Below are 72,089 nucleotides of genomic sequence, written 5' to 3' on the forward strand. Positions count from 1 at the left end.
GTACGATAAAAATGAGAAATTAAGTAACAAGAAAGATTGTAGGGATTGGGAAAGTCATCATGAAGACCAATATTGATTGTGAAATCATATTAAAGGATGTTAGACATGTGCCAGATATGCGCCTTAATCTTATTTCAATTGTAAAGTTAGATAATGTTGATTATATGAATTATTTTGGTGGAGAAAAATGGAGACTCACTAGAAATAACATGATTATTGCTAGAGGAAGCAAGCAAGGCTCTTTGTACATAACACACAGAAAGTTACACAAGGGAGAAGCTAATGTTTCCTATTATAACTCATATTTGAAGCTATGGCATAAGAGGCTAAAGCATATGAGTGAAAAGGGATTACAAATCCTTGTCCAAAAAGAGCTTCTTCCAGAGGTGAAAGGTAAATCACTTGAGGCTTACATTCATTGTTTAGTCAGAAAGCAACATTGAATTTCATTTTGTCAAAGTAATAAACCGCATAGAAGAAAACATGTTCTTAATTTAGTGCACACGGATGTTTGTTCAATGACTGAAAATCACTAAGCGGTGCTCTATATTTTGTCACCTTTATTGACAACCATTCAAGAAAAGTTCGAGTATTCTTGTTGAAAACAAAAGACCAGGTACTTGAATCATTCAAGGAATTATATGCTAAGGTGGAATGTGAGATTGGAAGAAAGTTGAAATGTGTGAGAGCTAATAATTGGAGAGAGTATCAAGGCCCTTTTGAAGCGTTTACAAATCGGATGGCATTAGGCTAGAAAAGACTGCACCCAAGACACCATAGTTAAATGGTGTGGCTAAGAGAATGAATCGAACCATTAAAGAAAGAGTTTGAAGCATGCTTTCAAATGCTAAATTGTCTAAATATTTTTGGGGAAAAGTAATGAAGACTGCTATAATTGTCATCAATCATTCTCCTTTTAGTGCTTTGGATAGAGATATCCCAGACCAGGTATGGATAGGCAAAAAGGCGTTATATGAACACTTTAAGGTGTTTGGTTGTCAAGCTTTTGTCCACATTTCCAAGGATGAACTTGATACAAAGACAAAGCAGTGTATCTATCTTGGCACACCTCAAGATGAGTTAGGTTAAAAATTATGGGATTTTTGTGAAGAAAAAGATTGTTAGAAGTCGAGATGTTGTGTTTTTTGAGGACTAAACCATTGAAGACGCTTAAAAACCAAGGAGCTCTATGTCTAAGGTCAGTACTAGTATTGTTCATGATCTACTGCCAATGGTAAGACATGAAACTATTAAAGGTAGAGATACTGAAAACCATAATGAAAATGGCGAGTCATAGGAATCATCAACAAAAATAAATGAAAATCAGCCTGTTGAGACAAGTGAACCAGAAGTTACACCTTAACCAGAAGTGAAGAGTTCAGTATGTGAAAGGAGACCATCGAATAAATATCCTTCAAGTGAGTATGTGACAGTCGTTAATGAGGGAGAGCCTCAAAGTTTTGATGATGCAATGGATGATGACCACAAAGATGAATGATTAAAAGTCATATAAGAAGAAATACAATCTTTGCATGATAACCAAACTTATGATCTTGTGGAGTTACCCATAAAAAGGCGCGCTTTGAAAAAAATGGGTATACAAACTCAAAATTGAATAGGACAACAAGAAGCCCAGATATAATGCTAGAATTGTTGTCATAGGCTGCAATTAGAAAAAGGGAATTGATTTTGAAGAAATTTTTTCGCCTGTGGTCAAGATGTCATCTATTCGAGTTATACTTGGTCTGGTTGTTAGTCTAGACTTAGACGTTGAATAACTTGATATGAAAATGATACTTCTCCATAGAGATTTAGAAGAAGAGATTTATATGGAGCAGCCTGAGGGGTTTATAGTACCAGGAAAAGAAACTTAGTGTGTGTAAAGGCCCGATTTTTAGTGATGTAAAAAATAGTGGTTCAAGGCCACTAAATATGGTAAGAAATATCATAGATTAAATTATTTAATATTTAAGAGTTAAATATAATTTTTAAGAGATTTTTGAATTAGTAATTTGTGTTTTATAAAGATTTATTAGGTCAATAAATTGAGAAAAAGAGGTATTGAGACCTCGGTGTTATAAATTGAACCGTAAATAATTTTATAAATATTTATGGAGTGTCAATAAGGTAGTATTAAAGTTTCGTTAGGAAATTTTAACATTTTGGTAATTAAATAATAAAAAAGGACTAAATGGAAAAAGGTGTAAAACGTGTTAAAGTGATTAACTAGCCTAAATAGTAAATAAAAGAGGACTAAAAGGGAAAATAGACCACATGAAATGGTTGAGGCGGCAAAAACAAGAAAAAAATCTGGAAACGTGATGAAATAAGGGCAAAATTGTAAATTTTGCCAAAATTAGATGAAATAAATGGGAAATTAGAGTTTCTAGAGATATTCATCATCATTTTCAGCTCAAAAAAGCCATTGAAGAGGGTTTAAGCTAGTATTTTATATTTTAACTTCATGTAAGTTTAATTCTTGCTTTTTCCTTGAAATTTCTATGTTTTGAGACTTTTACAATTAGGTCCAACTTTCTATTTCATTAGTTTCGGATTTTGTTGAAAGTTTTGGAAGTTACCATTTATGAATTCATATGATTATAGTTATTAGATTATGAAATTGAGATCTTGGTGGATATTTAAAGGTATTTTATTAAGGAATTTTAGATGAAATCATGAATTAGGGGTTAAATTGTGAAGATGCAAAATTCATGGAAAATTATAATTTTTGTGAAAAATATGTGCTGTTATAGTTACATATACAATTCGGCTAGGCTTGGAATAAGGTTTAAATTGCATAAATTTCATTTTTCGAGCCTAGGGATGAAATCATAAATAAATACTAGGGGTAAAATGGTAATTTTGCCTAAGGTGTGAATTGAGATGAATTGAGTATGAATTGTATTAAATTTAGTTAAATTTACTCGTATAAATCCTGATAGATCAAAAACGAAGTTAGATCGTGGTAAAGAAAAAGTATTGGATTAGAAGATTTCAACTCACGAACAATTATCAAGATAAGTTCGTGTAATTAAATTGTATATATTTATATGCTTAAATTGAATATTAAATATGTAAGTTGTATAAATTTCATGTATGTGTACAATTTACCTCATATCCGATAATTCCTGATAAATGAATAAGTCTCGGTAAAATGAATGAAACTCGATTGGATACAGGGTTTTGTTTCCTAAAATGGTAATTCCTGCATATGTTGCAGACGTACCATAGCTTGAAAGAGCGTCCCGTTATAAGCCATCTCAAGCTTCCCAATATAGTGTTCTTGCGAGCTTTCAGTTAAATGCTTTTTAGAGCATCTCGACTGGTTGTGTTCTGCATATGTTGTAGACACACCCACGCTCTTATGGGTGTTCTGTTTATAGGTTCTTTGTGAACCTCCTGTTAAAGTGCTTTTCGGAGCTTCCCATTAGTGCTCGCTTGAACTTCCCTTTATATGGCTATCCGGTGCTTTCTAGTTAAGTGCTTTTCGGAGCTTCCCGTTAAGTGCTCTTTGGAGCTACCCAATATAGGCTCTTTGTGAGCTTCCCGTTATTAAGCCCGAATAAACTTCCCGTTACATGGCTCAATGAGCTTCCCGTTATAGTGCTTGAGAGAGAGCTTTCTATTTAAGTGATTTAATGAGCACTCCTAGACATGAATTGACGAATTTCTGATTTGTACACTTTATGTGTACTACTCTCGTATCCATTGAGATTTCAAATGATTCAACAGGTGAAATTCTAACATGAAGACAAGTGAAAATCAATATCTGAAAAATACATGAAATGCATAGAGCTTGGTATTTGAGGAGCTCATCTTTGTTATAGATATTTACATGAAATGAATAACTAACATATTTGATGAGATTGCCTGCTTAGGTTATGACCAAGTTGTTTGGAATGCATGTACATGTTTACTTAATGTACAAATGAATGATAAATTTATTTCCCGTTATACAAACTTACTAAACACAAAGTGCTTACATGGTTTTATTTTCTTTATTTTATAGCACTCGGAAGCTTGTTGGGTTGGAAGCTTGGCAGAGATCACTCATACTATCCATCGACTCACTTCGATATAATTATGAAATTATTTTTGGATATAATGGCATGTATAAGTTTGGTTAGCAAAAGTTGGCATACAAATATTTTGGTTGTAAATAGCTATTGGAATGACTTGTGATGAATGTGTTTTGGTATATTAACATATGAGTTAATTTCATTTTTGATATAAGTGCTTAATTTGGTTTATGAATATTAGTATGATATTAAGTAAATGTGGTCAAATAGAAAAATTCACAAACATGGATTTATGAAGTGATATGACATGTATGAGACTTGAGTTTTGCATGATTTTAAACGTTTTGGATTGGCTTTTAGATGTGTTAAAATGTTTGTGTAGGTGAATAATCAAATGGGTGAGAAATGATCAAATGGCTTTTAGAAGTGATATGACATGTATGAGACACGGGTGTGTGTCTCAGCCGTGTGTCAGGGCGTGTGTTCTGGCCGTTTATCCCCTGCATCTTAAAATTCAAAACAGAATGCTCAATGTTTTTCACACGGCCTGGCACATGGGCATGTGGCTTGGCCGTGTGACCTTTGTACCTTAATGTTTTGCAAGTCAGAGAGTTACACGAGCTGGGGACACGGCCGTGTGAGCAACATCATATACCACACGGCCTAGGACATGGTTGTGTCACTTGGCTGTGTGAGCCACATAGCCTAACCACACGAGCGTGTGACCCCTGCATCTAGGAAAAATTTTGAAATTTCGTGAAAAATTCTCTAAGTTCCTGATTTAGTCTCAACTTATTTCTTATGCATGTTTTGGGTCTCGATGGCCCTAATAATGGACTTTAAGATAAATTTTTTGACATGTATGATAAAAGAATATAAAATATCTGTATTCATTCTGTAAGTTCTGATAATACTCTATAGCCCTATTTTGGTGACGGATACGGATTAGGAGTGTTATAGTGTGTCGACTCAAAAAGAGCCTTTATGGTCTTAAACAGGAACCATAACAATGGTACAATAAGTTTGACTCATTTATGACTTAGCATCAGTTTAAGAAGACCCACACTGATCATTGTGTCTTTGCGAAAATGTATGATAATAGAGATTTTATCATATTATTGATTTATGTTGATGATATGTTAATTATTGGGCAAAAAAGAAGAAAATTGCAGCTCTTAAGAAAGCCTTAAGTAATTCTTTTGCCATGAAGGATTTAGGCCCAACAAAACAAATCCTTGGAATTAATATCATTAGAAATCATTCCAATAAGTTATTATGGCTATCTCAAGAACAATACATTGAGAAAGTTCTTAAAAGATTTAACATGTACAAGTCTAAAACAATTAGTGTTCCTTTTGTTGGACATTTCAAGTTGAGCAGAAGTCAAAGTCCCACAAGTGAGAAAGAGAAAGAAGAAATGGAAAAAGTCTCATATTCATCTGTAGTTGGGAGTCTTATGTATGCCATGATCTTTACCAGACTTGACATTACCCATGCTGTTGGAATGGTGAGTCAATTCCTCTTCAATCTAGGTAAAGTCCACTAGAAGGCTGTGAAATGAATTTTTCAGCATCTACGTCCCACATCAAAGAGATGTTTGTGCTTTAGAAAAGGGAAGCCAGAACTGAGTTGGTACTCAAATGCGGATATAGCTGGAAATGTTGACTCAAGAAAATTAGCATCAATGCATGTGACTATTTTTTTAAGGGGAGCTGCCTCTTGGCAATCAAAGCTTCAAAAATGTGTGGCATTATCAACCACTAAAGCAAAGTATATTGCAGCAAATAAAGCGTGCAAAGAGATGTTATGGATGAAAAATTTTCTGCTAGAATTGGGCCACAAGCAGGAAAAGTATGTCCTTAAATATGATAATCAAATTGCTATTCATTTAGCTAAAAATGCAGCCTATCACTCTCGGACAAAACACATTGATGTACGTTAGCATTGGATACGAGATGTATTAGAAGAAAATTTGCTTGAACTAAATAAAGTTCGCATTGATGATAACTGGTTTGATATGATGACAAAGGTGATTCTGACCAAAAAGTTCAAAGAATGTTGTCAAGGATCCAATTTGCTTGTTCCCCCCAATTATGTCAGGAAAGGGGAGATCTGTTGGGTGCATCCCTCCTTGATTGGGAATTAGGGAGATGAACTTTATTCTAAGGGAGGTGGATCGCATGTTTGGGGGATGAATTATCCACATTCATGTATGTTATTAACTTAAATTACGTTTCCCAAGTTCATCCATTTATGGTGTGTAATGGCCCAATATTGTCCGACCCAATATGGATAATAAAAACAAAAATAAATATATTAAATGTCCAAAATGTCCATATTACAGTGACCCAAAACCGTTTACAATAACCCACTAAAACCCAAGCCCAAACCCGAATACATACGACCCAACACCAAAGAGAAAAAGAAACCCTAGGCATTCAGCCCTAGCACGAGCGCCGCAACGGCTTCCAGCGCCGTTCTCCCCACGCCTCCACGCGCTACGCCGTGCCACGTCGTCGTACGACCATTCTTGCAACAAACGAAATACGAACAACGCAGCACCAAACAAAAAAGGACAGATAACAGTTGTAAAAAAATTTTAAGATTTTGATTATTTCTTTTGGATTTTTCGGCACTATAAAGGCTGATTTAAAAAAATCTGTAAGGGGAGACCCACGGAGATTGTAGCAAAAATATTTGAAAGAAAAGCAATAGAAAAAAAGGGTTTCAAATGTGATCTTTTCTTTTTTCTTATTCGGTTTTCTCTACCGTTTTCTTTTTATTTTTTAATCGCGTGTAAACAAAAGAGAAAGGAGAATGTTTACCTCGAAAAGCCTTCGGATCCGCGCTAGGAGGAGCTAAAAAGCCCCTAGGGGTGCAGCTTCGACCATCGTTGACGGTGTAATCGTGGCGGAGAGGTGGCAGAGTAGCGGCGAAGGGTGAGAGAGGTTTAATTTTTTTTTCTTTTCTTTTTTTCTCTGATAGCCTAATAGAGCTTTGAAATATTCTGGTTTTAGGGTTTTGAAGGGCATTTATACTGGGTATAAAATGACACCGTTTAGGCCCATGCCAATGGCTTTAAAACGGTGCCGTATTGGCGTTCACCCGATGACCCGACCCAGATGCGGCTAGATCCGCGTGTTCTGGCATGGGGAGGGATATTTGCGCGTTTAGTCCCTCGCTTTTAAAGCGCATCTAAATCAATCTTTTTATTTTTTTAAATTCTACCTGACATGTCACTGTTGCTTCGTTTTAGTCCATATCGTAGAGCTGCGTTTTGGGAGGATGGGGAATATTTCCCAATTAGTCCCCATGTTATTCGCTCACTGCATTTTTATCCTTCAATTTTATTTTATTTTCGGGTTTTTTCTTTCTGATTTTGTTTTAAAACCAATTTCATCCTTATTAGCTTTTTTAATTTATTTAAGTATTTATATTTCATTATTTTTTGATATATTTAATTTTTAAATCTAACCTTATTTTTATATTTGTGCTTAATATTATTTTAAATACTTTATGAATGTTGTTTAAATTTATCTCATATTATTATTTTAAGTTTTCATGAATCATTCTTCAAATTTATTATGTATTATTCTATATATTTTATGTAAATTTAATATTATTTATATACCATTTATGATATATTATTAATCCCATATTATTCTATTTTTACTTTTTCTCATATATATAATTTATTTCTTTTTAAAACCTACTTTATTATATTTCACCCATTTCAACTTTTTACATGTATTATCATATATGTATTATTTATTTAGATTAACATATATATAGATATTATTATTTTATATATTACTTATTTGGATTTTCCTCATTTGTAATATTTACTTTAAGATTTATTTAGATATTTCCGTTTCACATAATATATATATATATATATATATATATATATTAACTCCATTTTTATCTATTTTAAATTTTCTTGCATATTATTTATTTTAAAATTTTTATACCTACACTTTATTGGTTTACAATTTCCTTTCTTTCATGTTTTTGGTTATTTCAAAACTTGTACATTGGGTTGGTGTTTGTGTTAATTTACTTGTTTCTTAGTTTTATTATTATTATTAGGTTTTAAATACTAATGTTGATATTTACATGTGATGTGAGATTATTGTCTTTATGTGTATGGTATTTATTTATTGGTATTTATGGATTATTTGTGTTCATTAACATATAGGTTTACGAATTATCGCCTCGCGTTGTATGCTATTATTCCGTTGATTTTATTTGTTTAAAAAAATTACGTTTAATATCACTCAAGTATCAAGAGCATTTTTATTCAAAAAGTTTTTCAAAGATAACACAAAGTTCGGTATTTGGGATCCTCGAAAGAATGGAGCCCTAACGTATTGGGTTCCAATTTTTCTCGTCGAATCTAAATAACCGAGATTATTCTTTAATCAAAGCATACAAATAAAAAACTCATTCTCGAGAATTCGATACGTTGTGTCCTAACACATTAGATATGACATGTTGTTTTCTCGAGATGAGGATTATTTCCAAAAAATAAAAATAAAGGCAATATTCGATATTTAGAAATTTTGTGAAATCGAACCCTAACTTACTGGGTTTTGATTTTCTCATTTGACCCAAATAATCAGATATCCTTCTCAAAATGCATAGGTTTTAAAAGTCAAAAGATAAACTTAATTCTGAGGATTTAAAATGTTGCACTCTAACTTACTGAGTGTGACAATTTATTTCTTTGAAATCAGTTAGCCTTATCATCCAATTCATTTTATTCAAGATAAAAGGATCGTATTTTAAAATCTTTTCAAAATTTCGACATTAAGACATTAAACAATCAATTCGGTACCAATTTTGGGCGTTACGGGGGTGCTAACCCTTCCTCGTGCGTAATCGACTCCCGAACCTATTTTCTCAAAATTCGCAGACCTAAAATTATTTTCAAGGTGATCCAATCACACCTCAATAAAAGATCGGTGGTGACTTCAATTTTCATTTTAAAGTCGATCCCCGTTTTTTAAATTAAAAAGGTGGTTTCGACATGGTGGATTTGCTAAAAGTTATGAATGATGTCTTTTGGGAACCCTATTGCTCTACTATAAATATGAGGTTTTGGGAAGGCTTTTGGTAGAGAGGGAGAAACATCAAAACTCAACCAGAGTGAGTTCACTAAGAGAGAAAAATAAAGAGGGGGCCATCGTTGTGTGAGAATTGGAAACCATTCTAATTGGATGATATATTGAATGTAATCCTACTCATATAATAGTAGAAGGCAAGTTTAATCTTCACCTATTATTGCCCATTTTAATTACACAAAGAGGGAAACAAGTATTCTCTAACATACTCAATTCTTCCCAAAAGCGTCTACCCTTTTAATGGGCATATCAAACGAGAAGGGTTAATCATTGGGCTTGCTCTAGTAAATACATTAGACAAGAAAAAAAAAAGAGTTGAGTGCCTCTATTTATACTTTGGTATAGATTAAATTACATTTACTTGAAAGTAATTTTTTCATGCAACTTGTGAGTAATTTTAATTATATCTAAAGAAAATAGAGAATTTTGAGACTCGAGAATATGACTCAATTAACAATTTTGTAGTTTATGATGAAACATAAAAAGAAAAACAATAAATAAAAAATCTTATGTACATATTGAAAAGTCATGGAAATAACATAACATAATATAATAAAATAAAAATTATTAGAAGAGAAAATAGGAAATTAAGAAATGTATTAGAGGACATTAGCTTTCGGAGTGGAAGAAAAGCTGAGAGAAAAAAAGGGTAAAAAGTAGCAGAGCATGCAGCTGTTACTGCAAAGCGTATATTCCCTGTTTAAAACCTTTTTATTTATTTATCATTATTAATTATATTTTGCTATGAATGTGTTTTGAGTCTTTCACTGTCTAAAAGGAACTTTGGTTTTATCCCCATTTTGATTTCCAACTTTATTTTAAGTCCCTTGCTCCAAACCCCAACAAAACTCCAAACTGTCGCAGTTTTGTGCCTTCCTTTTTTCTTTCTCCCCAACTCCCACAAAGCAAATGGGATTTAAGATTTTAAATCAATGATTTTAATAATAATTCTGTTTGTTGCTTTTACCTTTTTATGGGGAAGGAGATGCTTTTAAGAAATCACAATTTTTATGGAATATTTTTCTTGTAAGTTGCATAACTTTGATTCCCCCCTTTGTATAATTATATCAACTAATTTGTTTCAATTAAGTGCACAACCAAATAGAATGATTTTTTAAGTCCCCAAATTATCTCTCCTATTTTCTAACAAGTAATATTTCAACATATTAAAATTGACGCATAAGCTGGTTAATGATATCTGATTGATTCTAAAATTATAAATAAATTTGAACCAATCACATCAAATAATTTTGGGGACTTTGACACGTGTCGTTAGAAAGAAATTGGACAAAAGTCCAAAACTGCTTTTTGTTTTGAGAGAAAAAAAACTTTCCCAATCTTTTACTATCCTTTTTCCTTTTTTATTCTTTGTGCTTCTCTCGAATGATGAGTTCCACTGCCTCAGTTTTTGTTTTTGTGAAATTTTTCTTCCATTATTACTGTTCTGATAATCTTATGTCACGTGGATTTCAATGATATTTTGGATTCTTTTACTTTGGGGTTTTTTTTTTAAAATTTTCGGCTAATCATTTCTTCATATGTTTGTGGTTATGAAGGAAGTTGGATATAACTTACATTTGATTATGCTTTCTTATATACGCATTTCTCATTATATACTAAATTAAAATATATTGTAATCCTAAATTTAACTTTTACGCTAAGCATTCCAAGTGTTACACTCATATATTTTAATTTAAGAATGTTAATTAATAACTCGGGAAAAGATTTTGATTTTTGAACTCTTCCAAAATTTTACCTACAGACATGGGTCAAATTGATTAAATTACCAAAATATTTGGGGAAACCACAAAAATCCAGCTAAGTGACAACTTAGGGGACTGACACAAGGATAATGGGGCCCACATTGAGGGGAAAGGAAGGGGACCCACAAACCCGCTTTAGGGATGCCCACGTCAGCAGGGTGGGGAAAGACGTGACGTGTTGGAGCAAGGAGTGGGTCCCGCCACCAAAAAAAAAAAAAAAAAACTAACGCGGAGAGTTGACGGACCTACGCTTTGCATCGTACGTGCGTTGTTCCTTTGTAATACGTCCCTTTCACAGCCATAACCCAATCACCAAATTGTTCATTTTAAAAGTGACTGCTTCCAATTATATGCCTTATATTCAACATAATTATCGGATAATACATTTTTCAATTTCACAATAAAGTTTGAGACGCCTATCTTATTTTTTTTATTAAGAAATAATTGTACATATAAGGGTAATTAAGTCATATGAAATAGTATTTATCATAAAATGGAATTGTTGTCTTAAGAAAAGGAACAAATGGTTGCCTCCCCGACGCCCGCCTTCTCTTTCTCTCATTCTTTCAAATTATTGAATGTTTCATATAATCATCATATTTCACTTTTTAATATTTCATCCAGGGTGAAGCTCGGAGGCACTTCTTTCTTGATTAAATGCTCAAATTTTGGCTTCACTTGTCTATCAAATTATTATTATTATTTTTCTCTACAACGTCAAGTAGAAGAGAGGGGGGGTAGGGCTGCCCCTCAACCTTTGCTGTAAGTGTTGGAAACATTGGCAATTAGATCCACATCTCCAGCCTTATTTATAGTACACTTTGCCAGCCTTGCACTTCCTACTCACACCCCAGAAACTTCCCACCACACTCCTTTACCTTGCTCCATGTAATTAACATATTATATTCCCATATTTCTACCCTCCCTTGCTTCTAACTTTGCTCTTTAAAAAGGGTAAAAGTATTATAGAGTTTTTATATTAGGAGTTAGATTGTATTTTATTTTTTTAATTTAAAAATAAATAAATTAGTCTTTGTACGTTAAATCAAAAAATAAATTGGTAATTCTGTTAAAAATTCTATCCAAGTCTACTGTTAAAAACTGGTTTATATATATTATGCATAAGGTACATATGGCATGCCATATGTCACTGTCTAATTATTCCGTCAATCACGCCACTTCTTAACAACACAAATTGATGAAATTTTTAATCCAAAGGACCAATGTACTTTTTGGTCTAATACACATGTATTAATTTACCCTTTTTTTATAGAAAAGATAAAATATAATCTGACTTTTAATGTAAGAGCCCCATAATATTTTTACCGTTTGAAATGCTATCCATGCAAATAGTTCTATAATTATTGGTAATGTTATTAAAATTTTGATTTAATGGTAATTATCATAGAGCCTCGTCATATCAATATTTGAAATATATGTAAAAGTATATATACAATAAGATTTAAGTCATAATAAATTTAAAGATAAGTCACATATATACACCTACACCTATGCAAAGATAAAAAAAACAATTGATTGAAATATTACCATTAATCAATCTTAAAAAGAGGAAGTGATAGCCATGATCTTACATGTCCAAGAAAGAAAAAATAAAATTTTGACAAGTTGAGAGGTGATGCTGAGCATGTGAAATTGTGGAGATTTTATGATCATTAAACATGGCACTTTCTATAGTCCGCAAACCCAATGATGATGCAAATTGAAGCTTAAACCTTTTATTATTTATTTATTTATCCTTTCAGTTTATTGGGTGTGGGATTTTATGAAACCTTTGGCATCCAATGTAAAGCTTATCAAAGGGGGCAATTGTATTTGTAGTTGTTCGCGTATAGCATCACTAAAAAGTCTACTAGTTTAACCACTTTGACCTTTGGGTACAAACATGTCTTCTTGTGCATAAATATTTTTCTAAGTAATTTTTTCTTTCATTTTAGGTTTGATTCACGAAGTTTAAAATTATTAGTGACAATTTTATATTTCAAAATCACTTTACGTAGAAAATTATTTTGAGCCTCCAATATGATATTACTAATATGAGACAAGGGCATATTTAGGAGTTGGTAAGGACATCGGCCTCTTTTAAAATGAAATTTTTTATTTAGATCTTTTAAATTTCTTAAAATTTTAAATTAATAAAAGTAAAATTATACTTTGGTTTCCTAAAATAATAAAATTTTAATTTAATCTTTTAAAAATAATACAAATATAGGTTATTCAAATGGTGAAATTGTAATTTTACTATCGTAAAATTTACAATTTAATTTCGTCCCTCTATTTTTTTTTTGGCTCTCATATTCTCGGAAGTATTGGAACATTTTTTATTTATATTTTGAAAATTACCTTAAGTTAATAATGTTACATTTCCAAGGGTGCTTAGACTTCTTCCTTCAGTAATTTTACATTATGTAACGAGTCCCAATTCAGTTGAGGAATTACTAAAATCTATTTTGTAATGTTTTCATCTTTTATATTTTATAAATCAATGAAATTGATCCATAATGAGATTTGAACCAAAGATATCATGCATAAAAAACATTTTCATTTACCATTTAAGCTAAAATAATTTTTAATTTTTATTTGAAACTTTAATAAATATATTTTTGTTCTAAATTTTATATATTTGTGTATATATATGAACAATGTTGTTGATTGAGTTAGTGTCACACATGAGCACGACAACAACTTAAGATTGATGACAAAACAATAATAAATAATTGTATGCATTTAATGTTCTTAAGCTAATGTGTTTTGTGTTTAAATTTCGTTTTACTCACAATTTAATTTATTTTTATTTTAATATCGTACATATTTAATGTGTTATTATTAATTAGTTCCAAATCGTACTTTTCAATATTTATTATATGTTATTTATAAACATATATTTATGTTCTAAATACTTGATTTCCACACACATACATGTGTGATAAAATTTCTTATTCTTTTAAGTATCATTCAACTACACATAATTTATTAGTCGAAAGAAATTAGCATTTTACATTTTACCTATTATATTATATTTTGTTTATTACATTTCGCCTGAAATGTTATTTTCAGAAAAGAATTATCATTATGGTCAAATTTGACCTTAAATCATAACAAATAACATGTTTTAATAAAATAATGTTTCTTTCTTTGTTTCTTTTGTTACTTTGATTTAAAGAGAAGCTCGATTTTCTTATTACTCCATTCTAAATTTAATTTATTCATTTGAGTAACGTATAAGAAATTAATTTATTAGAGAAATGCATTAATTTATCAGAAAAATAAAATACCATAAGTTTCAACATTTGTGGGTAAACAATAAAAGGCGAAGCAAATTTTACAAGACAATTAATTTTTTCTCATGTGATGCACGAGTTAATTGTATGTAATATTTTTTAATTTCAGTAATAATAGGATTGCAAAATTAAAACGTAATAAGCTAACAGTTAATTTTTAAAAACATGATAATTGTAATTAGAATCACTTTAAGCAATTCAAAATATTTGAAAAAAAATATTAAAAAATTAATGATTAAGTTTTAACTCTTTTTAAAAGATTAAGAGCTAAATTTAACTAAACAAAAACATCATCTTCTAATTTTACATTCTCTTATGGTCGCAACTACCACTCCTTCGCCGGTTATTGAACGTCCTGGCTCACCAATCTCATCGGGTATCGAACGGGCAACCAAGAAAGTTCGAAATAAGGATTCTGAGGTCCTTATTCTAGGGGATCTAATTATGGAAGATATGAGTTCTGAGAAATAGTCTTTCAAAGAGAAACGTATGACTGATGTTGCAAATAAACTGAGAGATGCAACAAGTCTCTTGGATAACGATGACTTTGAACTTTTGAAAGGAGATGTTAGGGTTTCCACTGATGGACCATATCCAAAGATCTTCTTTTCTAAATATGTGCATGAAATCTTAGTCAAAGTATGGAATAGATTGTGGTTGTCATATTGTTGGGAAGAACGTTAAGTTACAGAGCTCTAATCAATAAAATCCAAGCCCTTTGGAAACCTATTGGGGATTTCTAGGTGATTGATATTGAGAATTACTATTACATTGTGAAATTTTTAATGAGTCAGGATTATACCAAAACATTGACTAAGGAGCCTTGGGTGGTCTTTGAAAATTATCTTATGATCCAACTTTGGAGCTGTGATTTCTCCACAAAGGAATAACACCTATCTAAGCTTGTCACGTGGATGTGGCTGCTAGGGTTACCCTATAGATTTTATAACAAGAAGCTATTGAGATTCATAGCAGGGACCTTGGGTAAAGTTGTTAAAGTGGACTATAATACCACAACAGGGAAAAAAGGTAAATTTGCGAGGTTTGCCATCGTTATAGATCTTAATAAGCCTTTGAAAGAATTTGTTGGCATCAATGGTACTCCATACAATGTGGAATACGAGGGCTTGCCATCAATATGTTATTAGTGTGGTTGTTATGGACACAATTAAGAAAAGTGTCCAATGATTGTTAAAGAAACGGAGGTGGTGATTCCCACTACGAATGCTTTTAGACCTTCGCCATCGACTATTGAGAATATTGTTGCTAGACAGAGTTGCTATGGCCCATGGATGTAAGCGTCTAACCAGAAGTGTCGATCGAAAAAACCAGCAGTAGTGACCAATAATAGAAGGAATCCTGCTATAGGTGAGGCAACTCCTAAGAATATGCAATTTGATGTCCTAGTTGATTTAAAATAACCATATTTTACGGGCTTATTAGGATATGCTATTGAAACTATTACTACTGTTAAGGAAATTGAAAATAGTAAGCAAATAAATAAAGGAAAATGTATACAGGGAAATGATAGATTAATGGTTAAAAATAATGAGGTGGCTAAAATACCTTTACGAAAAGAAAGTATTAAAGTGGGTCGATGAATAATTTGATAAGTGGCGTGCATAGGCCAAACAATATTAATAACTCATTGGATGGAACGCATGTGGATCGGCTGGGACGAGTCCGATAGGAATGGAATTTAAAATTTATGTTATTTTCAAGAAACCACCAAGTCTTTAAAGCTTGTGTCATAAGGTAGTTGTTGTTGAAGAGGCAGTTGGTTAGAGAATGTATACGCCAAGCATGGGTAGGGCACAAGCTGCAAAATAAACTAATCATTGCTGAATGGGTGGAATCTCTTTTGAAGAAACTTAATGATTCGAACAAGACTTTTGGGATTGACCGTGAGAATGAGGCTCCTATGTAAGTTGTGGTTGTGGTGGCTGATAGTTTGGGTATGGATAACTTGATGAGAGTTTTAATTATAGAGGATTGAATGCACCAAAATGAGGCTATTGAGTAATGTGCTTTGGATCCCTCACCAATTTAACCATTGTCAGCCTTTCAATAAGTGTGAATATCTTTATTTATTCTCTTTTATGGTTTTAAAATTATTTACTGGAATTGCCACGGAGCTGCTAGCTCCAAGTTTGGTGTTATTTTAAAGATTATTTTGAAAATACATAACCTTGATATTTTGGTGTTGATGGAAACAAGAGTGAGTGAAAGGAAAGCTAATGATATTATACGGAGAACTAGTATTGATTTCTTGTACAAGGTTAAAGCGAAAGGGTTTTCAAGGGGTATTTGGCTTCTCTGGAGTGAGAAACTAGTGATTGATGTTGTTGAGGTCTCAAATCAGCTTATTCATTGTCAGTATACTAGTCAAGGAATGAAGTAAAGTGTCTTAATCATTACTATTTATGCAAGCCTAAACATTGTGAAACGAAGAACTTTGTGGAACCATCTTACTTTGTTGGCTTTCGAAGAGGAGGTACCATGACTTTTTGGGGGTGACTTCAATGCTATTGTCTCTTGTGAATAAAGAAAAGGAGGTATAGGGAATCGAATTGGTATTGATCATTTATTCTGAGACTTCTTATTTGATAATGGACTGCAAGACATGTGTAACACCCCGAGCCTAGCCTAGACGTTATGGTCGAATCTGAGAATGTTACAAAGAAAAGTTATAAAACCAACCTTATCATTTTGAAAACACCGTATACCAGTCAATGAATGAAGTAAAGTGTCTTAATCATTACTATTTATGCAAGCCTAAACATTGTGAAACGAAGAACTTTGTGGAACCATCTTGCTTTGTTGGCTTTCGAAGAGGAGGTACCATGACTTTTTGGGGGTAACTTTAATGCTATTGTCTCTTGTGAAGAAAGAAAAGGAGGTGCAGGGAATCGAATTGGTATTGATAATTTATTCTAAGACTTCTTATTTGATAATGGACTGCAAGACATGTGTAACACCCCGAGCTTAGCCTAGACGTTATGGTCGAATCTGAGAATGTTACAAAGAAAAGTTATAAAACCAACCTTATCATTTTGAAAACATCGTATACCATTGTTAATAAAAGAGTCCTCTTATTAAAAATGTTATGCTTATTAGTTAAATCTGTGGATTGTTTACACTTTCAAATAAAATAAATTGCAACGGAAGTTCTTACGTCGTTATAATTTAGAAACCGAGTTTGTTTTCTTGAAAATAGTTTATTGTATAAAACAGTTGTTTTCGTAAATATCTTTCGAATGTTTATGCTAGAAAACCAAAATAAAAATCCAAAATTAAACCCAAATGTCCAAAGAGTCCCAAAATTATAAAACTCTCAAAACCAGAATGTTTAAGCAAATTGTACAAAAATAGAGTTTTACAGAAAAGTGGTTACATCTGAGCTTCCGTCGCACCGACCCACCTAAGTCTGAGGGTTACCTGGATGAAACAGACAAACAGAAAGTGAGTTTTGATAACTCAGTGTGTAACACATACATAAACATATATTCATATTCAATTTCATGACAGAATAGATGCAGACATAAATCTTTTGCAGAATCAAAATTATAACAAAATCACACAGATACAAATATGAAAAATCCTACCCCCATCCTCTACACACCAACTTCGTCCATCTCAACACACCACGTGGGGTATAAAACACCCACCCAGCCCTACACACTGCATAGCGTTCATAAGTCACTTTTCAGAATAACCGCAGCATTGCTACTAGTATATTGGTGATATCACTTTTCACAGAATACTTCCTCCTCATAATACATAACCCACCCTATAGCCAGATATAGACAATATCAGAGATAACAAAATAATAGATACCTAATGTATATCATATGCATGCTTGTATAACAACTACTAAATATGCTCTTACATAACAGAACATATCATACATATCATATTACACAATAATCATGAAAATACTATTTACGTTAATTTCAATCTAACAAAGCAACAGATTTCATGCTTTACGGCTTATACTTCACATACCGACCCTACGAAAGACCCACAGTTAATCAGGACGACATGTACAATCTTAGGAAAAAATTCTAAAATTTAGGCCCACATGTCTGTGTGGCCCACACACCCAAAATGGCATTGCCGGCATGGCCCACACGACTCGTATTGAAGTGGAGATTGGTTATAAAGAGAATGTATATGCCAAGCATGGGTCATACAATATTAGTGGTCCACCTATAATGAAAAGTAAGGCACTCTCCACGAAGCAAATTACTAAAAAATGCCACAAAATGGTAAAAGGGTGGAGCATAAACTGCCAAATAAACCAATCATTGTTGAGCTGGTGGAATCTCTTTTGAAGAAACTTGATGATTCGAATAAGAATTTTGAGATTGATCGTGAGAATGAGACTCCTATGGAAGTTGTGACTGTGGTGGCTATAGTGTGGGTATGGATAACTTGATGAGAGTTCTAGTTATGGAGGATCAGATGCACCAAAAGAAGGATGTTGAGAATTTGATTTAGATTCCTCACCAATTTAACCATTGTCAGCCACTCAGTAAGTATGAATATCTTTATTTGTTCTCTTTTATGGATTTTAGAATCATTTACTAGAATTGCCAATGAGCTACTAGCTCCAAGTTTGGTGCTGTTTTAAAGACTATTTTGAAAATACATAAGCTTGATATTTTGGTGTTGATGGAAACGATAGTGAGTGGAAGGGAAGCTAATTATATTATATGGATAACTAGTAGTGATTTATTGTACAAAGTTGAAGCGAAGGGGTTCTCAAGGGGTATTTGGCTTCTCTGGAGTAAGAAACTAGTGATTGATGTTGTTGAGGTCTCGAATCAACTTATCATTGTTAGTATACCAGTCAAGGAATGAAGCAAAGTGTCTTCTTCACTGTTGTTTATGCAAGCCTAAACGTTGTGAAACGAAGAACTTTGCGAAACCATCTTGCTTTGTTGGCTCCCGAAGAGGAGGTACCATGACTTTTTGGGGGTGAGTTCAATGCTATTGTCTCTTGTGAAGAAAGAAAAGGGGGTGTAAAGAATCAAATTAGTATTGATCATTTATTTCGAGACTTCTTATTTAATAATAGACTGCAAGACATGAGATTCAAATGACCTTCCTTCACTTGGTGTCAGCGTTCTCTTCTTCAAAGATTGGACTGATTCTTTGTAATATGGGTTGGTTAGAGACATTTTCGGATTCTTTTGTGGCTCACCTCCAACGTATTGGTTTGGACCATAAACATTAATATTCCTATCTACTAGGATACATGAGATGCCCAATAAAAGAAGGCCATTTAGCTTTTTTGCTTCTTGGTTAAAGCATGAACAATTTGCTTTAGTTTTGAATGACTCTTGGACTGTGGACGATGATGTGGTGGCAAACATAAATAACTTTATTTCTAAAGTTAAGGCTTGAAATTGTAGCTCTTTTGGTCATATTGGCAGAAAGAAAAGGGTTTTCATGGCTAGACTTAAGGGGATTGAGGAGAAGCTTGATAGGCACTCTTTGGTTTTTTTTCTTAACTTAAAGAAACAACTCTGATCTGAACTTGAGGAAGTTCTCACTCAAGAGGAAAGTTTTTAGAAACAAAAGGCCCGATGTAAGTGGATGTGTGATGGTGGTTGAAATACAAAGTTTTTTCATACTAGTACAATTAACAAAAGGTGCTCTAATTTGATAAGCATGCTAAAACTTAATGATGACAGTTGGTGTGATGAATCCAAGACTTTGCAACAAATGGCTACTGATTTTTACAAGTCTCTTTTCATAAAAGACTTGTCAACTAGCAGTGGTTCCCTTTAACGAGGTTTCTTTTATAAAATGTATGATATTGAATTTGAGTCATTAAAGAATATAATCACGAATGAGGAGATCCAAAAGGTTGTATTAGGGATACCACCCTTGAAAGCCCTAGGACTTGATGGTATCTATGCAATCTTCTACTAAAAAAATTGGCCAGTAGTTGGACAAAGTGTTTGTGAGTTTGTAAGAAAAATTTGATATGGTGAAAGGCTTGATGGTTAGTTAAATCGTACCCTGCTGGTTTTGATTTCGAAAGTGGAAAATCCTGAATCTCTCTCCCAATTTCGACCAATCAACCTCTATATGGTTCTTTACAAAATTGTAACTGAAGTCATTGTCAATAGATTAAAGCCTTTGATGCAAAAATAGGTCATTCCAACTCAGTCAAGTTTTGTCTCTAGAAGAAGCAAAACGAATAATATTTTTGTTGCACAGGAGATCATTCACTCGAGCACAGGAAATCTAGCAAGAAAAGATGAATAGTTGTTAAGATTGACTTGGAAAAAGCTTACGACAGACTCGATTGGGGCTTCATTGAGGATACTTTAGTTGATATTGGTATTTTAGGCACTGTTCAACAACTTATTATGCATTGTGTTAGTTTCTCTAGCATGCAAGTTATTTGGAATGAAAATCTTTTTGAAGTCTTTACCCCATCTCGAGGCATACGATAAGGTGATCCTATTTCACCTTATCTCTTTGTTTTTTGTATGGAGACTCAAGATATAAATGTTGAAGTCTAGAAAGGGGTTTGGAAACCTATAAAGCTCTTCAGGAATGGTCTTGGTATTTTTCATCTTTTCTTTGTAGATGATTTGGTGTTGTTTAGTGAGTTGTCAGTTGACCAGATGTTGATTATGAAAAGGGTCCTGACCATAATGTTCATGCACAAAAAACAAAGATATTTTTTGAAAGAGAATATTAGTTGTAGCTTAGGGTTATTTTATGTTGATAATTTGGAGAAATATCTAGGTTTTCCGCTTTTACATCAAAGGGCGACAAAAGATACTTTTTAGTACATTATTGATAACATGAGGAAAAAATTAGCAGGGTGGAAGGCTAAGATGATTTCGTTAGCAAGTAGAATCACGTTAACCAAAGCAGTGTTAGCATCTATCCCTGATTATGTTATGCAATCGTCTGTTATTCTGAAAGGGAGTTTGCTTTGAAATGAAGAAAATTATTCGTAACTTTGTGTGGGGACGCACTGAGGAAAAGATAGAGTAAATATTGTCAAGTGGAATGATCTCTGCAAGGTTCCAAAACATGGCGGTCTTGGCTCTAAGAAGTTTGACTATTAAAATGATGCTTTCCTCATGAAAATTGGTTTTAATCTTATCAAAAAACCTAAACAATTATGGGTTCAGGTTCTTAGAACCAAACATGGTCCCCTTATTGATATTTACAGCCTAACCCCTATACATTCCTAATGAACATGTTATTATTAAGGATATGGTAACTCCCAATGGGGAATGGAACTGAGATGTGCTTAAGTAGATGTTACCGTTGTCAGTAATCAATAGTATTTCTGCCTATAAGCCTCCGCCCGATCATGATGTGAATGATTTTATCGGGTGGAGATATGATAATAAGTGTGTATTTACTGTTCGCTTAGCTTACTTTACTATTTGTGGCCTGGATTTGGCTAGTAGGGATAAAATTTGGCATCGTGTTTGACACTTTCCTGTACCTCAAAAGGTACGTGTCTTCTTTTGGCTAGCATATATGGACAAATTCCTATCTAATGAATGTCGGTTGAGAAGGCACCTTACTACTGATGCGAGTTGCAAGGCTTGTGGTGATTCGATAGAAAGTATAAATCATGTATTGCGATTATGCACTCCAGCTGTGGCGATATGGATATTGGTGGTAAAGCCAAATAAGAGTCATGAATTTTTCACCATTAGTTTGGAAGCATGGTTCGAGGTCAACATTTCGAATCCTGCTTATTTTGCACGTCACCCTAATGAATGGCAGACTCTATTTGATTTCATTTGTTGGCATCTCTGGATTTGGAAGAATAATTATGTGTTTAATGTATAATTGTTTATATAGTCATTAACATGAGTTAAAAGCTATACACGGTAGTGTCTCGAAGATGTTAAACTCTGCTCTGATCAGAAGGATACACCGCATATTGTCCCAAGAAAGTTAATAGAATTTACGGTACATTCCTAAGGAGGAGAATCAAAGTTTTGATTATCTAGCCAAATTGGCTTTTGAAAGAAAAGAAGATTTACAATTGGTTGAGGCTATTTTAGAAGATGTTTTAGCATTTCTTAAAGCAGACAAAGAGAGGAATTTTTGTATCTCTCATTCTTTTCATGTAACTTAATTCTGTAATGTTTTTCGTTCACCAATTTTTTTTTTCATTTTACTATTTTTCAAACTTATGCATATTAAAATTATCTAATGCATGTTATATAAAATTCCAAATTCTAATTTCAGTTTTCAAAATGCATTATTATTTTCAAAAGATATGCATGCACAACGAATATGTTTTATTAGAGTAGTTAATATACAGTAAAACTTGCCAAAACATTACATATATTTCACCAGAAAATTTGCCAAAATATTAATTAATTAATAAATTCTATGTTTCAGTAGAAAATGGCCTAGGATTCAATCACATTTAAATCAAATTGTACTATGGCAAAAAATAAAAATAAAATCCAATTGTATATGTGTCCTAGAGTGTCATTTGTTACAAATATAAGTATTCCCATAAGAAAGTTACTATAATTACATGAAAATTTTGTTATAGATCATAAATACATATGATTTATAAAATATGCTTTTAGGTATTTTTATATTTTGTTAACTAAACATCGAAATATTACATTCTATATGAATGAGACATATAAGGTCATTCAAATGATCATATTATAAGAGATAATTTTAGATTTCGATAAATTATGTAAATTTAAAGAGAAAGAAGGAAATCCTAAACCCAAAGTTTAAATCAATTTAATATATATTTGCATGAGATCTAGAGTCCAATCCTGAGTTTGTAAGCACTTTTTTTCTTCTCCTATAATAATGTAATTATTCACTTGTATATATAAAAAAAAAAAACTGTGATGAATAAGCCAAAGGGTGCGTTGAGATATAGTGAAGGGTAATGAAAACGAAGGGGGTATGCATATGCATTATTGGGTACATTGATACAGAGTCAACATCCATGATAGGATTGGATGGTGGCACTGCCGCAACTTTGCTGTGTGTTGTGAAAGTGCAAAAGAAACAAAACCCATGGTGTAGCTCTGCTCGGTGCCTACCAACAAAATCGCTGCACGATTCCATGGGGCACCAGCACCTCTTCAGTTTAAGATCCACCCCACCCTCTTCTTTTCTAACCATAAGTTTTGGATTGGCCCCTTGCATAGAGAGGGTAGAAGCCAACTACATTACATTGAATTATTAATTTTTAAATGAAGTCAAAATTGAATTTTTATATATATAAAGAAAATCAAGATATACTTGTCAATCTCCGAAATTTACTCTTGTTTGCAGTAGTAATTTATAAGTGACAATTAAAAATTAATAATATGTTTGATACTTAGTAATTACCAAATTAATGGTCTTTACTTTAGGTGATCCGAAAAGGCACTTCTACACTGTCAAAGTAAACAAAGTGATTTTGTTATCCAAAAGTTTTCTAGAAAATGTGTTCCAACCAAAAGCAAAAATTACTTTTTGAGTGTATAATATTGGGTTATGGTATATATGATATGGGTGAAAAAACTATATAGAAAAATAAATGCAGCTTCGATTGAAATAATTAAGTTAGATTTTCAAAACTTTAGTGTTTTACGATAAGTCTCACAATATGAGAGTTTTTCTTTTAGATTTTTCTGAGTTTAAATTAAATTTTTTACTAAAATACAAAAGATAAAAACACTTTTATATTTGTCACTTTTAAAAACAAATGTTTTAAGTATTTTTCTATGCTTTAGTTGTGGCATTAATTCAATTCATTAATAGAGTTATAAAATTATATTTTAAATATTTATTATATTATTTAAAAGTTTGATTAAATTGGTGTCACCCATCAATCGGATCCCAACTCAATTGTAAAATTATTAAAACCCATTATTTTTCCAAAGCAACAAATGTTATTTTGAAGATATTTTTATCTTTTTATATTTTCATTCAAAGTTTAAAAATACATACACAAAATGAGATTTGAGCCCCAGACATTTACTATCTCAACTTTATCATTCCAACCAAAACCACATTCAAGGTATGTTTAGATAGCACACAAGAATTAGATGAAAGTGTAATTACTACCTAGTAATTACACTCTCTTATAAATATAAAGAATTATAATTCTCTAGACATGTTTGATTGATAAAGTGTAATTACATCATAATTCCTATATCATGTTTGGTAGTACAAATTGTAATCATAGATTTACGTAATTTATATTTTTAAAAAATCAAGATGATAAAAATTATTCCAAATGAGTAAAAATTTGAAATCAAATTATCATATGTAATATGTTAGTCAAAGAAAGTAGTTGATAATATGATTACTAATAACAATAACAAGAACAATAATCAGTATATGCAATTTTATCTAATTGTTCTAGCATTCCATATTTGTTGGTTATTCCCTCTTTAGCATTTAATGGGTACTCCTTATCATCATTTGAATCTGAATCTTTTTTAATATACTCTTCAAAGTATGGATCATCCAAATTCTACCTATGAATGAAGTTATGAAATGTGCAATATGCTAGTACTGTTGAGGCAATTTATGAGGAATGCCAGGGATCAGTGCCCACTATTGTCTGGCACTACTCAAACTCATAATTTGCTTCCATCTTTTTGAAGATTTTGTATAGACACTTTTGTATTTATTATTGGAGAAGAGATTGAATCAAATAATGTTATTTTTAAGGACTCTTATGTGATATACTTACCTTATAAATCGTGATATACAATCCAAGAAAATATGGGTTGACTTTATGATCCTTTGTATCCTTATAAAGGGTAATTATTTTGTTGAGTTTTGGACAGATCTTGATGGATTGAAGTTTGCTTAGTGAAGTTGAATCCATGCTTTTAATATGGAAGGTTTGTTCAACCTTAATAAAGGTTTTATTGTTGAAACATTTATGAGAGGAGTGCTTAGAGCAGTGCCACGACTAGTGCCCACTGTTGTCTACCACTGTTGCTCAACCTCATAACTTACCTTATATGCACTTGGCAATTTTTATTAACAAATCTTTGGGCTGTGATCTTTATTGATTATGTGGAGGTGTGAAAGCTCATCTATGATATCCAAACTATTATAGGAATATATCTTGAACATTGGTTTGGATTTGATCAAGCAAATCAATTTCCCTATTTTGAGAAGATTGGATTGGACCAGGTAACTTGGTAACATATCCTGATCCTAAACTTATTGAAGATATTTTATATGTTGATTATCTTGCTATTTTGATGGGAAGATTGATGGTAATTGATATTTTATGTTAACATGCCTTAAACTCTTATATATTGAAAGGTTTTTGTAGGTAAAAGGTGTGGAAAATTTTAGCACTTATTTTTTTAGAACTTGTTTTTTAGAGTGCATTTTGTAGGTAATCAAGTGAGTCACTTAGTTTTTATCTTTTCGGGAAACTTATAGTAGAGTGATTTAGATCTTAGGCACAAAAGTGAGGTTGCTAATTTGGTGAGTGTTAGTGCTTGTAATCGCTTGCCGTATAGGGTGTTAAGATAGTGGATTATCTCTCTGGGTAAGAACTTGTAGGAAAACCAATTGCGTAAACATATTGAGTGTTCATTGTTTTTCTGCTTTGTTCTTCACTAATGCTTGAAGCAATTGGCACTGCTCTTAAGCATTGCTTCTAGCACTACTCAGTTTACTTGCAATTATCGCTTCAGATCTTTCAAGTACGATCCAACCTTATTTTTTCTATACTAAGGTGATCTTGTTAATATGATTTTTTATTAAAACAACAAATGTCCTTTAAACCACATTTTGAAACTTTGAATGTCTCAAGTTAAAGAGTTCGTGAGCTGTTTGTGGTGCTTGTCTCTAAATCCATTCTCTCAAATGGTATCGTACCCCACACTATGGTGCAAGAAATTTTTTTATCTTTGCATAACTATCATCTAAAACATTATATTTAGGTTCACAATGCAAACAACCTATAGCTTTGATTATAAAAATTTATATAAACTTAATTTGGTGTAAGACTTATTATAGCCATTTTATAATAAGTAAATTAGGTTAAAAGATATAAATTTATAGTATATAACCATTACAAAAAGTTTTATAAAGTGTACAACAACTTTCATAACACTTCTTATAAATAATATGATTTTTACCTTGAATTTAGAAACTTATGTTTTACAAATAAATTATGGCAAAAATTATGATGTTTTTTATAAATATTTATTATTTTTATAATATATAGTATGAACACGTGAATAAGTATATTATAACACTTTTATAACATGTGAATTATTTTTATAATATATATTTTGACAACAACTTTAGGATTTTTTAGAATTTAAATAATATAAATTTTTATAACTTTATAAATACACATTATTTTTTGAAAAACTATCCTATACATCGCTTGTGGAGCTTTTTACACTCCATAAGCAGGTTTAGGGTGTAACAAGTATCTTATAAAGTGTAGTAAAAAATAAAAAAAATTGACACTTGTCATGCTATTAACCCACTTGTGCAGTCTAAAAAACTCTATAAGTTGTGTATCAAATAATTACCTGTCATAAAATTTTAAGGTTAATAATATAATTTTAGAATTTTTTTTGGCAATAACCATCCCAAAACTCACATGTTTTTGCTTATAATATATTTTTTATAACTTAAAGTTTTATAAAAATAATTTTTATAGTTAAATAATGTATGAGTATTTGGAAAATCATTGCACAATTGAATTTTGATGTAGTTACTCATGTAATTATTCTAATTTTCACACTACTTCCTAATAATGCAATTGGGGTTCTCTAGTTACACTAAATTCAATGGGACTCATAAAATACAATGGTAACACAAATATGCCATCTCATGTAATTACAATCAATTACACCCAAATCTAATTACTAGGTGGCTTTCAAAACACTACCTTAATTTTAATATCAATTATTTATAAATTTGTTACATAAAATTTTTACACCAACAAATGCCACCTAATAATTGGATTTGGGTGTAATTGCATAAGGATGACATGTTTGGGTAACCATTATAATTGATGGGTCCTACCGAATTGGGTTTAATTGGAGCACCTCAATTGCACTTTCAATTCTTAGGGGAAGGTGAAAATTTGATTAATTACGCAGGTAATTACACCCAAATTTAATTTTTAAAAAAATATCTTTATACAATTTATAAAAATTATATTACAAGCATAAACACATACGGGTGTTTGAGATGATTATGACAAAAATTACTTATATTATAAATCCAAAAATAAACCCTAAAAAAATTGAAGTTATGATTAAAAGTTTATTATAAAAATAATTTTTATGTTATAAAAGTGTTATAATATATTTATTTATGAAATTTTATGACCAAGAAGTATGGACATAACTTATTTATGTGTCCATTATATATTATAAAAATAATGTATTTATTCATAAAAAATATTATAGTTTTTTCTATCATAACCTATTTATAAAAACAACTTTCTAAAGTTATGACAAAAATTATATTATTTATAAAAAGTGTTATGTAAGTTATTGGACAATTTATAAAACCTTATTCATAAAGGTTTTATATTATAAATTTTATATTATTTTTTATTGAATTTACATATTATAAAAGAGATATAACCTACTAAGCCTTTCTCCAAATTAAGTTTATATAAGTTGTTTATAATTAAAGCTACAAATTATTTGAACTGTGAACCTAAATATTATAAGCTCGATGCTAATTATGCAAATACAAAATGATTTCTTGCACCATATCATGGGGTATAATACTATTTGAGAGAATGGTGCCAAATACAAACACCATAGAAAACTCACAAACTCTTTAATTTAAGACATTTAATACTTTGAAACATGGTTGAGAATACATTTGCTCTTCTAAAAAATATTTCTCATATTAACAACATCCCCTTAGTATAAAATTAAAACAAAAATAATGTTAGATCGTACTAGCATGTTGCATATTTCATATCTTCAATTCTAGGTGAAATTGAGAGAACCATATATCGAAGACTACATGGAAGAAGGAGATCTTGATAACCATAATGATACAAATTCAAATTTAGGTGATGATGAACTCGATAAAAAACCAACAGATGATGATAAGAAGCATATGTTAAATATTAAAAGGAATAACCAACAAATATGCACAACAATTAGATAAAATTGTATATGATGTTTATTTTCTTATTATTTTAGTTAGTAATTGTATTATCAACTACTTTTTAAACCAACATAATACATAAGATGATTTGATTTTAATTTTTTTACCTGTTTAGAAATTATTTTATCATACTAATAATTTTTGTAGTAATTAATATGTTTTTAAAAATATAAATATGTAACGTGTAATTACAATTTGTACTAAACACGACTTAGAAAATTATGATGTAATTACATTTTGTCACCAAACATGTTTAAAAATTACAATTCTTTATAATTACAAACAAGTATAATAACAAAATTGACCCTACCTTAATATTAATATAAATTATTTATAAAATTTTCCACTCAAAACCATTATTAAATTTGGATGTGCTTACATTTCAAATAATATAAAAATATGATTTTTTTCACATGATGTCCTTTTAAATAAATCATCCTCTCACAGTATTTTTTCATAACAATCTAAAAATTTAAAAATTTTCACAGATTTTTAAAACTCATTTTAAAGACGATCAAAAATCGAATTTAAAATACTAAAAATGAGGATTTAGTGGACAAAAATGAACTTTTTCAGACAACAACAACAACGTTAATGTTACGCCTAACAAGGTTGGATTGTGAACTCGATCTTAAGTTGGGGTTTAGATCCACATGAATGGGAGTTTGGTTGGGCTCAACCAACCTATTAATAAGGCTTGTAGCACCTCTAGTTTTGGTCCAAAAGAATGTTGGATCCTTGATGTTACGTGGTTGGATTGGGACATTGTATTTTCATTATTAAGTGGCAGTGGCAAACTACGAGGTTTCGTTTCAAAGATAAAAGCAGAGAGCAAACCTCCAAACCTGTTTCAATAATGTATCATAATGTCATGGAGTTAGAATATGTTCAACGTGTTATGGAGCTTACAGAAGAAGATGTATTTGTTTCTAGTAGCTTATGCCATCATCTTGATTGTTTTGCAGTTGATCGACCCCAAATGATGAATGCTGCCTCTTGCAATTTCCTAGATGCAGAATCCAGCCGTTAACGCACTTCCGATCACCATATGTAAACTGTTTGTCAACCATGCTAGATCCTGGAGTTTCTTCTCAGGTTACGGTGCTCGGGTCACATGATTTTGAGCCATTTCAATTTTCAACAAGGGAAGCAACATAGGCTTCAAGTGGGCCAAGAACAAGCAATGTTAGCATGAATTCTAGGATGGACAAGAGCAATCCTTCGGTTTCGAGTTGCTTTAGAAGGATCCAGCTTTTGTTATTGACATTGAAACTAGTGGACTTTGCAAAGACGATGGGCGGATTATTGAATTCGCAATCCGGGATCTTTCGGGGGGCAAGAACAGTTGTTTGCACACCCTGAGCAACATGCATTTAATCAACAAATGCAGCACCTTCACATATCATTGGTTCCATTAAAAGGACAAAAAAAAAGACCTAAAGTTATCATCGAATGCTATTTTATTTTGGTTGCTCTTGTTGAGAGTCGAACTCAAGACCTCCCGCTTACTAAACGGGTGCTCTAACCAACTGAGCTACAAGAGCCTTGTTGATAGCTCAATCGAAAGTAATTTAAAGATTCATAACTAAAGTAGATTACATGTCTGAACTCAAAATAGAAAATAAAACACAGTTTGCTCTCGTTGAGAGTCGAACTCAAGACCTCCCGCTTACTAAACGGGTGCTCTAACCAACTGAGCTACAAGAGCCTTGGTGAGAGCCCAATCGAAAGTATTTTAAAGATTCATAACTTAAGTAGATTACATGTCAGAACTCAAAATAGAAAATAAAGCACAAATTGCTCTTGTTGAGAGTCGAACTCAAGACCTCCCGCTTACTAAACGGGTGCTCTAACCAACTGAGCTACAAGAGCTGCCTGATAATGTCAACCTGTACTTATATTTATTTTTCTCATCAACACATTAGATGAGTTAAAATTAAGAAAACTATTGATTAAAATTTTGGTAGTCTTTTACAGCGGGAAAAACTATCCAATAATTTAATTTGGGTACAACTAATTAGATATGCGACGCATGTTTGGATATTCATTGTTACTTGACTCTTTAATTATATAGTTATGTAATTATAACTTTTACTTGAAAAATCAAATATAAGAGGGATAAAATACAAGTGATTATTCAAAACCTGTGCGAGGACAATGAAACAGCAAATGAAGTTGAAAGTGATAGGGAAACAGGATTTACTCACCACCGTTCGTTCCTTTTAAATATTTTCGGAAATATAGTAACAAAGAACAAAACGATAGATTTCATATTCAAACCTTCCTTGTATATGTTATATACACTATATATGTGTGTGGTGGAGTAGAGTCGTGTGTCAATACCACTAAAACTTCACCTTTATCTATAGTAAGTGTTAGGACAAGTAGTGTGTTTACAATTTTGGAACACAGAAAGACTAATGTGTATACAAAAGTCACTGATATTTCACCATCATCATCAAACAAACTTATGAAAATGCTCTAGCCGTTGACATCTACCTCTTCAAGGCCATCAGCATCACTAGGAAGCTCACCATATGAAATGGAATATCATGTCTATTTCTTTTTTCCCCCCCTGTATCGGCCATAATCGATGCATAATAGAGCATTTTAGTCACAACCACGAGTAAGAACTACAAATAATGCATGCAATTTCAAGAGCTAATGTCGATACAGCAGTTTGGAAGTGTCTTTATCTGCTGAGGTACTGGGATTTTCTTCCGTGTTGGTGATTTTTGTTATGCTTTAAACCTTGGCTCAACTCCGGTATGTATTGTAGGAAATGAAAAACCTGAAACCTGGATGATTCACTTGTAAAAGCCAAAGCCAGTTATCAGCGGCTCGTAAAAGGGAATTACTTTTTTGAGATTTATGGACTTCATCAGGATTCCAGAATGAAACTTTAGCAAGTCCAAATGTACGCAATGGTATCTTTAAGGACATTTTAGCACCATGAAACTCCCAAGCATGAAGCCACAGAACCCATCCATGCTGCCACCTGTTCCAATATATAACACAGTATACAAAGTGACGGTCAGAAATAATACAGAGGAGCAAACCACATATGAAGGATGGCAAGATGCGTACCTGGTGAGGGTGTAGACAGAGAGTGATAGGTTAGAAAGCAGGCATCCAGATTTTGAAGAGTTGGACCCATTGGTATCCTATATATAGGAAACCTTCATTTAAAAAACAGAAATTGTCAGATATAAACGAGTTTAAAATCACAATAGCAATAAACAAGAGCCATATGAAAAAAGAAAAAAAATACCATGCCACTGAAATCCAACTTGAAGGTGATAGATCACAGCTACTTTTATGTTTTCAGTGACGGAAATCGAGATGCCAGAACAGAAATCTACAGGATGCAGTAATTAGGGAGTGCACAATAAGTGGCAAATGCTAATGTAACAAAGGACAAAGGAATACTTTGTCAACCAAAGGCTCACGACTAAATGGTTGATCATGTTCTAAATATTCGAAATTAAGCTGACTAGGAGGGTTACTGCTATCACTCTCATCACTTGATGAACCCCTAAACGATCTATTATTAAGTGACAGTGTAGTCAGTCTCTGGATATTTTGATCTCCAATATTCAGCTGGCTCCGATCCCCTTGGACAACACTGTTAGCTCTTCTTCCTATTCAACAATCACTGTTGCTACCATCACTACTTGTTTCCCTCGATGATTAGGTATCACTCTCCTCACCAGGCCTCCTATTGAAAAGATGGAAAATAAAATGAAATAACACAACATTCTATTAGCCTAGCATTTCAATTAATGATTTACAGCTCAAGAGAGATCATCACCTTGCACTCCAACCTCTATTTATATGTCACTAAGATTAAGGACCAAACAGCAGATAGTTTAAAGCAAACCAGCAAGACATTGTGATACATGTACGAATGGGGTGAAATTTATTAAATTCCATTCACCAAAGGTGTCAATTTTCAAGTTTGGAAAATAAGTCAACTAGCGACGGCTTTTTGGATGGGATCCAGGAATTTCTGGGTTGAGATGTTGGCATAGCATTCGAAGATATATTTCTTAATATCGAAACGCACTTCAAACCAATCGATTTTGAGTTCAGTAGCTCAAGTTATGACTATTTTAGTGAAGATTGCACGAGTAGAATTTTTTGACGAGATTATTACAAAAATTACGAGTTTCGACTTTTAATTCAAGTTTAAATCATGCTAGATTCAACTTTTAGGCTTATTTTTATTATTACATATGAGCTCATTATTGTATTTATTTGGTATTATTATTTTTAATTTTAATTTTTAAGTATTTAAAGTTATTTAGGAGTTTTATGTTTGTTAGTCAAACAAGAAAATCTAGTTTAAAACTACTTATTTAGATTAATTATTATAAAGGCCTGTTCATTATTCATTAGATATGAGTCCAATATTGTATTTATTTGATATTATTTTATTATTTATTTATTCTAAATTTTGAATTTTTAAAGTATTTTAAGTTATTTAGGAGTTTTATGTTTCTTAGTCAAACAAGAAAGTCTAATTTAAAACTACTTCTTGTTTTAATTAGAGTTTCAGTATAGTTGAAAGTTTTATTTGGATGTACTTAGCTAGCCTATATAAAGACATCTTCATTACTCATTAAGGACATAATTGTTTTCAATAATAAAGTTTTCAACTCTGGGAGTATTTTCTTTGTGCAAGATTTCTTTCTTATAATTTTCAGAAGTAGTTTTATTCTCGATTTTCTTCAAGGAGTCATCGGAATTTATTCTTTATACTTCAATTTGCTAAAGAAATATTTCTTGGACGGTTGATTAGAGCCATTAATTGAGTTTGTTGGGGTTTATATCTCAAAGGGTTTAATTAAACACTTATCCATCTATCCATCATTCATCGGTTTATTCATTTCATCTTCCACTTTTTTTTTTAAAAAAAATGTCATTTCTTTAGTTATTTATTATTTTATTTATTCTTTGTTCTCAAATTTCTTCTTTTTAGTGTTTTCGTTTCCTTTATTTATAAATTTGTTTATTTCTTCTTTATAGGCCAAATCTGAATCATTCTTTCTCGAGTCAAACAACTTGAATATGATCCCCTTCCCCCATTCTTTATCACATTGAGTACAATATAACCCAGATTACATCACGTATCAAGTGAGATTCGAGAATGATTTCAGAAGATAATAAAATCGACTCTAATATCCAATTGTTGTTTCTTAACCACATAAGGATCCAAAAACTCCTTAGGGCCACATAAATTCTCTGTCAAGAGATGCACTAAAAGGGTAGCACGAAAAGGACTATTGACCATAGCAGTTGATTAGAGTACAGATAAGACGAGAATGACTTTGCCTTGGTCTTGCGCAGGGTCTCGATGGGTTTATATATAGTTGAATGCCAGATTAGTAAGGGACATAGTATTGCATTATAGAGTCACTCCCATTCAACAAAAAAAGGAACCCCAGCTCCATATGAACTCCAATCCTTGACAGACTCCTACAAATCCTCAAGCACAAAATATGAAGGAGACTGCAGTCTCAGCTCTTGCTCGCTACATCCTTTTATGCTTATTTATAAGATCACCAAATAAAATCTTATCAATACAAATTCCATCAATATTAAAATAAAAAGACCTAAGCATAAAAATTGATACCCTCTTTATAGTAAAAATTGCCTTATAAAGCCAACTAAATTGTATAAAACCCACCATCACCTATATATAAAAGAAATGTACATTTTTTCAATCAATGAAACATTTTGATAATAAATTCAAAAGCATAGTAAGAACAAATGAGAAACAAAGAAAGAATACAAAATATTTATATAGATGAAGAAAATATTTTGTTAATATTAACTAATGTAAATACAAAGTGTTAATAATTACAAATTGTACTAATCTTCTTCAAATTTGTAGCCCTCTTAGGGGGAGGATGACTCACCCATTATCTTCTTCCTCTGAACTGTAGCCTGCATCTCCTTACACAGTTTTTCCCACTCAAGCCTTGTAGGAACAAAAATATGTCAAAAGCTCTAAGGATGTAATGCACCGTGCTCAGGCTAACTCCATGCAAGTTAAGGGGACCATAAGCCACATTTATGCTACCTACAAGGACATACCTCTCATTATGTACGTTATTAACAAAGGCTTTCTTGGCCCCTTGTATACATCTTATACAATACCACCTAATGATCAAACTTCAAAGATTCCAAGTTAAACTTAGCTTAGACATCCTTTACCACTAAATCATTTTATAGGATCTTAAGAATGCTCTTTAATTTCTTGATCCTCACCTCTAATTTAGGAATCCGAGTCTGAATAAGATGAACCTTTTGTAAGTGGGAAAGGTTGCTAATATTAATTTAATTCCTATTGTAGTCCTGCTCTTTCCTCCCGTTCTCTTTTTCTCCTTCTATAAGTTTCAGGAGAGCCTCCAATTAACTTGCTTCAGCTGTTCATTCTCTGTCAATAAATGATCATGTCTCGAAGGAAAATGTAAATATGATGCTTCTTGACGAAAGATGACTTGAAGTTTCTCTTTCTTTCTCTTAAGAGGCAAAGGTATGAATTTACTTGAGCTTCCTAAAGACAATAAAAGCTTTAGGAGAAAGCTCCGATGGGACTAAGGCATGAGAATCACTAATAAGAACCATAGTTTCTACAAAATAGGGAAAATATGTTAGAGAAATGAAAAGCAAAAAGTTATATAAACAAAAGCTAGGCTTGCACATACTTGCATTAGGAGTCTTCATAGGGTCTTCAATGATATGCTCTATCCTTTCTATAGATGATGTAGTAGGAAGCTCAACATTCAAGTGCTCATGTACATGCTAACAAACAAAGTCAGAAGGTTCCCTCTCCTCTCTAGGAATTAACTTTGTTAACAAGTCCTCTATTCAGCTAACTTTACTTGATAATATGTTTTGATATAACAAATTAATTTGTCTTTAAATAAAAGTTAAAGTTGAACAAAATTGACAAAATGATAAAATCAAGTTTGTCGAAACCAATTTTTGAAAAAACAAAAATATAGTCGTCGACTTAAAAAATGAAATGAAAATTGGAGTCGCCACCGACCCTTTATTAAGGTGTGGTCGGCTCACCTTGAAAATGATTTTGGTCTGCGAAATTTGAAAAAACAGGTTCGGGAGTCGGTTACGCACGAGGAAGGGTTAGCACCCTCGTAACGACCAAAATTGGTACCGAATTGATTAATTAAGGTCTTAATTTCGAATATCGAAAATTCGTGAAGAATTTAAAAAAATATGATCCTCCCTTTCATTAATGTTAATTTTATAAAAGATGCTTGGATAAATCGATGTGGATGCTAAAGACCTCCTTGTCTCAGAGTAATAAAATGTCACACCCAATACATTAGGACACGACATTTTTAGTCCTTGAGAATAAGCTTGTCTTTGATTTCCAAAACTTGTGCGGTGAAGTTTAAAAATGATATTCAATTGCTTTAAGTCAGATGAGAAATCAAAACCCAATACATTAGGGCACAATTTCTCAAAATTCCTAGCATTGAATATAGCCCTTATTATTATTTTAAAAATTCTCATCTCGAGGAATCAACATATCATGTCCAATACATTAGGACACAACATATCGGATTCCCGAGAATGAGCTTTTATTTATGTGTTTTGATTAAACAAAATTTTCGATTATTTAGATTCAACGAGGAAAAATTGGAACCCAATACATTAGAGCTCAATTCTCTCGAGGATTCCAAATTTCGAGTATTGCGTTATTTTTGAAAAATTTTGTATGAAATAACTTTGACATTTGTAATCTTTTGAATGAATAAAAAACGATTGAATAATAATGTACAACATAAAGGATGATTTGTAAATAACATACACTAATGAAATACAAATAATCAATAGGTAAATACAAGCAAGCATAGTAACAATACTCTCAATCATACATTATGCCAATGCTAATAATATCGACATTCAAAGAATAAGCGAATTATCAATACAAAAAATGAGTTATATGTGTAAAATTTTAAATGAAACAATATACATATATGAGTTTAAAATAAGTCAAAATGAAGATAAAAAATAAATACTATATAAAAAATAATATCAAAATGAAGTTTAAAGTGAATATTGTATATGAAGAAAACCAAAATACATGAAATAATATATACATATTAATTTAAATAATATGACACATGGATTGGAAAGTTTCTTATGATAATATATGTATAATAGTATGTATAAAAGGTTGATATAAATCAGTATATAATGAAATAAAATTTTAAATGAAACAAGTTATATATGTAATAAGTAAAAAAATGTAAACATGAAATCGATGATACATTAGGTGTATACGTATAATAATAAAAACTTAATACAAATTATATATAAAATAGTATTATATAAAATGTTATTGACTTTTAAAGCACAAAAGTATATATACATAAATATTTAAAAAGTGTCATAAAAATAAAATTATTAAAATATATAGATAATATTAGATTAACATAAAATATATACTAATATATTAGATAAGAAAAAGAAGCAAAGTTAGTATTTAATAAAGTAATTTACGTATATAAAAAAGTAAATATACGAACTAATGTAACAGTAATACCAATAATAACAAAAGTAATAATAATGAACTAAACAATAATAACAAAATAGAGGACAAAATTGGCATTAAAGCAGTAATTCAGGGGAGAAATCTAAAATAAATAAAAGGAAAGGTCCAAATTACAAAGCGTGAATGGCATGGGGGACTGAAAGGGAAATATTCTCCACCCTCCAAAACGCAGCGTTTCATGAACTCAATTAAAACAAAATAATAAAATGCGGGGCAAAATTTAAAGGAAATAAAAAGATCTACTTAAACACGCTATAATAATCAAGGGACCACTTGCGCAAATCACCCAACAAGGGTCAAAACGCGCGGATCCTTCCCCGGGTCAGGTCACCACGCGGGTCGTAGGCCTCTAAACGGCGCCGTTTTGAAACCATTGCCTCAGCATCAAACGACGTCGTTTCCTGTACTGCCTATAAACTAAAAAAAAACCCTAAGTATCTGCAGCCCCTTTTTATCTTGAAGGAGAGCCTAAAGCAGAGGAGCACCCCCCATGCGCCGCTTCAAAGTCAGAGTCCCCAACCATCTGGTTCCGATCGGAATCAACGAGGGGTTCGACGGTGGACTTAACTAGGTACGGGCTCTTCCCTTTTTTTATTTTGTTACTTACTTTATGAAAAACAAATCCAAAGAAAAAAGAAAAATAATAAAGAAGAGGAAAAAGGAAGATCGGAATCGAAAATCACCTTCAAAGTATGCTATATTTGCTGTTTTTTTGAAAGTTTTTTTTGTATCCTTGTATTGATGTTGTGTGTCCAGTTACAAATTCTGGAAAATGGCTTTATAGCCGAAGATAAAACGAAATAAAAAATACAACCAAAATATATTTCGCTCTTTTCTATTTGTTGTTGTTTTCTGTTCGTTTTTTGCTTGTTTGCTTGTGTGCAGGTACGGCCGTACGGAGCAGGGGGCGTGGAGGCGTGCGTGGCAGCGACGCTGGAGGCTCGTTGTTGATGCTAGGGTTTCTGGTCGTGTTGGGTTGCGTTGGGCCATGATAGTGTCTGGGCTAGATGTAGTCGGGCTAGGTTGGGCTTGGGGTAGTGTCTAGGTTGTTTTATTTGTAAATAGACTTTTAATATTTTTTGTTTTTTATTTTTATTTATAAAATTGGACCGGGCAAATTAGGTATTACAAAGTTAAAATGGTTTTAATTGAGTTAACCATTTTCAATCAAGTTAAAACTGTTTTAAAACAAGTCAATATTGCTCCAGGGTATCGATATTTTTTGGCCAAGTATCGATAGTTTTTAAAATATCGATACCCATTCTAAAATTGATACCAAATTGATATTCTATTTTCAATCAATTCAACTAAGCATCGATCCAGTATCAATACTTTTCATATGGTATTGATAAAATCCCATTGGTATCGATATCTTTAACTCCAACGGTCACTGAACTTTGCATTAAATGTAAAAATTATCGATACATTGTTAGCAAGTATCAATACTCGTTCTTGCAGGTGGATTTAATAATCTAGTATTTTCATCCCCACGACTCTATTAACTTCCACAACAATCCCAATGGTTGGAAATGAATTAGAGGGTATAAATACCATCTTACAACGGTCCTACAACAATAGAGAGATCATTAAGCTTAAAGTTCAATCAAAGCAACCTTAGTGATGAATCTCTTTGAGAGGGTTGAATTTTAAGGTTTGGGTAGAAACCTTGGGAGTTGCAATCTTAAAATTTTGGTTAGAAATCTTAAGAGAGATTGTAAGGTTAAACCTTATCCTTAAATGTTAGCAAATTAGTGAATTTGGGAAAATCTTTAGTTGTAGAAAGCTAAGGTAGTGGAGTAGGCAATTGGGGCCGAACCACTATAAATCATCGCGTTCTTTGTTTAATATTATTTAGTTTTGCTTCCACAAATTTTATAAGGCCAATTCATCCCCCTCTTGGCTATTTTCAGTGATCAATTGAACTAACAATTGGTATCAATGCTAGTCTCTAAAGATGGTTTAACAACCAAGAGAAGATCTTCAGAGAAGCTCAAACGATCATTAATACTTTCTACAAAAATGACGTACACTTTTGGGTCAAATTTCTATAAAGAATCTCAGTCAATCTTAAAGCCTCCATACTTCAATGAGTAAATTACTCTTATTGGAAGACAAGAATGACACTTTTCGTTCAAGTAAATAATTTTGTCGTATGAGATATTATTATGGATGATCCTACAATTCCATTCAAACAAGAATGAGAGCTTTTAGTTCTAAAAAAAAAGAAGGAATGGAATAAGGAAGATAGGAGAAACATTCAACTCAATGCCAAGGCAATGCATATTCTATTTTGTGCACTTGGTGTGCACTTGGTTTGGATGAGTATAGTAGAGTTTCTTCTTGTTCAAATGCCAATGAGCTATGAGACAAGCTTGAAGTCACCCATGAAGGCACTAGCCAAGTGAAAAAGTCTAAAGTTGGAATCCTTACACTCAACTATGAAACTTTCAAGATTAAGCCCAAAGAGGATATTAAGGAGATGTCTGATCGGTTTACAATCATCATAAATAGATTGAAGTCTTATGGAAAGGTTTATCCAAATGAAGAGGTGGTAAAGAAGATGCTTCGAAGTTCACCTAAATCGTGGAAAGCTAAGGTGATTGCAATTGAAGAAACAAAAAAAATTAGAAACATTAACTTTGGATGAGCTCATTGATTCTTTGCTTACACATGAGATGAGACTCAATGAAAGGACTAAAGAAGAAAAAGTTGTGAAGAAAAAGGTTGGTATTACTATAAAATCCATCAAAAATGAAGATAGTGAATTAAGTGAAGAGGTGGATGAAGACAAAGAGATGAAGATGTTTTCTAAGAGATTTAAGAGGTTCATGAAGTCCAATAAAGGAAGAAGATTCCAAAAGATGGAGGAATTGAAGCTTGAATCTACCAAGGAGAAATATCCCATTATTTGATATGAGTGCAAGAAATCGGGACACATCAAGTTTGATTGTCCTCAATGAAGAAGAAGGGATCAAGCAAACAAAATCTTAAAGCTACTGTGGCTATTTGGAGTGATAATGGTTCCTCTGATGATGAAGATCAAGAAGTAGCCAACCTATGTCTTATGACCATCAATGATTATAAGGTAACTTCTAACTCATCTACTTCAAATTCTTATTCTTTTGATGAGTTGTAAGATGCTTATGATGAATTAGGCTTGGAGTTTGAATTAATGGTTTCAAAAAATAGGAAAACTGTTTCAAAACTAAAAGATAAAAATAATTCACTCTCCAAAGTCAATCATGAACTTGAAAATAAAATAAATGATAAGCAAGCTATTATAAATGATTTTGAGAAAAAGAATTGTGACTTGCATAATTTATTTTCCAAAGTTCATGATGATCATCAAAAGCAACTTGAGTTGCTTAAGAATGAAAAAACTCACTCGAACAAAATTTTTGAAAAATGAGAAAGTTAAAAAAAACTTTGTTAAAACTAGCTTTAATTTCTATAAATATAGAGGTTATTCATGTTTTACAAAGGAAAAATTGTTAAAAGTGTACGAGTCCCTAAAAGACTCATAACTACTAAAGATAAGGATATCCTTTCTAAAGTGATACCTAAAAGGACTAGAATATTAAAAACTAATCTTATAGAGTCAAAAGGAATTGGGTACCAATTGTAACGCCTCGAATAATTTATCTCTATTTCTATAAATATCTAAAAAAAATGAGTATCTAATTTAGTGGTTAAGTGTTTTGGGCGTGTGTATGAGGTCTTGGGTTCAAGTCTTACCTTTGCTAAATTTTGTTATTTTTGATCCAAGCCTTACTTTTGTTGAATGGGCTTATATAAAATTGTCTGTTAATGCATATCAGAATGAGCTTGCTGGTTTAAGTGGTAAGGAGGTTGTTGTGTTGGAGGTCCTGTGTTCAAATCCCTACTTGAGCGTGGGTATTATTTTTGGCTCGATTGCATGGTAGAGTTTCGATGCTTCTAGGATTCTAGGGTAGTTGGATGTGAATTAGTGGGGAGTTAGGATATTAGTGGGTTTTTAAATTAGATTTTATTAGATTTTTATTCTTTTTGTTTTTCCTAAATTTTTTCTCATCTTTTGACATCTGTTTCCCTTTTCTCCTATGCTGAATTTTTGGTCTCTCCCTCTCCTTTTCGATTTTTCCCAATTTGCCTCCTTTTTGTGAAACGTTTGACTACTTTTGTTCGGTAAGTCTTGTATTGATACTATATTATTGTTTTGTGGCTAGTGTTCTAATGGGGGTTTTGTGTTTGCTCTCGGTTAGGGGAAGGGCAAGAAGCAATTGGTGCTCTTGCAACAATTTGAGCGTTAGGGGTCTCTGTTCTTTGGCGGTAAGTTTTTGAGATCATTGTTTGATGTTGTAAGGTCCTTTATGTGGAATGGTTTCAGATTGAGTTTCGTGTGTACTGAATTTGGGCTTTTGGATGCTGTTTCTTAGGTTCAGTGGTATTGGGAGTGCTTGTGCATCAAAACGATATCAGGTGTGTACACTTTGTACATCGAAAATGAGCTTCGGTCGAAAGTACAAACTTTCGATGCCACACGGACGTGTGGCCACCCGTGTGGTTGGCCGTGTGTCTGACGAAGGTGTGGCCGTGCACAAGACACGACCGTGTGGTGGTATGTGTGTGACCGTGTGGGCCACACGAGCTAGACGAAGTTGGGTGTGTGGGCCTACACGGGCGTGTAGGTTTTGGGACAGACCATGTAGGTCACACGAGTGACGCCAATCCGGGCGTGGGGGCCCATATTTTTGTAATTTTCCCTAGGGTCGCACTGGTTATTCCGATCGAATGTGGGCCTACCGTAGGGTTGGTAAGGGCTAGCTAAACCTTATATTATGGGATCTGTTATTGTGGTAGTATGCTCTGAGTAGGACACTATTATGCATGTATGATTATTCTGCTATATGTATATCTGATATCTGTACACAAACATGATAAGCATGTTATATCTGTATCTGTATCTGTATCTGTATCTGTATTCTGTATCTGTTTTTGGGGTGGGATTGTATACATGGAGGAAGTATTTTGTATAATGACCTTCGCCTATATTCTGGCAGTTTGGTTGCACTTTATTTGATATGTGCCGTAATGGCACGATATGGTGTGTAGGGATGGGTGTGTAACACCCCTTACCCGAGACCGTTGCCGAAGTCGAGCACGAGGCATTATCTGATTTAACTTACCAGTTCGGAGCATAAAAATTTTCTTTTAAAATTAATTTGCTCACGTTCAATAAATAAGTCCCTAAAAATGACCCTCAAGACCTTAAAACATGCAACGAAAATTATTTGGGTCCAAACCGAAAACACTAAAAATTTTTCGAATACTTAAACAAATAAAAAATAACTTATATCACTATTCACAGTAAAGCTGTCCACTAGCGTGATAGTCACTAATTTAACTATAACTCGAGTTAAAAAACTCAAAATTTAGATCCGTAAATTTTCCCTAAAACTAGACTCAAGTATCTTCATACAAAAAAATTTCCATAATTTTTGTGTGATCCAATTAGTACAGTTTATTAGTTAAATTCTCCCCTATTTCTCTATTCGACAGTTTTGACCTCTCTGTACTAAAAATCAGTTAACTCATTGTACAGAATTCATATAATGTTTTTGCTTATTTATTTTGAAAATAGACTCACTAAGGATTCTAGAAATCTAAATTATGAATCATAATTCTTTCTGTACAATTTTAATGATTTTATAAAATAAGAAAAGGAACTTCAAAAACAACTCTGACCCTATCTCACTAAAATTCAAATATCTCCTAATATAAAATTCCTTTGCCTACATTGTTTCTTTCGTGTGAAAATAGACTTGATAAGATTTAATTCTATATCTCATTCACTCTATAATTCAATTTCTACTATCCTTGGTGATTTTTCAAAATCACGTCACTGCTGCTGTCCAAAAACTATTCCATTGCAAATTTTTACTCTTTCATAATTTCTAGGTATAAACTATCACCTAGGTATTCATAATACCAAACATATTTTTACTTAGCCATTTTAATAGCTAAACATTATCACATATTTACACATCATCCTTTAACAATATCATAAGGACATACATTCAAAATGACTAAGTCCCTATACATGGCATAGCTCAAACATTGATCATCATAAAATACCGAGTTGTTGTTGTTGATAGTGTGAGCGCTCTCCGACGTCTTTAAGATCCCCGAATTAGCTTTGAAATACTATAAAATAAGGAAAATAAAAGAAGTAAGCATAAAGCTTAGTAAGTTTACAAGAAAATAGATAACAACATTTAACACAAATAATTATACTCAAATGTCATGATCTTTAATTTCCTCTTTACTTACTCTTTTACTCGTTCACTTACTTGTTTACTTAGATAACTCATGATTATAACTTACTCTTTTCTTGCTGAGATGTTGGATCTCAATGGATAACATAATATGTTCTTAACTCTTATAACTCACCTGAATTTGCTATTTATGCTTTTACCTAAACTTTCATGGAACATAATTTGTTTACTAGCCCGTTGAGCCACATTGGAATAATAAGGATACTTGGGTCTCTTTTTTGATAATAACATGCCAAAGCCATGTCCCAAACATGGTCTTACATGGGATGTTTCTTGTACTGCCAATGCCATATCCCAAATATGGTCTTACATGGGAGTTCTCATAACGGTGCCCATGCCATGTCCCAGACATGGTCTTACGGGGGACCTCTCATCTCGGTGCCAACGCCATGTCCCAGACATGGTCTTACATGGGACCTCTCATAACCTCATTGATGCCAATGCCATGTCCTAGACATGGTCTTACATGGGATTTCTTTACCCAAATGTCATGACATTTGTATCCGATATATTCCTTATGTTTCAACGGGACTTTTTAACACTAATTCTCTATCATCTCATACTTGAGTCAACATTAAATAATTTCATAAAATAAATACATAATTTCTGGAAAATAGCAGCATTAATAATAATTATTGAAATATTGTATTTATTTATCGTAAACTTACCTCGGTACAAAATATGGCCAAATCTATCAACTTAGTCTTCAACCTTTTTCTTTCCTCGGTCTAACCCCAGATTTCATTCTTCTTGATCTATAATATCAAATTTAGTTTATTTAATACTCACATTTATCAAAACAACCCTTGACTCTAACTTTGGCAAAATTATGATTTTGCCCCTAAACTTTTACATATTTATACTTTTGCCCCAACTATCGAAAATTAAAATTCATCCCATATTCTTATGTTTTATAACATTCTAAACATTTTTTCTTCGATGGTAACATCAAATTCCCATTTTAACCCTTACTTATGAACATTAGGTATTTTTACCGATTATGTCGTTTTACTCGTTTTCACTTAAAATCGCTTAGCACAAATCGTTTAACATAATTTAAGACTTTGTATTCTACCATAAAACATCAAAATAAACACATTTCACCTATGAGTATTTTTCCAAATATGACCCTAGGTTAAATTATTGCTAGAATAAGCTAAATCAAGTTACCGGGGCTTCAAAAACATAAAGAACATTAAAAACAGGGATTGGAATCACTTATTATGGAGCTTGGAAGCTTGAAAACCCTAACTATGGCTTCTCCCCTTGCTAATTTCGGCCAAATGAAGAAGATGAGCACAATTTGCCATATTTTTCCCTTTTAATTCATTCAAATTACCAAATTACCAAAATTCCCCTAACTTAAAAATATCCTATTTCACTTATCTCATGTCCATTTTTGTCCACAATTTAACCAATGGTCTAATTTCCATTTAAGGACCTCCAATTTAAAATTTCATAACAATTGAACACCTCTAACATGTAGAACTCAACTTTTGCACTTTTTACAATTTAGTCCTTTTGACTAAATTGAGTGCCCAAACGTCAAAATTTTTGAACAAAATTTTAAAAAAATCATTCTGTGAAATTGTAGACCATAAAAATATAATAAAATAAATTTTTTTCTCATCGGATTTGTTGTCCCGAAACCACTGTTCCGACTAGGTCCGAAATCAGGATGTTACAGGGTGGATGTTTTTTACCCCACATGGTGTGATGGGATGGCCGGAGTTGGTGTGTAGAGGATGGGGGTAGGATGCTATATATCTGTTCTGCATATCTGTTTCTGTTATCTATATTTGAAAGGGACTTTGGTCCGAATCTGCATCTGTCTGTAAATGAGATTATTGTATGTACTGCATGTCTATTTCTGTTGGGTTACACATTGAGTTTACGTAAACTCACTTCTGTTTTTCTGTTCTGTTCAGGTAATCCACAGGCTTGACGGGTCGGTGCGACGGAGGCTCAATGGTGACCATTTGATTGAGAACTATTTTACATAGTAATTCATGGTTTTATTGAGAGTTTGTAATTTTTGGGACTCTTCGGATTGTTGGTTTTATTTTCATTTTGGATGCATTTTTGGCTCTTTCATTGCGCTGCATGATGGAAAACACGATTTTACGAAAACAAAGGTTTTTCTAAAAACTTGAACTGGATTTCTAAAATATAACGGTTTTTGACAATATATATAGATGAGTATGGAATTAAAAAAAATTGGAATGATTAATTATAACGACTCCGTTTTCAAAACCCTTCTTTGTGTCATCTCTGGATTCGGTCATAACGTCTAGGTCGAGTTTGGGTTACAAAAGGAACTAATTTCAAATAATTAGAATATTGTTGAGAAAGTATGTGGTACATTGAGTCTCCGGCACCGATCCTATAAGTATTTTTGAAACTTAGATAGTCGATTCTGAAAACACTGTCGATAGTACCTTCTGAAACTGTACTGAAATAGTTAGAGACTAAAACCTCTGAAAACATTTCTAAACTTTTGATAATTTATGCATGAAATATCTGCTAATAAATACAGAAACTGATACATGAAATTTTATAATGTAGATAAAATGTGAAATTTACGATGAGCTCTCGTGGAACACGCAGACGTGGTATTTATGGCTATGGTAGAGGCCGTAGGAGGGCTCGAGATGAGTCTTCCTCTCTCGGCAGTATGCCAAATTTAGATAAGAGTGAGACACCAGTTTTGCCTGCTACTGAGATTGGGTCTCAAAGCCATTCGGCGGGGGACGACACACTATCCCAAGCTATGTGAGGGTATTAGAGAGGGTCGCTGGACCCCATTCTAATCTGGGGGCTGTGGGTCGGTAACTGAATGACTCCGGTCCCATGGTGTTGAGCTATTTAGGGGTGTCACTAGGGTCGCCCCTACTATGGTCAAGTATTGGTTGGAGGCCATTAAGAGGATCATGAATGATATAGACTGTACTCTTGAGCAGAAACTAAAGGGTGTAGTCTCATTGCTTCACGACGAGGCATATCAGTGGTGGTTATTGGTTGAGGAGGGTACTTAGTCTGATCTTCTGAATTGAGATTTCTTTAAGACGACCTTTTAGGGGAAGTATGTGGGGGAGAGCTATGTAGATGCACGCAGGCGTGAGTTTATAAATCTCACACAAGGTGGTAGATCTTTAGTCGAGTATCAGGCCGAGTTTCTAAGGTTGAGCTGCTACGCTCGAGGCATGGTGGCGTCTGAGTATGAGAAGTGTGTCCGCTTTGAGGATGGTGTGAGGGATAACTTGAGGGCACTGATTGCTCCACAGAGCGAGCGAAAGTTCGCGGTTAAGCGCGTGGAGCGCCTGAATAGGGACCGTGAGAGAGGCAAGAATAAGAGCGATTTAGAGCCCTCTAATTCTGTTTAAATGCCTAAGAAACGGGCCAGACCTAATGGCCTGGTTAGAATGGGGGTTCCTATTGCCCATACTGGGGCTCAGCCGTGTGGTGATTGTGGTAGGCGCCATCCAGAGGAGTGTTGGATTAGGTTAGAGGCTTGTTTAAGATGTGGATCTTTAGGGCATCATATTAGAGAGTGTCCACAGCGGACCGGTCAGATGCAAGCTTCAGGATCAGGTTATATACAGCCTCAGAGGGCAGTTCAGCAGCCACCTAGAGGCCGTGGACCGGCTAGGGTTGGTAATGGTATGAGCCGTGGATAGAGAGCACCGAGCAGAGGTGTTAGTTAGACCGAGGCAAGGCAGCCTGTATTGGTTTATGCTGATCAACGTCGAGAGGATAGAGACGCTCCTGATGTTATCACCGGTACATTCTTTATTTTTGATGTACCTTATACCTCTTTGATAGACATAGGTTCTACACACTCCTATGTAGCTAGTTCCGTTTTTAAAAACTTGGGGGCTTCTGTTGAGAGTGCTTCTAGTGAGGTTACTATACTGAGTTCGTTGGGACAGTCTATTCGGGTTAGTAAACTTTATAGAAATGTTCCGTTAGAAGTGCAAGGGGCTGTGTTTCTGACAAATCTGATGGAGCTACCTTTTGGGGAGTTCGACTTGATTCTTTGTATGGATTGGTTGGTTGAGCACCGAGTCAGTTTGGATTGCGCGACTAAGAGGGTCATTCTGAGGACCAGGGATGATAAGGAAATGGTTTTGATCAGTGAGTGTTGAGATTATCTGTCTAATGTGATCTCCGCTTTTGTGGTTGAGAAACTGGTTCGGAAAAGATGTGAGGTGTATTTGGCTTACGTCAATGTGTCTTTTTTTGGGGACTCTTCTATCGTGGATATCAGAATAGTGAGGGATTTTTTGGATGTCTTTCTTGAGGTGTTACCGGGTTTACCTCCGAATTGAGAAGTTGAGTTCAGCATTAAGCTTCTACCAGGTACAACTTCGGTATCTATCGCTCCATATCGTATGACACTGAAGGAGCTTATAGAGCTTAAGGGTCAACTTCAAGAGCTTTTGGATCATGGTTTCATCCGTCCTAGTGTGTCTTCGTAGAGGGTATCGGTTCTGTTTGTTAAGAAAAAGGATAGTACCATGAGTATGTGTATTGATTATAGGCAACTAAATAAACTGACTGTGAAAAATAAGTATCCACTTTCGAGGATCGATGATTTGTTTAATCAGTTTTGAGGGGTTTCAGTATTTTTGAAGATAGATCTTCGATCTGGGTATCATCGGCTTAAAGTTAAGGAGGTGGATGTTCATAAGACTGCATTTAGGACTCGTTATGGGCATTACGAGTTCCGAGTTATGCCTTTTGGTCTAACGAATGCTCCGACGGTATTCATGGATTTGATGAACTGAGTGTTTCAGCCATATTTGGATCAGTTCATTGTAGTCTTCATCGATGATATTCTGGTTTACTCTAAGACTGAGGATGAGCATGATGAGCATCTTAGAGTAGTGCTTCAGATACTTCGAGAGAAGCAGCTCTACGCTAAGTTGAGCAAATGTAAGTTCTGGTTGCGTGAGGTAACTTTTCTGGGTCATGTGGTTTTTGCCGAGGGGATTCGAATTGATCCTAGAAAGATTAAGGTGGTATTTGATTGGAAACAACTTAAGAACATATCTGAAATCCGCAGTTTTCTGGGTCTTACGGGTTATTATCGGTGATTTATCGAGGGGGTTTTTTCTGATTGTAGCTCCTTTGACTAAGCTTCTGCGTAAGGGTGTTCCTTTTGTTTGGACTGATGCTCAACAATCGAGCTTCGAGAAGCTCAAGTCTTTTCTGACTCAGGCTTCTGTTCTGATACAACCTGAATTCGGTAAAGAGTTTGTGGTTTATAGCGATGCATCGCACATCGGTTTGGGATGTGTACTGATGCAACATGATAAGATTGTGGCTTATGTGTCCTGTCAGCTTAAGATGCACGAAGGGAATTATCAGACGCATGACTTCGAATTGGATGTTGTGGATTTTGCGTTGAAGATTTGGGGCATTATTTGTACGGTGAAAGGTGTATTATCTACACTGATCACAAGAGTCTCAAATACCTCATTACTCAGAAGGAGTTGAATCTTAGACAGCGTCGATGGATTGAGCTGCTCAAAGATTATGACTGCATGATAGAGTATCATCTTGGTAAGGCCAATATAGTGGCCGATGCTCTCAGTTATAGAGTGATGATTAATTTGAAAGCGATGTTCGCTCGTCTTAGTTTGTTTGAGGATAGAATTTGTTAGCCGAGTTGCAAGTTAAGCTGACTTAGATTGATCAGATTCAGGATAAGCAGTTAGGGGATGAGTCTCTGGGTTTGCGGTTTTGTCAGATTGAGAGTGGTAGTACTTCAGATTTTGGGCTGAATAATGATGGTGTGCTATGTTTTCGAGGTTGGATATGTGTTCCGAATAATTCTGATTTGAGGCAGTCGATTTTGGGGGAGGCGCATAGTAGCCCTTATGCTATGTATCCCGGTGGTAATATGATGCATCAGGATCTCCGTGAACTGTATTAGTGGTCGAGTATGAAATGTGAGGTTACGTATTTCGTTGCTCGTTGTCTAACGTGCCAGCAAGTTAAGGCTGAGCACCAGTTGCCTTCAGGTTTGCTCCAACCGGTTAAGATTGACGATGGACTTCGTTAGTGGGTTGCCCTTGACACCTACTAAGAATGATTCTGTTTGGGTTATCGTCGATCGATTGACCAAGTCTGCTCATTTTATTTCGGTCTGGACAAACTACTCTCTGCAGAAGTTAGCTAAGCTTTATATCTCCGAGATTGTAAGACTGCATGGGGTTCCTATTTCGATAATTTTTGATAGAGATTCTCGCTTCACTTCTCGGTTCTGGAAGAAATTGCATGAAGCTCTGGGTTCAAGATTGAACTTTAGTACTACGTTCCATCCTTAGACCGATGGTCAGTCTGAGAGGGTGATTCAAATACTAGAGGATATGCTTCAGAGTTGTGTAATAGATTTCAGAGGTAGTTGGGAGGATTATCTACCGCTAGTTGAGTTCGCCTACAATAACAGTTTTCAGTCTAGCATCCAGATGGCACCTTACGAGGCTTTGTATGATCGTAAGTGTTGTACTCTGCTATGTTGGACTAAATTGGGTGAGCGTCGGGTTTTGGGTCCTGAGTTGGTTTTTAAGACCGAAGATAAGGTTAGACTGATTTGAGATCGTCTGAAGGCGATTTCTGATAGACAGAAGTCCTATGCAGATTTGAAGAGGAGAGATATTGAGTACTCTATGGGTGACTTTGTTTTCTTAAGTTTACTCCGTGGAAGAAAATTCTGAGGTTCGGTCGTAAGGGCAAGTTGAGCTTTAGGTTTATTGGGCCATATTGTAACATCCCGATTTTGGGCCTAGTCAGAATAGTGGTTTCGGGACCACAAATCTGGTGAGAAAAAAATTATTTCTACTATATTTTTTATGGCCTACAAATTCACGAGATGATTTCGTGAAAATTTTGTTCAAAAATTTTGACGTTTGGGCACTCAATTTAGTCAAAAGGACTAAATTGTAAAAAGTGTAAAAGTTGAGTTCTACATGTTAGAGGTGCCCAATTGTTATGAAATTTTAAATTGGAGGTATTTATATGGTAATTAGACCATTGGTTAAGTTATGGACAAAAATGGACATGAGATAAGTGAAATAAGAAAATTTTAAGTTAGGGGTATTTTGGTAATTTGGTAGTTAAAATGAATTAAAAGGGAAAAAGATGGCAAATTGTGCTCATCTTCTTCATTTGGCCGAAATTAGCAAGGGGGAAGCCATAGTTAGGGTTTTCAAGCTTCCAAGCTCCATAGTAAGTGATTCCAAGCCCCGTTTTTAATGTTCTTTATGTTTTTTAAGCCACGGTAACTTGATTTAGCTTATTCTAGCAATAATTTAACCTAGGGTTCATATTTGGAAAAATACCCATAGGTGAAATGTGTTTATTTTGATGTTTTATGATAGAATATGAAGTCTTAATTTATGTTAAACAACTTTTGCTAAGTGATTTTAAGTGAAAACGAGTAAAACGACATAATCGGTAAAAATACCTAATGTTCATAAGTAAGTGTTAGAATGGGAATTTGATGTTACCATAGAAAGGAAAAATGTTCAACATGTTATAAAACATAAGAATATGGGATGAAGTTTAATTTTCGAGCTTTGGGGTAAAAGTGTAAATATGTAAAAGTTTAGGGGAAATAGTAATTTTGGAAAAGTTAGAGTCGAGGGCTGTTTTGATAAATGTGAGTATTAAATAAACAAAATTTTCTATTATAGATCAAGAAGAACGAAATCCGAGGTTAGACCGAGGAAAGAAAAAGGTTGAAGACTAAGTTGATAGATTTGGTCATATTTTGTACTGAGGTAAGTTTACTGTAAATAAATACAATATTTCAATAATTATTATTAATGCTGCTATTTTACAGAAATTATGTATTTATTTTATGAAATTATTTAAGGTTGACTCAAGTATGAGATGATAGAGAATTAATGTTAAAAAGTCCCGTTGAAACATTAGGAATGTATTGGATACAAATGTCATGAGATTTGGGTAAAGAGATCCCATGTAAGACCATGTCTGGGACATGGCATGGGCACCGATATGAGAACTCCCATGTAAGACCATATTTGGGATATGACATTGGCAGTACAAGAAAAATCCCATGTAAGACCATGTCTGGGACATGGCTTTGGCATTTTATTATCAGAAAAGAGGCCCAAGTATCCTTATTATTCCAATGTGGCTCAACGGGCTAGTAAACAAATTATGTTCCATGAAAGTTCAGGTAAAAGCATAAATAGCAAATTCATGTGAGTTATAAGAGTTAAGAACATATTATGTTATCAATTGAGAACCAACATTTCAGCAAGAGAAGAGTAAATTATAATCATGAGTTATTTAAGTAAACATGTAAGTGAACGAGTAAGAGATTAAGTAAAGAGGAGATTAGAGATCATGACACTTGAGTATATTTATTTGTGTTAAATGTTTTTATTTATTTGCTTGTAAACTTACTAAGCTTTATGCTTACTTCTTTTATTTTCCTTCTTTTATAGTATTGCAAAGCTAATTCAGGGATATTAAAGACGTCGGAGAGCACTCACACTATCAACAACAACAACTCGGTATTTTATGATGATCAATGTTTGAGCTATGGCATGTATAGGGACTTAGTCATTTTGAATGTATGTCTTTATGATATTGCTAAAGGACGGTGTGTAAATATGTGATAATGTTTAGCTATTAAAATGGCTAAGTAAAAAATTTGCAATGAAATAGTTTTTGAACATCAGCAGTGACGTGACTTTGAAAAATCACCAAGGATAGTATAAAATTAATTAGAGAGTGAATGATATATAAAATTAAAGCTTATCGAGTTTATTTTCATAAAAAAATAACAGTGTGGGTAAATAAATTTTATATTCTGAGATATTTGAATTTTGGTTAGATAGGGTCAGAATGGTTTTTGGAGTCCCCTATTCTGAATTTAGAAAATCATTAAAAATTGTAAAAAAATAATTATGAGTTATAATTTATATTTCTTGATTCCTTAGTGAGTCTATGTTTTCTAAAAATTGGTGAGAACACCACATGAAAATCATACGATGAGAAAATTGATTTTTAGTGAATAAATGTCAGAACCGTCAGGCAGTGAAACAAGGGGAGACTTTAATGAATAAACTATACTAATTGGCTAAACCAAAATTCTTAAAATTTTATGGTAAGATAATATATGAGTCTAGTTTCAGCGAAAATTTACGGATCTAAATTTCGAGTTTCATAACTCGAGTTATAGTTAAATTAGTGACTGTTGCGCAGGTGCACAGCATTATGGTGAACAGTGAAATAAATTTTAAAAGCAATTTTTTATGCCCCGAACTAATAAGTTAAGTCAAGTAACGTCCTATGCTCAACTCCGACAACGGTCTCAATTAAGGGATGTTACACGTATCAGATTCTGAAGCATGTGGGATCGGTCGCTTATCAGTTGGAGTTACCTCCACAGTTGGACCGTATCTATGATGTGTTTCACGTCTCGATGTTGAGGCGGTACCGGTTTGATCTATCTCACATTGTCTCTATTGAGGAGATCGAGGTTAGACCGGATTTTACTTGTGAGGAGAAGCCGATTCAGATCTTTTATCGAGATGTTAAGGTTTTGAGGAGGAAGTCCATTCCGTTAGTAAAGGTTCTGTGGCGGAATCATGGCACTGAGAAAGCCACGTGGGAACCTGAGAACTCGATGTGTTAGTAGTATCCTCATCTGTTCTAATCAGGTAAATTTCGAGGTCAAATTTCTTTTATGGGGCAGAGTTGTAATGCCCCGAATAATTTATCTCTATTTCTCTAAATATTTAACAAAAATGAGTATTTGCTTCAGTGGTTAAGTGTTCTGGGTGTGTGTATGAGGTCTTGGGTTCAAGTGTCACCTTTGCTAAATTTTGTTATTTTTGATCCAAGCCTTACTCTTGTTGAGTGGGCTTATATAAAATTGTCTGTTAAGGCATATTAGAATGAGTCTTCTGGTTTGAAAGGTAATGAGGTTGTTATGTTGGAGGTCCTGCGTTCGAATCCCTACGTGAGCATGGGTATAATTTTTAGCTCGGTTGCATGGTAGAGTTTCGGTGCTTCTAGGATTCTAGGGTAGTTGGATGTGGATTAGTGGGGAGTTAGGATATTAGTGGGTTTTAAATTAGATTTTATTTTATTTTTATTCTTTTTGTTTTCCCAAATTTCCACTCATCTTTTGATGTTCTGTTTCCCTTTTCTCCTCTGCCGAATTTTTGGTCTCTCCCTCTCCTTTTTGGTTTTTCCAAATTCACCTTCTTTTTGTGCAACGTTTGACTGCGTTCGTTTGGTAAGTCTTGTATTGGTACGATCTTACTATTTCGTGGCTAGTGTTCTAATGGGGGTTTTGTGTTTACTCTCGGTTAGAGGAAGGGCAAGAAGCAATTGGTACTCCTGCAGCGATTTGAGCGTTAGGGGTCTCTGTTCTTTGGCGGTAGTTTTTCAATTCATTGTTTGATGTTGTAAGGCTCCGTATGTGGAATGGTTTCGGATTGAGTTTCGTAAGTGTGTACTAAATTTGGGCTATTGGATGCTGTTTCGTAGGTTCGGTGGTCTCGAGAGTGCTTGTGCATCAAACCAATATCAGGTGTGTACCTTTTGTGTGTGGAAAAAAAGTTTTGACGAAAGTCAAAAGTGCAAACTATCAATGCCACACGGGCGTGTGGTCACCCGTGTGGTTGGCCATGTGTGAGACATGGCCGTGTGTTTGACGAAGGTGCGGCCATGTGCAAGACACGGTCTTGTGGTGATGGGCCACACGGGCTAGGCCAAGTTGGGCTTGTGGGCCCACACGGGCATGCCACACGGGCGTGTGGGCCCACACGGGCAAGCCACATGGCTATGTGGGCCCATATTTTTGAAATTTTTCCTAGGGTCGCACGGGTCGTTCCGATCGACTGTGGGCCTACCGTAGGGTTGGTAAGGGCTAACTAAACCCTAGATTATGTGATATGCTATTCTAATAGTATGCTTTAAGTAGGACACTGTTATGCATGTATGATTATTCTGCTATATGTATATCTAATATATGTACACAAACATGATAAACATGTTATATTTGTATCTGTATCTGTATTCTGTATCTGTTTTTGGGGTGGGATTGTATACATGAAGGAAGTGCTCTGTATAGTGACCTTCGCCTATAATCTGGTAGCTTGGCTGCACTTTATCTGATACGTGCCGTAATAACACGATATGGTGTGTAAGGATGGGTGGGTGTTTCTAACCCCACATGGTGTGATGGGATGGCCGGAGTTGGTGTGTAAAGGATGGGGGGTAGGATTCTGTATATCTGTTTCTGTTATCTGTACCTGAAAGGGACTTAGGTCCAAATCTGTATCTGTTCGTAAATGAGATTACTGTATGTACTGCATGTCTATTTCTGTTGGGTTACACACTGAGTTTACGTAAACTCACTTCTATTTGTCTATTCTGTTCAGGTAATCCATAGACTTGACGGGTAGGTGCGACGGAGGCTCAACGGTGACCGCTTGATCGAGAACTTTTTTACATAGTAATTCATGGTTTTATTTGAGAGTTTGTAATTTTTGGGACTCTCCGGACTGTTGGTTTTATTTTGGTTTTGGATGCGTTTTCAGCTCTTTCATTGTGGTGCATGATGGAAAACACGATTTTACGAAAACAAAGATTTTTCTAAAAACTCGAACAAGATTTCTAAAATATAACGGTTTTAAGACTTTCGTTGTAAACTATGTTTTGGAAAATAAAGGAGTTAAATAACATTTTCGACAATAGATGTAAATGAGTATTGGTTTAAAAAAAATTGGAATGATTTATTGTAACGACTCCGTTTTCAAAAGCCTTCTTTGTGACATCTTCGGATTTGGTCATAACATCTAGGATAGGTTTAGGGTGTTACACAAAAAAAAAAAAATCTAATTTTGTGTTTATAAGAAAATGTGCATTGCTTCAAGGAGAACATCACTAATGCAAATTCTATGTGATTTCACCTTAATGTTTACTTGATATGTTAGTTCACTTGTTCCTTATTTTGAATATCTATATTTGGACTAACCACTTTCTTTTTCTCTTAAGTTTTATTTGATTATTTTTATATAACAAAAAGGGGGAGAAAAGAAAGGTAAATTTAATGTTTGATTGATTATGATTAATTGATTTCTCAATGGTTGGAAATGAATTAGAGGGCATAAATACCATCTTTCAAAGTACCTACAACAGTAAGAGAGACCATTAAGCTTAAAGTTCAATCAAAATAACATTAGTTGTTAATTCTTTCATACTTTTATTGTACATAGTTGTGAGCTTTCATTGTTATTCTTTAGCTCAAGCGTATTCTTGTTTATTTGAGCTTAATTGGCAAACATTTTGATATTGTAAGGATTATTTTTTTATTTGCTTCTTTGTGTCTCTTTGAGAGGGTTGAATCTTAAGGTTTTGGTAGAAACCTTAAGGGAGTTGCAATCTTAAGATTTTGGTTAGAAATCTTAAGGGGGATTGTAAGGTTAATCATTGTCCTCAAAGTTTATCAAATTAGTGAATTTGAGAAAATTCTTAGTTGTGGAAAGCTAAGGTAGTGGAGTAGACAATTGGGGCCGAACCACTATAAATCATTGCATTGTTTGTTTCATATTCTTTACTTTTGCTTTAACAAATTTTAAAAGATCAATTCACTCCCTCTTAGCTATTTACGGTGATAACTCAAGCTAACTTCTTCACCATCCCAATGCCATATAGTATATGACATAGGCCAAGTGGTAATATTTGACAAATAAAGAATCCAATCACTTTTTGTGGGATTGCACCAATAGGGCTATGCTAATAAAATAGAACCTTATCTTGTTTAACTTCAAAGGCTCTCGAACAGATATACAGATCCAACCAACACACCAATTTGACACCCAGTGCTTTATCGGACAATTTCGAAGTAAATAGTTTGCGCCCAGCGTTTACCAGTATAACTGAAGTAAAACTTGTGCCCAAAAGTAACCTGTACTCTATCTATCCTATGGCTTGCTAACTATATCCGAATTTGTCCAAATAGTTAAGAGGGTAACAATTTACTCAAATGATTATTTTGTTCAAATTGTAATTCATCAGTTCAATTCAGAGTTCAAATCATCAACTCATCACATAACATATCCCACTTCAACCCAATTCAAAGTCAATTCCATAATTTCATCAACTTACACCATTTTCAATACTATTCAATTTAGCCTTCTATCTTGATAATCAAATATAATTATACCAATTTGATTCAATTCAACTAATCAATCTCAAATTACAATTTAGCATATTCAATTTATCATCAATTTATCATTTCATTACGATTTAGTACATATATCACCTTTTGTACCAAATTGCAAATAATTTTAATTTACTATCAAACATCCACAAATTCATAATTTAGTTATATAATAATTTAAATATAACCATACCATATGAACTTACCGAGTTAAATCGGCAAACAAGTTGAAACTTCAAGGACTATTAAACAATTGTCATTTCCTCGATTATTTTAGATTCGGTCCAATTTTTGATACAATTATTCAATTCAATTTATTAATTCCAAATATATTATAACATCCTATTATATGTATATATTAGTTCAATTTCATTTTAGAATATGCCTAAAATTTTTCATTTTATTCAATTTAGTCCCTAAAAGCTGAAATTGCAATATCTTTCAAATTTGAGCTTCTATTTTGAAACCAATCTCAATTACATCCTTCTAAGACCCTTTTATATCCATAATTACATAAATTCCATACAAATTTTTGAAATATTTACACTTTAGCCCCTATGTTCAAAACTAACAATTTTCACTTTACAAATTAGTCTTTTTCATATCTAAGCTTAAAATCTAACTAATTAATATCGATTTCTTGAAGCATTCATCAAAGGAAACTTTTAAAATATTTAATAGTTTTAAAATTGGTACATGAGTTAGCTAAATCAAGCTCTTAGGACCTCAAAAACATAAAAATTACAAGAAAATGACTTAATTGCACTTACCAAATTGAAGCTAAAAGTTTGAGTGTTTCAAACCCTATTTCTTTCTTTCCTAATCGTGAAGAAGATTATGAATAGAAAGAATTTTTGTTTTCTTTAATTATTTTAACTTATATACTTAAATTAATAATTAATTATTTTTAATTAATTTAATTAAACATAATTAATTAATATTAAACTTAATTTAATAAATTTAATGGATGAAAACTCCGTTCCACCACCGTTTGGCACATTTCGAAGGGTCCAATTGCTCAATTGGTCATTCGGTTAATAAAAAATCCATAGTGATGAAATTTTATCATTTTTACAATTTAGTCCTTATACCTTAATTAACTATCCAATTGACAAAATTAGGGGACCAAATTTTAATTAACCTTTATAATAATATTTACGAGCTCAATAATCTAAAATGGGGTTTCGAAACCACATGTTTCGACACCACTGACTTTTAGGTCGTTACATTGTAATAACAGCATGGTTGTCATTTTCATCATAATGGTGGTGCATTACCTACTAGGATTTTTTCCATTAGTGCAGTGATTTTGTCATGGCTAGTATTTTTTTTGAATTGATGGAATAAATAAAATTACCACATGTTCATTTGATTAATCTTTGTATGAACTTCCTTAATGGTCTTTGTATGAAAAGCAAAATGTATTAGCAAATATTAACTCCTGGATTACCTAATGTGTAATTAATAATAAGTTACATTATAAGGATGAATTATAACATGAGAAGACTACTTATATTAGTAGGTACTATAAATTGTCCATAGTCTATAGAATAAGATTGAGCAATGATTCCATTTTAAATGGGACTATTGAAAACCTGTGCTCTCATGGTAGTGGGCCGAAAGTTGGTATTTTAGGTCCTTGAATTATGCATGGCATGTTTCACTCACAATTGTGGAATAATAGCTTGAATAAAAGAGTAAATGACATCTTCTCACTGGTATTGTATGGATTATGAAAATAAAACGTGACCACCAGTCATTTGTTTGGGTTAAATGACTAATCATTACTATTTGTAAGTATCCATGAGATAAAATTGGTCAAATTAGGTGAACAAATTTATCTAAAGGGATCAATGATTTCCTATGAGGGTACAACACATATGACAAGATCAATGGACAACAACTTTATATGTGTAGCTTTCATAATGGTATATAATGGGGAGATCGATATGATGCTTTAATGGTGTGACTTTGTAACTAAGTAAATTTGTAATTAATAGAAGAAGAGTTGGAACTTAATTACAAATTATTAAGCTCTAATTGTATATGTTCGATATGTCCCTCTGTTGGCTCACTAACTCTTAACAAATTGCATAATAAGAATTGATTGAATGTAAGGATGGAAATGATGTATGAGAAATAGATCACATTAATTATTATTTTTGTAAATACATTTTCTCAAGAAGGTAAGAGATGACTTAGAACTAATTTAAATTATTTGAATCATTATTTAATTGGATGAATAAATTAAATAGTTGGATCCAAAGTGAGCATTAAATTAAATAGTCATTATAGTTATAATTTTATTCATACAATTAAATTAATTTGCTCATAGATTTTGACATGACAAAGTCATCATGATTTTAACAGAATTAAAATTGAGTTATGTGAACTATTTAATTGAATCAATTAATTTTAAAATAATTATTTTTAAGAATGTTTAAAAGTTGAGTTGGATAATTGTATGAGTTTGGTTTTTGATTTAATTTAAGAGAAATAAGTACATATAATTAAATCGAAAATGGATTGGCCTGACTAGCCCACCTAGGGTATGCTTGCGTGACATAGAAGGGAAAAGTTCCCTTGAAGCCGCCGACTTTAGATGGAGGGAGTCCTAGTCAAACTTGAATTTTCTCTTGAAAGTACTCGTCTATAAATAATGTGTGCGCGAAAATTCACAAATAAACAAAATACTAACAGAAAAGTTTATTGAAATTTAGTGAAAATTTATTTGAGTTCTATTTATGAATTTGTAAGATTATAATTGCATTCCTCGAACAATTATAATTGAAATTTAGAAGTTGTTTTTCTGTTTTGGCACCTCTACATAGAAGAAGTCAATTGTACCTTTTAGGATGCCTCAATTTTCATCCTGTCACTACACCAAATCAGGTTTTTAGCGGCGCTTTTAGCGGCGTTTGGACAAAAAAACGCCGGTAAAAATCGAGAATACCGGCGCTTTACGGAAATCACCGCTAAAGATTGAGCATTAGTGGCGTTTTTCTAAGAACGCCGCAACGACGTCGTTTGGTGGCCCTTCGGTGGCTTTAGTGGCATTTTTGAAAAAGCCCCGCTAATGGTCTGGGTTTTAGCGGCGTTTTTGTAGATGCGCCGCTGATGCTGGGGGTTTTAGCGGCATTTTTCAAGAAGTGCGGCTAATGGTAGTGGTTTTAGTGGCATTTTTCAGGTAGCACCGCTAAAGCCATTTTACCTTAATTGGGTTATTATTTATATTAATTATTTAAAATTGAACTTATTTCTAATTGAATATTTAAAATCTTCAAAAAAAAAAAAATAACACGTACAAATAATTTGAAATAAAACACATGGAAAAATTAAAAGACTATTATTTAAAATAATTTTAAAGTTATTTGGGTACATGATTACTAATTTTTTTAATTTATATATTAAAAAATTTCTTATATAATCGTAAAAGAGATATTATTAATTTTAAAATATTGAATTAATTATGACTATAGTTTAGGGTTTTCAGTTTAAGGTATATGATTTTATTTAAAGATTTAAGGTCGGTTTAAGAGTTCATATTTTAAGGTTTTAGGGAGTATATATATGGATTTAGGGATTATGGATTAGGGATTATGGTTTAATTAAGGGTTGGGATTTAAGGTTTAGGTGTTAGGGCTTTAGGGGTTAGACGCTAGAGGTTATGAGTTAGGGATTTGGGGTTTACAAATTCATGGGTCTGGTTAGGGTTTTGAGTTTAGATTATTATTATTTATTTATATTTTAAATATGTTATTATGTAGTTCTAAAAGATCATAATAAAATTGTTTAGGGTTTTTAATTGCTGTAGGGTATATGATAAATTTAAGATTTAAGGCCGGTTTAGGAGTTCATATAATTTTAAGGTTTAGGGAGTACTATATATATATGGATTTAGGGATTATAGATTAGGGATTATAGTTTAATTAAGGGTTGGTCAAGATTTAAGGTTTACGGGTTAGCGGTTTAGAGGTTAGATGTTAGTGGTTAAGAGTTAAGGATTTAGGGTTTAGAGTTTTAGGGGTCAAGTTAGGGTTTTGGGTTTAGATTAATTTTTTATTAATATTTGAAATATGTTCTTATGTAATTGTAAAAGATGTATGATTTAGGTCTTAAATTATGCCTTGAGAGAGATATATATAATAGATAAAGTACTTAAATATTTATATCCCTTCAATGGAGAGGACCAAATTATAAGAAATAAAATTAAAATAGAAAAATAAAAGCGAAATAAAAAACTAAAATTTTGAATTTTATCTAATTTTATAAATATTACTTAAAAACTAAAATTTATAATTTTACTACTATATTTTATAAATATTACTTAAACAAACCTATGGAATAAAAATTGCCAAAACAGTACTGCTTCAATAGAAAATTTGATTTCTTGTGCGTTTGAGGAAAACGCCGCTATAAACTAGACATTAGCGGTGTTTGGAGCAGAAACGCCGCAAAGAATTCTTAATATTATAGACAAAAGGGTGTAATTTTTGGCTGCGAATTTAATGGCTTTAGCGGCGCTTTGAGAAAAACGCCACTAACGGTAAGCATTAGCGGCGCTATAATGAAAACGCCGCAAAGTTGGGTTGTGGTTTAAACAAAATGGTGTCGTTTTGTCTGGGCATTAGTGGCGCTATTGTAAAAACGCCGCAAGGTTTCAATCTGCTTGAATTAAGATGCTGTCATTTTTGAAACATTTGATTTATTTACTATTTACCTTAAATAGAGTTAATAAATAAGTTAAAAAATGTAATAGATAACATTTGATAATTTAGGAGAGGACCAAATTATAAGAAATAAAATTAAAATAGAAAAAATGAAATAAAAACACTAAAATTGTTAATTTTATCTAATTTATTATAAATATTACTTAAACAAAACTAATAAATAAGTTAAAAAATTAATATATAACATTTGATAATTTAGGAGAGGACCAACTTATAAGAAATAAAATTAAAATAAAAAGAAAAAATGAAATAAAAACACTAGAATTTTGAATTTTATCTAATATTTATAACTATTACTTAAAAAACTAAAATTTATAATTTTTACTACTATATTTTATAAATATTACTTAAACAAAACTATGGAATAAAAATTGCCAAAACGGCTCTGTTTCAATAGAAAATTTGATTTACTAGTGGCATTTTCAGGAAAAACGCCGCTATAAACTAGACATTAGCGGCGTTTGGAGCAGAAACGCCGCAAAGAATTCTTAATATTATAGACAAAAGGGTGTAATTTTTGGCTGCGAATTTAATGGCTTTAGCGGCGCTTTGAGAAAAACGCCACTAACGGTAAGCATTAGCGGTGCTATAATGAAAACGCCGCAAAGTTGGGTTGTGGTTTAAACAAAACGGTGTCGTTTTGTCTGGGCATTAGTGGCGCTATTGTAAAAATGCCGCAAGGTTTCAATCTGCTTGAATTAAGACGCTTTTGTTTTTGTAACAGGCGAAATTTTTTCCCCTCCAAATTTTCCCATACCCGAAAAACATCATTCTATTCCCCTCCCAATTTTCCCAAAAATTCCCCCAAATCAAGAACCCTGTCTGCTGCCCTCCACGACCCGAACCTTCCCCAAATTTGCTGCATTGTCGTAGACCGTGCCTTCTACCGGTGCTCGTCTACCGTCGCACTCGTGGACCGTCGCAGGCCTCTACCGTCGCACTCCTCTGCTGTCGGAGAAATCGCTAAGGTTCTTCTATTTTTCTCAAAAATCATCCGTTGGTCTTGAGCAATGTTTTTATACCCGTTTATTTATCAAAAATCAGTATTTTGTTAACTAAAATTATTTATACCCGTTTCGGTCTTGAGCAATCTTTAGAAATAATTCTAATTTTCTCAACGTAAACTTGTTACTAAGAACCCTAAACCTAAACCCATTGCATTAAATTTAAATAATTTTGGTTGCTTGGATGCCAAAAAATAGTTTTGGTTCCAGATTGATAGATACCCAAAGTTAGATCGACTAATTGGATAAAAAGAAAAAGAAAAGATAGGGGTCTTTGGCCGTGTTGCTGTGCTTAGCTTGCTGGGTTGGAGCTAGTTTCATTGCTGCAGAACTTGGCTATTCTTTGGCGTGGAAGGTAAATTTTATTGCTGTGCTTAGCCTTACTTTGATTGAATGAACGAAATTTTCTAAAGGTAAATTTTATGTTGCAAATAAAAGGTTTTTTAGTTAATCATCTTTAGTTAATCATCTTGCTGTTCGAGGTACTGATATACCCGTTGCATTTAGGCGCTTTTGACATGTATTATGCAAATCCCGAAATGGTTTTAAGCAAGTGGACTTTGTTTACTTATTTATGTACATAATACTTTTCTGTTTTATTTATTGTAGAAGTTGGTATCTGACATTTTCTGAAGGAATTTCTGCAAGTCGTATCCAATGCAAATTGTTTTAACAGCCATTTGATCAATTGTTGTAGCCAATGCAAATTATTGTTTTAGCCAATGCAAATTTTATTATTTAATAATAGTTCTTTTTAATATTTAATTATAACATATTGGAAGATATGTTCATTTGAAGTTAATATTTTTGAAACATAATGTCTTATTTCTCACAAAATCCTATTTTTGAAAGGCCTAAATATTTTGTGCATAATGAAAATGGTTGCTATAGAACCTATTAGTCGAAAAATTATGACAAAACTTTTAAAGAATACGCAATCTTTCATGAAAAAACACAATCAATTTAGGACATAAATATTACAACTTAAATATTAAAATCTATATTGTACATATATATAATATATATTAATATGTATATATAACCTATATTTAAATTTTATTGATAATAAATTTTATAATTTTGCCAATAATTGTAAATGTTATTTTAAAATACATAACATACATAATATATTAAAACCTATATTTTATATATATATATATATATATATATATATATATATATAATACATAACTTACATAACTTATATTGAAACTTATATATAATAACTTACATATATAATACATAACTTACATAATAACTTACATAACTTATATAGAAAGTTATATATAAACTTGCATAACTTACATAATAACATAACAACTTAGATAATACATAGCCTACATAACTTACATAACTTACATAATACACCACTTACATAAATAACTTGCATAATACATAGCCTACATAACTTATATAACTTACATAATACACCACTTACATAATACATTACTTACATAACTTACATTATACACAACTTACATAACTTAATTAATATTATACATAACTTACAGCCAAGATACGAATGAAGATATTTACAAATTATGATTTAGTAAGATTTTATGATTGTTTAATTATATGTAATATCATAATTTAAATATTGGTCTTATTATATATTTCAACTATTTTATATGTGCTGTTATTGTTGTAATTAGTTACTAAGTTTTCAACTACTTTATGTGTATTGCAGATAAAATGCCTAGAAGAAAAATGTGAGATGTAAGCATTGTTCAAAATGCTCCAAACTCGACAGAAACAAATAGTGAACAACAGACAGCTATTGGATCTTCGAATGTTCCGATTGCACCTGAGGATCCTACAGAAGTTCAAAGTAATTTTACATTTAATTTACGTGCGTGTTGACTTCTAATTGATTTATTTTTCAAATTCTTATATTATAATATACCATTTTTCAGCTGAAAATGGTGGGACGCGCAGAGGTTGAGGACGTACGTTGCTTAGAGATTTATACGAGTTAGATCCAGTCGAGCGTGTCAAAGTATGCAAAAACAGTTTTGGTCAGCCTGTTGGATCAGAAGCTCGACTTTTAGCAGGATACTTGGGCATTTTAGCATGAAATGCAAATATGTTGCCTATCAACCATGAGTCATGGTATCAAATGCCCGATAGTAGCAAAAACCAAGCCCTCGATAATATTAAGGTAAAAATACGTTAATGTCATCTGTAATACTTGGGTTGAAGTTTCATTTATATTTACTTTCTTAACTTGTGTTTTTTGTAGGCGAGGTTTGCTTTAGAGGTCTCGGATGCTTATGTAAAGAAGGCATTGGGAAAAAGATGGAGAGACCATAAAAGTACTTTAAAGAAAGATTATTATAAGACAAAAACAACTCTCAGTGAAAAATTACAAAATGTCCCTCCGGGTATATTGAGGTACCAATGGGAAGATACAGTTAGATTTTGGCATTCGAAAAAAGGCGAGGTATGACGTACTTCCAAACTCTTGTAATTATTTTTGTTTATAGTATTTACTATTTACATACTAATAATTTCATAACGTAGGACCGTGAACGAGTTGGAAAATGTAGCAGGCAGAAATAGAAATTCACTCACACGGCCGGGTTGAGAAGTTTTGCTTGTGTAGCTGAGGCCGAGGTATTTTTAAATTTTTAAAACTGTCAAATATGTATTACTTTCCATTAAATATTATTTTTACTACTGTATTGTAGGAACAGTCGTCCGGTCAAAAAGTTGGACATCTTCAACTTTTTGAAATTACACATAGGAAGAAAGATGGATCTCCTATGACTCCTAAAGCTGCAGAAATTATGGTACATTTACTTAATACGATTTGACTTGTTTTAGTTATTTATAGTGTTTATTTTCTAATGATTTAATTCATTGCTTGTAATGCAACTATTGTTAAGTTATGTTGCATTTGTTTTTTTAATATATATTGCATTCCTAACTATGTCATTTATTTATTAGGAAAAACTAAAAGATAAAAAGGCGGAGCACGAAACGATTACTTCCAGTGATAGTTCTGTTCATCTTAAAGACATTGATAACCGAATTGTTACTGAAGTTTGGGTCCTGAAAGGTATGGTGGGGTTCGATTTCAAGGATCTTTTGTTAGCCCAACCAAAAAATTTGGATCCAGCTCGCAGCAATACATGCCTTCGGGGAGTCAGGCTCAAGCTGAAGTTCAGAGGTTAAAAGACCAGATGGCTCAGATGCAAGCGACCACAGTTGAGGTTCAAAAGAAATATGAAGAACTCCAACAGCAACTTAAAGCAGAGGCTGCAGCAAAAGAAGCAGAGGCTGCAGCAAAAGAAGCAGAGGCTGCAGCGAGGGAAGCAGAGCAGAGCAGAAAATACGACGAACTCCAACAGCATATGAAGATGTTTCAGCAGTCGCAACATCCGTCGTCATAGTGTATTGTATAAATATTTTTAGCATTTTAGCATTTTCGTAAAAATAATATGAATTATATTTTATTTATTGATATTAATATTATTTTATTCGTTTAATTTGAAATATTATATATATTTACTGTTTTTGGCTGGCTTCTATTTGGCTGCTTTTGATTTTTTGCTACAGGAGAGTTGAAAATTTGAAAAATTTTATTTTAAAAAAATCCCAAAATTAGTGGCGTTTTTACAAAAAGCGCCGCTAAAAGTCATAACAATAGCGGCGCTTGTGGTAGAAGCGCCGCTAAAGAACATGGCCTTTAGCTGCGTTTGTGGGAAATGCGCCGCTAAAGAACATGACCTTTAGCGGCGTTTTTATGAAAGCGTCGCTAAAGAACATCACCTTTAGCGGCGATGACAACAGCGGCATTTTTTGTGGCGCTTTCAAAAACGCCGCAAATACTTTTAGTGGCGATAAAAAGCGCTGCTAAAGGCATAAAAAAATGCTGCTAAAAACCTGTTTTGGTGTAGTGTGTGTTCAATTTTTTAATTTAGAGTCAACTCTCTAAGCATCCGAGAATTCTAAAATAGCAAAGAAAAGAATTCAATTGAAAGCTTGAAGGATTTAAACTCTAGTTTAGATTGATTAACAATCTGAGTACCTTCCCAAAAGCCCATTGTGATTTTAACACTCTCTGACCTATTTTAGGGAATATTAAAATTTTGTTATGCTAACTTTGATTATTTTTAGAATGATTTTCCAACATCACCTTCTACTAAAGCATCATCCATTAGAAATATTGAAGGATCAACATCGATTTTAGAAGACAAGATGGTAAAAGCAAAAGGACATGAGATAAGAAGAACGAATTTCTTGATGAAAAAAATTGAAAGAAGAAGAAGAAGATCCCTATTTATAAGTACTTAGGTAGGAAACTAAAGCAACACCCCATGAGGAACAACAATGACAAAGAAATCACATATTTTGAAAAACTTCAATCAAAGGCAAACATGTCCAAAAGAAATTAATATCAAGGCACAATGGTTAGGGCAATTATCACGATGTTTTAAAATCCCTTCAGGCCTTGCTAGAACTAAGGGTGTACATTAGGCTGATTTGGTTTTTATATATCCAGAACCGAATAAATTGATTAAACAACTAAAATCAAATTAAATTTAAATCTAAAACTGAATTAACCAAACTAAGATTTTTTGATTTAGTTCAGCCAAGTTTTCAATTTTTATTGTTTTCTTTAAAGATTTATTCATATATAGGCTTAAAGGTCAAAAAGACCCTTAGTAAAAAAAATATAAAATTCAATTGAGTGATTAAAAAAAATACATCATATTAAGTTTTAGTGATAAAAAAAATCAACTAGACCCTTCGGTTAGCGGAAATTGTTAGTTGACTAGTTTGATTGTTAACGATGCTGACACGATTGACAATAGTATTAGAAGATGACATGTGGCATGCTACATAGAGGATGATAACTTAGCATGCCACGTCAACAAGGTTAACTTGTTTTAAAAAAATAACTAATGAAAAAGTACATATAGAACGTACTTGGACAAATGGTTATCTAGAATTATTTTGATGAGTGCAAGACTATAAAAACACATAAGTAAAATATTAATAATTATTTAAAATTATAAAAATATTAAAAATTTCAAAAATAAAATATTAATAATTTATAAAAATTATACATATGGAATAAATCCAGATTCATTTGCATTTTGATAACCATTTATTTAGATTAATTATAGATGAGAGCAAAACTATATAAATTTTATGAATTAAAAATATTAATAATTCTAAAATCATAAAATTGTAAATTCATTTCATTTCATTATAATATAATATAACTTCAATTATATTTTATGTCAATACGATCAACTTGCACATTTGAAATCGAAATTATTTAAAATTTTCATATTTGATTTTACGTAAATAATTTTTAAATATTTTTCATATTTAAAAGTTTTAGAATTTTTAATATTTTTAAACAATTATTAATATTTTTATAATCTATATATTTTAATATTTTTATTTTATTTTAAAAAATTGTTACTGTAACATACTATGTGTCAACTATTAGTGACTGTCATCAATCACGTAAACGGCATTAATGGTCGATCTAATCAATTAATAGTTTCGGAGGACCTAAATAATTGTTTCTTTTATATTATTAAGGGTGCACTTTTTTAAGGGGTTAATTAATTTTGTTTCATTTTTACTAAGGATCTTTGGACCCTTAAGTCCTATATATATAAAAGAATTATCATTGTAAAATATTTAAGAAATGATATATTTTATCTTAATGTATCTATCTAAGTTCATATTTAGAATAAGGAAATTATTTAGTACACTGTCGATGTTTTTAGACTCTATAAGTAGAGTCGGAGGGTTGACAAGTGTCCTATAGAAGTATAGTAAAATATTTAAAAATATTTTTAAAAAGAGACATATGTCAATTTTTAAGGCTACTTGTGGAATAAAAAAAGTATACTATCAGTGCACCAAATACTCACATTTAGATTAAGTTAGTTGATTGATTTGGATTTAGTTATTTTACATTTAAGTATTTAATTTTTGGCATAATGTTTTATTTGGCCCACCAACTTTACACAAAAAGTCATTTTAGCCATTCATTTAAATTTTTGCTTCATCTAATCCTTAAACTTGCATTGTTTGTCAAATAACCCCAAAATATTGTGGAAAAGGGTGGCATCCACATTTATGTCATGTAAGTAATTAATTGATTTTTTAAAATTAAATATATTTTATATTTTTAAAATGATATAAATAATTTTTAATTTTTAAAAATAATTTTTAAATTTTAATTTTAAATTTTAAAACTTAATTGGTGATGTGACATCCATGTATATGCCACATCAAGAAAGTTAAACCCTCCATTTTGAGGGTGATTTGACAAAAATAAGCTCAATTAGGTGAAAAAATAAATGAAAGGTTAAAATGACTTTTTTTTTTTAAACCATTATACCATAATATTTTACTTAAGTAATTAAATGGGCAATTCAATTGAATTGGGTTATTTATTGAAATTAGTTAATGATACATATTTTTGATGTTTATGGCTAGTTATCATTTGGAATATCTTCACGAAATGCAAGGGAAAATCCAAATCGTCTCCAAAGGGATCAAATAGGTGTAAATCAGTCAAGTTATTATAGTGAAGTGTGATTAATACTATGGCAAACCATTAGTAAGAATGCAGTGGCAATTGAGAGAATGATGATGTATAAAATGTGCAAAATGAATAAGCAATCAATTAAGAAGGTTGTGACAAAGACACTACAACAAACGATAGAGGGGCTACGATGTTGATTGAGTAGCCTAGGAGTACTAAAGAATCTACCCTTACTAACCTCTAATGGTTCGGAAAAATCTTAATTATTCTACTGCTCAGAATGATTTTACTGTGGTTTGCTTCTTTTGAGAGCAAGGCCTAAAGTTACCTTACCTAAGGCGCTATATGTCTATAAGCCTTGAGCTTGGTTCCCAATATTGTTTCTTCTTCCTTCTGTATGAAATACTGCTCTATGTCTAGAGACTGCTACAAGTAATTGATTAAACACTCATATCATTCATCTTCGATCTAAGTAACCTAACCTTATCAGACTTAGGTTATTTTTTATATACTTGCTGCACATTTGTTAATGCATCGCATCCATGCAATCTTGAAATACCATTGAATCAAAAAATATATTAATCTAGATCTAATCTTCAGCCATTAATAGAAATAAGGGTTTCCTCAAAGTAATCTCAACCCTAAGAGATTTACCTCATGGGTTGGTCTAACGAGATTTATGTGCAAGTGTACACAGCCGTTCAAGTAATAAGTAAGTAGAATGAGTTATTGTCTCCACAGGGACTGTGTATGTTAATCGATTAATTGCAAAATTATAAATCACAATTTGATATAAAAACTCAATAATTTTGGATAGTGATGATTAAATTAACTAGATGTAAAAAGTGATCCCTGATGCAATTTTTAACTAATTATGCACATTATCTAAATGTATGAATGAATGGATTTAGCAACAAAAACAATCAACATAAAATAGGCTAGGATAATTATATTAATAAACTTAATTCATTTTCATCATGCTTAACAATGTTCGAAAAACATTCCATGGTAACTCAATCTTTCATGATTTTGGAAACCAAATTAAGTCCTCTCGGAATCTTTTACTTAGTGAAATATGCATTTTACTGATCATATTAAACTAATGGTTTCTTAGTATTTATGCAAGGCCACAGGGACATTTACGTTTGCAATGTTTAATCACATAAACTTAAAAACTATGCAAGATAATAGAGCTAACTAAAGATGTTATGAACCTCTAATTTAGTAGGGGTTTAATGATCTAAATTGAGTATTGCACTTTTCAATTATGTGTCTACTAGCCGTCGTCTGGTTAGGATCGCTCAGCTAATCTGAATGCACCCAATAACGTATGAATGAAATACATCTTGATTTTAATTGAAAACATGATCGACTGAGGCACAAACATGTTAAACATGAATAAATTAAATCTTATTGAATTAACATAATCATCTTAACAAATAGGATTTACAATATCATCATTGATGCAAACAACAATAAACACATAGCAAACATAAGTAAATTAAATAACAAGAGAAAAGAGTAAACTCTAATTCAGTTCAACAGCCTTTCAGATCTTTTTTGACTGATGTGTTCCCCCGTTCTACTCGATGCTTCTTTTGCTAAGGGTTTCCTAAGGTGGCCGACCAAAGAAAGGTCTTGACAAAGCCTTTGTTTAGCTAAAGAATGGAAGAGAGATGGATGACTATGCAAGAGAAAAGAATAGAGATATGGAAGAGAGAATGATGAATGAGAGAATGAATGAGAGATGAGTGTTGAGGGATGTGTTATGAATGAAGGGTAGTGTTGAAAAGTGGAAAGGTATGTGGTATTTATAGGTGAAGGCAAGGGTAGCGTTTGCTAAAAATAAAATTCAAAATCCCTCTCTTTTCTCTTATACATGGCCGACCACAAATTGTGGAAAGGGGGATGACTAGGTTTCTTATTTTTGAATTCAAAATAATGCTATTAATAGCCATAAAGTGGACAGTTGGTCGGCCGGTTTCTGATATTTTTCCAACTGTAAGGACCTTCAATTAAATACCCAAAGCTTATTTTGGGCAGCCATCTACTTGTGCCAAAATTGGGCTTTCATGTCCATCTTTTAGTACATCTTTTACTAGGTCAAATTAACACCTTTATGACATAGTTTTACATGGTCTTGCCATCCAAATGAAATGGATGTGTGCATGTCCACGCATCATTTATGTTAATCACATCTTTCATGGTCCTCCTACACAGTGAAAATTCATATATTAATATTTAACATGAAAATAATATAAATTATGTACAAAAATAATGTAATTAAGCATAATTTCACATACTTTATAAATTCGTTTCCAATATTAATAATTAAGTAAAATTCACTTATTTTAATAACAATTACTCAAGATTAACATATTTATTAAGTCAAAAGGTGGTAAAAGTATATAGAAAAATCCTATATAATTTCAAGTTTAGACACCCCCAAACTTAAACCATTGCACGTCCCGAGTAATGTTCATGCGCAACACAACTTTTGCTAAGACAGTTTTGCAAAATTATAAAGCAGTATCAATCTTTGCACATAATCATGCATCAACAAAATCATGCTCAAAAATACTTTTTATTAATAAGTAGCTCAAATGCAAATATTTTTCCCAAACTTTATACTAAGTACAACATAATGTCAACATGAGTCATAGTATGCATGCATTTCCAAATCATATAATATTCACCAATCAATATGCTTTCCTTATCAACTAAACATAGCAACCACAAAGTTTAATTAGTGGTCTTCATATGTTGAACTTAGCAATTCCTCTCCACTAATGTAGTCGGTATAATTATCAAATCAATAGGTCTTCTATTAGGTTGTAATGGGGCTAAGCTAAAGGTAGGGATAAAAAGATGTGAATTTTTAGGTTCAGTCATCTTAACCCTAACTTTGTTTTGGATCCTTTTGCATCACAACCTTTGTACAAATGGGTACAGCCCCAAATTTATTTCGAACTCATGCTCAACCTTTACTTTTCAGACTTTGAGCAAATTTTTCTTTGCTTTTTATTCTTTTGAACGAACTTATCTTTGTTCTTTTATTCTCTCTCTCTTTTTTTAACATGAGAAGAACATGTACATCTTTTCATATTTTTCCTCAAACTTTGTTCACCAAGACAAATTTAGTTAAGATAGGTGCAAAAGAACAGGATAAAATAAAAAAAAGATGATAATACGACTTATGATGTAGGTAGTTTGCAATAAACATGCCATTAAGCTCAAAAAATTAAGTTTCAAGGGTTAAAATAATAAGGTCGACTTGAAAGGCTCAAACAATCCAAAGGAGGTGTGCCTATATCATATTAGATTCTTATACTCCTAGAATTTTGACTCAAGAAAGTTACAAAGTCA

At 32.6% G+C, this 72,089-nt stretch overlaps 1 protein-coding gene, 3 non-coding genes and 1 pseudogene across 4 annotated transcripts; 1 reads left to right on the forward strand and 4 right to left on the reverse strand.

Moving 5' to 3' along the window:
* Window positions 1-29,822: 29,822 nt before the first annotated feature.
* Window positions 29,823-29,896, reverse strand: TRNAT-AGU (transfer RNA threonine (anticodon AGU)). Its single transcript has one exon. It is a non-coding gene; the product is annotated as a tRNA-Thr (tRNA).
* A 90-nt stretch (window positions 29,897-29,986) lies between these two features.
* Window positions 29,987-30,060, reverse strand: TRNAT-AGU (transfer RNA threonine (anticodon AGU)). Its single transcript has one exon. It is a non-coding gene; the product is annotated as a tRNA-Thr (tRNA).
* A 90-nt stretch (window positions 30,061-30,150) lies between these two features.
* Window positions 30,151-30,224, reverse strand: TRNAT-AGU (transfer RNA threonine (anticodon AGU)). The gene has a single exon. It is a non-coding gene; the product is annotated as a tRNA-Thr (tRNA).
* A 786-nt stretch (window positions 30,225-31,010) lies between these two features.
* Window positions 31,011-35,084, reverse strand: LOC105775537 (uncharacterized; annotated as a pseudogene).
* A 14,645-nt stretch (window positions 35,085-49,729) lies between these two features.
* Window positions 49,730-52,932, forward strand: LOC105775538 (uncharacterized). Its single transcript, XM_012598048.1, has 2 exons — window positions 49,730-49,843; window positions 52,636-52,932. Exons 1-2 carry the CDS (start codon window positions 49,730-49,732, stop codon window positions 52,930-52,932), a joined length of 411 nt encoding a protein of 136 aa, XP_012453502.1.
* The last annotated feature ends 19,157 nt before the right edge of the window (window positions 52,933-72,089 follow it).

The sequence above is a fragment of the Gossypium raimondii genome, chromosome 10 (genome assembly GCF_025698545.1).
Source record: "Gossypium raimondii isolate GPD5lz chromosome 10, ASM2569854v1, whole genome shotgun sequence".
In the NCBI taxonomy this organism is placed as follows: Eukaryota; Viridiplantae; Streptophyta; class Magnoliopsida; order Malvales; family Malvaceae; genus Gossypium; species Gossypium raimondii.

Bases quoted from the DNA above. Each gene is read 5' to 3' on its own strand.
- LOC105775538 (XM_012598048.1), top strand. From the start codon at position 49,730: ATGGCACCTTACGAGGCTTTGTATGATCGTAAGTGTTGTACTCTGCTA. The intron at 49,844-52,635 runs GTTAGACTGATT...TACACGTATCAG, and splicing joins TTTTTAAGACCGAAGATAAG to ATTCTGAAGCATGTGGGATC.